Here is a 63,616-nt window from a genome sequence, read left to right as displayed (position 1 = left end):
AATTCTTATCTTTCAAACACCTGTCATTCTGACATTTTTTACATCAAAACTAAAACCACATTTTCATTATTGTAATATTGATGTTCTTATCCCTTCAAACACCTATTATTCTGACACATTCTATCACATGAAAACTAAAACAACAATTTTTATGTATAGTAATACTGACATTCTTTTCTTTTAAACACCTGTCATTCCGAACATGATTGTAAACAAAATTAAAACGATATTATATGTATAGTAATGTTGATGTTCTTATCTTTTTAAACACCTGTAATTCAAACATTCTTGTAAAACAAAATTAAAACCATATTTTCTGTTTAGTTATGTTAATGATGTTCTTATCTTTCAAACACCTGTCATTCGAAATTCTTGTATATAAAATCTGAAACGATATTTTTTATGTATAGTAATGCTGATGTTCTTATCCTTCAAACAGCTCTCACTCCGACATTTTTGTACATCAAAATACAACCATATTTTCTGTATAGTAATGTTGATGTTCTTATCCTTCAAACAGCTCTCACTCCGACATTTTTGTACATCAAAATACAACCATATTTTCTGTATATAGTAATGCTGATGTTCTTATCCTTCAAACAGCTCTCCTCCGACATTTTGTACATCAAAAAATACAACCATATTTTCTGTATAGTAATGTTGATGTTCTTATCCTTCAAACAGCTCTCACTCTCGACATTTTGTACATCAAAATACAACCATATTTTCTGTATAGTAATGTTGATGTTCTTATCCTTCAAACAGCTCTCACTCCGACATTTTTGTACATCAAAATACAACCATATTTTCTGTATAGTAATGTTGATGTTCTTATCCTTCAAACAGCTCTCATCCACGACATTTTTGTACATCAAAATAAAACCATATTTTCTGTATAGTAATGTTGATGTTCTTATCCTTCAAACAGCTCTCACTCCGACATTTTTGTACATCAAAATACAACCATATTTTCTGTATAGTAATGTTGATGTTCTTATCCTTCAAACAGCTCTCACTCCGACATTTTTGTACATCAAAATACAACCATATTTTCTGTATAGTAATGTTGATGTTCTTATCCTTCAAACAGCTCTCACTCCGACATTTTTGTACATCAAAATACAACCATATTTTCTGTATAGTAATGTTGATGTTCTTATCCTTCAAACAGCTCTCACTCCGACATTTTTGTACATCAAAATACAACCATATTTTCTGTATAGTAATGTTGATGTTCTTATCCTTCAAACAGCTCTCACTCCGACATTTTTGTACATCAAAATACAACCACATTTTCTGTATAGTGATGTTGATGTTCTTATCTTTCAAACACCTGTTATTTCGACATTTTTGACATCAAAACTAAAACCACATTCTCTGTATTGTAATGTTGATGTTCTTATCTTTCAAACACCTGTCATTCCGACATTCTTGCAAATCAAAATATAACCATATTTTCTGTATAGTAATGTTGATGTTCTGATCTTTCAAACACATGTTATTCCAACATTCTTGGCTATCAAAACTAAAACCATATTTTCTCAATAGTAATGTTGATGTTCTTATCTTTCAAACACTAGTTATTCCGACATTCTTGTATATCAAATCTAAAACGATATTTCCTGTATAGTAATGCTGATGTTCTTATCTTTCAAAAACCTGTAATTCCGACATTTTTGTACATCAAAACTAAAACTATATTTTCTGTACAGTAATGTTCATGTTCTTATCTCTGAAAAAAATCTTATTCCTACATTCTTGCACATCAAAACTAAAACCACATTTTCATTATATTAATGTTGATGTTCTTATCTTTCAAACAGTTCTCATTCCGACATTGTTGTACATAAAAACTAAAACTATATTTTATGTATAGTAATATTGATGTTCTTTTCTTTTAAACACCTGTAATTGCGACACCCTTGTAAACAAAATTAAAACGATATTCTATGTATAGTAATGTTAATGTTCTTATCTTTCAAACACCTATCATTCCGACATTCTTGTACATTAAAATACAACCATATTTTCTGTATAGTAATGTTGATGTTCTTATCTTTCAAAGACTAGTCATTCCGACATTCTTGTATATCAAAACTAAAACCATATTTTCTGTACAGTAATGTTGATGTTCTTATCTTTGAAACACCTGTCATTTCGACATTCTTGTACATCAAATCTAAAACCATATTTTCTGTATAGTGATGTTGATGTTCTTATGTTTAAAACATTTATTATTCCGACATTCTTCCACATGAAAACTAAAACCACATTCTTTGTTTTGTAATATTAATGTTCTTACATTTCAAACACCTGTCATTCAAACATTCTTGCACATCAAAAAAAAACCAATTTTCTGTATTGTAATATTAATGTTTCAAACACCTATCATTCCGACGTTCTTGCACATCAAAACAAAAACCATATTTTCTGTTTATTAAGTTGATGTTCTTTTCTTTTAAACACCTGCCATTCCGACATCCTTGTACATCAAAACTAAAACGATATTCTGTGTATTGTAATGTTGATGTTCTTATCTCTCAAATACCTGTCATTCCGACATTCTTGCACATCAAAACTAAAACCATGTTTTCTGTATAGTAATGTTGATGTCCATTTGAAGTCTAAAGAAGTAAGAATTTTATGGTTATAATTCCACAATACAAGGAATGAAACTGTCTTTCCATATTTATTTAATCTACAAATGTATTTCATGGTTATTAAACTTTATAAAATGGACAGCAACCAAAAACAAAGAGATTACCTACAAGAGATAAAGTTTCTCATTGTTCATTAACATTTACCATCAAAGATGTTAAAAGTTCTATAAGTACTTTCTCACTAAATCATGTTTTACTGTTTTCCCATCTTAAGTTTCTTACTATGTTATCTTATGGTAGAATATTTAACTTTTTCCATTAGCTGTAAATTCTCTAGGTAGAATACATAATAACACAACATACAGAGCCACCTTTGGTCAACAATGCTATTTGCCAGTTTTTTCACACCTTGCTCCTTGATATATGAAGCACTGATATTAGACTGTTCAGGGTTAGACACAACATCTACTCATAACACCTATAAGAACTTGTACAAGTTTATGACTTTAGTTATAGTCATTTATTATCATTCAGGTTGTAATGATTTAGTCCTGTTGTATATGTAACATCAAAACAAAAAAAATTTTAAATTGTAACATAAGATAAACACAGTAGACTGAAGGGATTCTTATGCAAGTATCTTAGAGTAAGATATCTGAGATCAGTATAGAAGAACTGAATAAGAGCATCCATAAGATAAATAAATAAAATAAAGTTGTCCTTCAGTTATTGAAATCTCATATCACGTAATACTTTGATATGAAAGCACTGTAATGCTGTAGCACATGAGCTGAAAAGTTAACAAACATGCCACTTACTCATAAAATTATTAAAAACTGTACCATTGGTAAGCTGTTTTAAACTTAAGATACTGACTTGTGTGAACTACAGAAAAATTTGGTACCCTGTTTATCAGTAGCTTGGTGACATTTATATTATAAAACTGATGCTTCTCTATGTAAGAATTAAATATTCTTTAAGGTTTATGTTAATAAATTACGACATCTCATATTGTGAACATAAGTGACTGTGTGAAAGTATATTCAGTGTGTCAATAATTATTTTTAAGTCACTGATCGTAGCAGATAAGTTCAGTGGGAAATACTGAAGTAAAACATTATGTCTGTGGTTACAGACAAAACAAAGGTAAACATGACAGCTCTTAAGAAGAGAAACATAATCTGATAGAACATATGTTTGTAATCTCTTCTATTGAGGTTTATTTTTGTAAAAGATGAAGATAAGAAACATTCTTACCTTTCCATTCTTTTCAGCTGCTTACTAAGTTCACTTTGTTCATTTATTAGTTGCATTTGTTGTGTTGAGATATGCTCAAGCTTTGGTTGGATTTGACTGACTCCAGTGTAATCCTGAATCTCCCGAGCTTGTTTCAGCCGGACCTTGATTTCTTCCTGCTGTCGACCCAAACTCTTAAGTTGTTCATCAATATTTTCCAGCCTCTCCTGGAAGAGTAAATATTCCTTATCCTTAAAAACACAACAACTCCATTTTAAATGATTTAACAAGATAATTCATCAAACCAGCACTTGGTGGCAGCACTTGGTAATGGAATATTGTTTATTACAGTTCACAAGCAACTGCACATGTAACATCAAAAGGTATAAGGATAAAAGTGAAACTTTTAATTATGCAGTTTACTTATTACTTTCAATGCAATAGCTTTTAAAATATAACGTGATTTTATGATGTTTTTGCAGACACGACTAGATCTATTTCTTATTAAAGAGAAAGTTACACAATGGGTTATCTGTGTTCTTCCAACTGCAGGTATTTAAACCCAAGTTTTAGCACTGCAGCTGCAAGACTTAATGCTGAGACACTGTGTGATGGGAGGGGAGAGACACAACTGGAAGAAAGGTGATTTGGTTCTATTCAAAGTGAAACAGCTCTTATGTCAAGCATGATTTTAATTTGGAATGTGTAAGAAATGGTTGAATAGCATATTTTATATTACAAAACGAAATAAATGTTTTCACTATTTCAATTTGGAAGGTGAAATGAAACACTAACATTTTATATCTTATGATAAACTTTTAAACAGTACAAATTAAAACATTACAAAAGTTCAAAAAGAAACAAGGTTAGAAAGTATGAAACTAAATATGAAGAAATGCTGTGATATAAAACATTCAATTTCTGGATAGGAAAAGAACCATTGTTTGTAATTTAAATATTTCAAAACCTGTTATAAGTATTCTACACTTTAATTGAACACATGATTTTTACACAAGTAGTTATAAAGATTTGAAGTTTGATACTTCTCTAACACTGTCACAGTGGTATGTGGACTTATACTGCTAGAAACCAGGTTCTTATACCCATGGTGGTCAGAGCACAGATAGCCCTTTGTGTAACTTTGTGCTTAGTAACAAAACAACAACAGTTTTTACTGCAATGTTTCAATTTTTATAAACTTTAAAAATATAAAGTTGCATATAGTCAAGATACATACCTTTTTAAAAATTCAAGGGTATTGTACCTTTGAGTTTCATTCTTAATAACAGTTATTCAAAAATTATATTAAAAGAAACTTTGTACAAAAATCACTAATACCATTCACAACTGAAAACAAGATAAGTCTTTATACACACTATCTGACCTTGTTAGCAATTACAAAACATATGAATTGTGTGCCATAGTTGGAACTGTATCTACCACAGCTAAACTGGCATTATTATTAGCTTTTATCCTTAGAAATGGCCTCCGGTCACACATACAGATTTTCATCTCATATAACTGAAAGATACAATAAAAAGCACTGGCAAGCTGTGTTAATGAATGTAAAACAAATAAGTTTTCAAAAACACAATTAAAGTTTGAACCATTAGAGTGAGAGGAAAAAACTGAAAATGAACTGAATAAGAAAGCATGTTTTCTACAAGCGTGTAAACATACTCAATCCCTAAACCTGAAATTCATAAAATATTAGAATTCTTATTCAAAACATATTTCTATGCTTCAACAAACCAGAAGAGAAGTACACACCTCCACACCTTCCACCTTGATACACCGGTAGGATCAAATTTGGGAACCATACCTGATGATACACCGGTAGGATCAAATTTGGAAACCATACCTGATGATACACCAGTAGGATCAAATTTGGGAACCATACCTGATGATACACCAGTAGGATCAAATTTGGGAACCAGACCTGATGATACACCAGTAGGATCAAATTTGGAAACCATACCTGATGATACACCAGTAGGATCAAATTTGGGGACCATACCTGATGATACACCAGTAGGATCAAATTTGGAAACCATACCTGATGATACACCAGTAGGATCAAATTTGGGAACCATACCTGATGATACACCAGTAGGATCAAATTTGGAAACCATACCTGATGATACACCAGTAGGATCAAATTTGGGGACCATACCTGATGATACACCAGTAGGATCAAATTTGGGAACCATACCTGATGATACACCAGTAGGATCAAATTTGGGAACCATACCTGACATTTTTTTCTCTTTTCTTCAAGTTGAACTTTGTCGGTTACACTGTTAGGGCTTGGGTCAAGCCTAGGATGTTTGCAATTTTCTTCATCAAAAGACCTGTTATAGCTCTGTGACCTGTAAGTATCATCCAAACTGGTCATTATGTTCTAGCTGCCATGTAGAAAACCCATCAAGCTCATCTCGAATCATGACACTTTTTGAATGAAGTGATAACTTAATTAGAACTTACAGTTCCAAACCTTCTCACAAATGATAAAATGTATTTTTGTTTATAAAGTGTAAGTTCCCAAGCTAAAAGAATACTACAGGTGGATACAGCTATATTTTAATTTAATATAATAGTAATCTAATGATAATAAAACCTTGTTTTAAAAATAAAACCTGAAGGTCTGAAAAAATTAAAATTTCAAAGATTAATATCCTGTTTTTTAAATAATTCAGATTGTTTTACCATATATTCCTTACTTTAATTTTTATTCCACTACTAACATAACAAAGTAATGGCTCATTTTTATCAGCATAAAAACAAACCAACATCCATGTCTCTATCTCTTTTTATTTCATATGGAGAAAACTTACTAATTTTGTTTGTGCATGGGAAGTGTAACTAAAGCCAGGATTGTGGAATAAAAATCATTAACTGAACCTCTAACAAAAAAAAAAAATGTTTTCTACTCAAATTAATGAAACTACAAATTCACCAAATCAGCTGAGAATGCAACTGTTTTGAATAAATGAGTTACAGTATGAAACACACAAAATAACATAAAATATTTAAATATATTACACTGCAGTGGTTTTATTCTTAATGTTACAAAGTTATGAACATTTTAATAGAGTTGTCACCCTTTGTCAGCATCAATAACTTGTATATATTGAAGTATTAGTTCATTAATTAATGTAAGTAGTAAATTAAATACACAAACATTCTTAATTCAACTTCTGAATCACACACTTTAGCTGTCATAGAAAGTTAGTACCTGGAATGGCCCTTGAGTACTGGTAGCCGCTGTCTCGCATGACTTGACGAGCCAGAGGGAAGAGTTCATCTCGACGGGTCAGGAGGGAAGGTATATGTTTACAGATTTGAGCAGCAGCCTCATTAACAGATACCTAATTAAAAATAGATAATTAGTCCAAATAATGTTTAACTGCTAAGGTGTTTTAATTATTTAAGACTTCATGAAATACTGAAGCATACACTGTACTCAGGTCTGTTAGTATGTTTAGTTAATGAGTTACACATTTACACTGCTACTACAACAGTGCTAAGAAGAAACAAGTGCTTTGAAATTCTGAACAGAGTTCATTAATATTCATTACCAAATTTGCATTATGGCAAAACCTACATGAATATATCTGTTTTATTACCTTAATATGAATATCCAGAGGAAAGACAATATTTAAATATGTTTTGTATTATACTTCTATTACTAATTTTTTATATGTCCCACATGTGTGATTTATAATCCATCGTTACAAAGAACAACTTCAGAAAGTTAGTTGGTGTTTTAGCTAAGGGCATTAATTATCTACTTTAACCTTTATTTATAATTCAATTTTTAATGTACATTTCTAATGTCTGAAGTCTAGCTTAGAGAAAACCATTAATAATGAAATAAAATATTACTGTAAGCTATTATGCAGTAAACATTAACCACAAACTCTTGCAATCAAGTAAGTTTCCAACACAGCTTCACACTGTCACTTTAATGAAGATACATTGATATAGTTGTATTCTTTTATTATTGTTACAAAAACTGTTTAAAACAATTTATGTACAATACACATATGGAAAAAAATTACTGGTCATAAAATGCTGTCTGTTATTAGCAGAAACATAACATTTGAAAATGAGGATATTACTTGCTGTTTATTATAACTTCTTTTCTGTAACTGTAATACTATCTAATGTCTATCTTTAAAAAATGGTGTTAGGAAAATATTGTACCACTAATATCCTACAATTAAAGCTTTGACTGACGCATCATTGATACAAACAGTACTAGTGGATGCAACTTAAAACCTGGCTTTACCCTCAGCTGACAAAAGTATGGAAGAAATATGTTATACCAATAATAACTGTACAACACAACTAATGCCTAGTTTCAACATCCGCTGGTTAAAACTTTAAAAAACTGTTTTCTTTATTGTAAAAGTCCTTAATAAGAGGACTTGGACTAGCTACCAATACTGTAAGACAGCATATAAAATTACAAAATTTCATAGAATTAGGTAAAAAAATAAAAAAGTACAAACTATAAAATATGTTTGTTTAAACTGTGAACAACTTTTAAAATTTCTGAAAAAGTTAGTATTTTTAATGTAACATACAAGCAACCAAAGCTTGTAAAATTTGGTGTTCTGAGTGTGTATATTCAGTACTGAAAATAGAAACTGATAAACAAATTTCAAACATTTTAACTTATGTAATGTGAATGCCATAGAATATTCATATCTTCTAAACTTCCCCTCAGCAATATATTTGTGGACTCACACTGTAAGAAACTGGGTTTCAACACCCATGGTGGGCAGAGCACATATAGCATATTGTGTAGCTTTGTGCTTAAGTACAAACAAACAAAACCTTCTAAACTTTGGCACTTTATTAGAGTCCTTGATATAAAACGTTTTTCAGTTAACACCTAAATCATTTGGTGTTTCACTTTCTGCTGTAAACACTATTCAATATTTTGTTATGTATGTGTTTTATTTGAGTAGTACAGTAAGCTATCTTTCAGTTAACACACTCTACTGAAACGATAACTTAGAATAATTTTAACTATTTTCTTACAGATACTGAGAAAAAAGAAAAATACATTTCTGGTAACAAGTTATTTGGCCACAACAAACCTCGTGTAAGGTAAGGGGTTTTTTCTGGCTTTCTCTTGCAGTCAAATCGACCATAGATAGCTGCATATTTCCTTATTTCATCCATACGACGTGGATCGTCTTCAACCATGTTCATTACACACTAAAGGAATGTAAAATTGGACATGCCACTTAACAGTTATATGTTGATTTGTAAACAGTGCTATTCAACAACCCTGTGATAAAAAAACAACAATTTTGTTAAGTTTGTATGACACATACAAACACACATCTGTTTACCTTCTAGTTTGTTTGTTTTTTAAAACATTCAATATTTTGAGTTCTGGATGACAATATGAATTTAAATGTGTCTAGGTCTTTCAAAACCTCATCACTTTGAAACTGATTTGGTAATGACTGATGATTAGAATATATCATCATATAATAAATGAAAGAAAAATATGGAAGAGAATAAATTGAAAGACATGCACGGTTTCCAAACTATTCATCTTTATGTACCTGAGACTTAAGGAAATATTGTAATATTGAAACAAAAATCAGTCCACATACAAAATAAACTTGCAAAACTTTCGAACTCAACAAGACAAATATATTTTAATTAAATTAACGAATTAAAGTTACGAGTCAAATAAACCAGAAAAAAAGTCACCGAGTACGTATTTTTAATGAACGTCGCAAGTAATCAGAGCCATTTAATAATACCGACATATTACTTTTCTTTTAATATAATTAATGACGTTGATAGCCGAAAGGTGGCGTAAGCGTTGCATAGAATTTCACAGTCTTTACATAAGTGAAAATAAACATCTTCTTAACTCTTTGCTTCGTAAGTGCTGAGAAGTAGATTAACTAATCATATAAAGTTAATATTCTACTTTGAATACGAAATTTATATGGATACACACATATATATAAGAACATAAAATTCAAAACTACTTGGATAGGGCTAACGATTTTGTGTGTGTTAAATACATCAGGTTCAGGAAGCAATGTTACAAAAATTACGTTACAATAAAAATATCTTTTCCTTTGTCACAGTCCACTACCCTTTGCTTTGTGGCGTGCCTGTACCCCTTTCATTCCACGGTGGGCGATCCCAAATGACGCGGATTGAGCAGTCATCATTCTGTCATGTCAGCTGCGCACTAGTACATACAATAATCGATATGCAAATAAGGAGCCATTTATTCAAGAGAACTTCTATAGAAATCAAGCTACTTGTCCTTGCTTGTGACAGTAAAGAATGTATTTACTTTCTTTCACTACTTACGCTTCAATTTGATGAAAGAGGACAGCGCCACGTAGCAGGAAATACGTACACTGTTGTTTTTTTTCTTTCCCTCTAGACTCTCACGGTAACTTTAAAATAATTACAATAAAAATGGGATGGGTGTGTGTGTTTCGTGTTTTCCTTATAGCAAAGCCACAAAGGGCTATCTGCTCAGCCCACCGAGGGGAATCGAACCCCTGATTTTAGCGTTGTAAATCCGGAGGCATACCGTTGGTGGGATGGGTGGAAGTCTGTTTCAGAAAGGTTATTAGTTAATATACACTGTTGTATTTCACGTACTCATCAAATACACTAGCTCTCGTGAAACTGAAAGAATAAATACAGAAGAATAAAACGCATAATAGTCAAGAAGGATTTCTCAATTTTATGTTATGAATGAAAAATTAAAAAATACATAGAAGTCTGTGCTAGAGAAGATGGTGGATACACCTCACCAATTTTAGAAGAAATGAAAAACACATTAAACTTTATTACATCTTTTATAACAGAATAAATGAAAATTTGGTACTAGGATGACAGTTTCTGATGATAATAGCTTAGTTGGCTTAAGCATCATGGGTTCTAATCCTGCTGAGTTCCCTCTTTTCTAGAAGACTTTTACAGCGGAGAAAGCTAGAAACAATATACCAATAAGTAAATCAGCTAATACGTACCGAAACAATATTGGTATTGGTCAATTAATGATAAAGTAAAACAACAAACACATAAAAACAATAGTATAATAAGGGACAAATACTCAAGTATCAGAGAAAGTATGAAAACTTACCTATCAGTTTTAAAAGAACTGGAACAGTAATTCCTAAGTCTCAGAGTTTGTCAAATATAACCACCAACTTAGCTTCAGACATTAATATATTTTAGGTAAATTTACACTTCTCTAGATGGTAGAACAAAACCATGTAGTAACTCACACAGTAATATGTAGTAGCTCGGAACAATGTTTGAACTCTGAACTACGTATACGGACTACAATATATATATATATATATATATATATTGCTTAACTGTTTATAATTTCGCGCAAAACTACACGAAGGTTATCTGCGATAGCCGTCCCTAATTTACCAATGTGAGCCTAGAGGGAAGCCGGTTAGTTATCACCACCCACGGCCAACTTTTAGGCTGCTCTTTTACTAACGAACAGTAGGACTGACCAACAGATTAAGACGCCCCTACGACTGAAAGTACGAACATCTTTGGTGTGACAGGGATTTAAACCCGTAACCTTAGACTACGAGTCAAGTGCCATAACCACTTGGCCATATTGCTTCAACTTGAAACTCAATTCTGTGTTCATATACATTAAAGTGATGACTGTTGTTAAGTGCAAAACTACACAATAGGATATCTGCGCGGTAGCCACAACAGGTAACGAAGCCAGGTTTTTACCTATAAAAATTACCGCTGATTTCCAAGGGGAAGGAGTGAACATATCAAGATGAATTAAAAAAATAAGGCATTGAAACACTTTTGTCGTCTATCATGTAGGCGGTAGCGATGCTTATGTAGGAGATGTCTCTTATTTTTAATCGACTGGTATTTGAAACATATCCGTAACAGGTAACTGGAAGTTTTAAATACCATACAGTTGTTTCCATTTATAAAATATCTATGTAATAACTAATCAATAACAGACACTTATTGACTAATCATTAACAAATATTACACTTGAAACCTCACTGTATTTAAAACTTGATTATAAATACAATGTTCCGATGTCGTTTGAAACACTGAATTAAAAAACAAGCAAACAAACAAGAAAAAGAAAACATTAAAAACAAGTAAATTTAAATATTTCCTGTATAGTACAAAAATTAACACACAGCAGGAACACATATGTATATAAATTTAAATATTTCCTGCATAGTACCACAGACACAAATTAACACACAGCAGGAACACATATATATCTGTGTTTTTGTGGTTATATATATATAACTGTTGAATCACAAATGAATTTACTTTATCCTACGTTTTCCTGTTAACATTCAACTATACTATGTGGCTGTACTGTTATGTTGGGCTCATAGAAATGTTATCTCTACTGTCTTGTTTACATTGTTTTGAAAGATTAATATTATCCATCCCAATTATCTTCCTTACATTGTTTTGAAGGATTTATATTAGCCATCCCCACTATCTTGTTTACACTGTTTTTGAAGGATTGATATTAGCCATCCCTACTATCTTGTTTACAATGTTTTTGAAGGATTGATATTAGCCATCTCTATTAACTTGTTTACAATGTCTTTCAAGGATTAATATTAGCCATCCCTACTATCTTGTTTACACTGTTTTTGAAGAATTGGTATTAGCCATCCCTATTATCTTGTTTACAATGTTTTTGAAGGATTGATATTAGCCATCTCTATTAACTTGTTTACAATGTTTTTGAAGGATTGATATTAGCCATCTCTATTAACTTGTTTACACTGTTTTTGAAGGATTGATATTAGCCATCCCTACTATCTTGTTTACACTGTTTTTGAAGAATTGATATTAGCCATCCCTATTATCTTGTTTACAATTTTTTTGAAGGATTGATATTAGCCATCTCTATTAACTTGTTTACAATGTTTTTGAAGGATTGATATTAGCCATCTCTATTAACTTGTTTACACTGTTTTTGAAGGATTGATATTAGCCATCCCTACTATCTTGTTTACACTGTTTTTAAAGGATTGATAGTAGCCATCCCTACTATCTTGTTTACACTGTTTTTGAAGAATTGATATTAGCCATCCCTACTATCTTGTTTACACTATTTTTAAAGGATTGATATTAGCCATCCCTACTATATTGTTTACAATGTCTTTCAAGGATTGATATTAGTCATCTCTATTAACTTGTTTACACTGTTTTTGAAGGATTGATATTAGCCATCCCTACTATATTGTTTACATTGTTTTGAAGGATCGGTATTAGCCATCCCTACTATCTTGTTTACACTGTTCTTGAAGTATTGATATTAGCCATCCCTATTATATTGTATACATTGTATTTGAGGAGTTTTTCTTTAGCTGTATATTTAGGGTCGATGTTTATAAATAGATAATATTTACGTTGTTACCTTAATATCTGCATTATATTTCCGAATGTAATTATTCTTTCTTTTTGAGGGTAATTTATCTAGCTAGACTGAGCATTGTTTTGATAGGTATCACTTCTCTGGCCATTTTATCCGTATAAATATATAAAAATACCTTAAACTAACAACATTGTATTCTTCTAGTTTGAAAATTTTAAAGTAGGCCCAACTTCGAAACGATATAGTAAAACACACATATTAATCGAAATCCTACGACACAGTTATCAGTAAGGTAATGTTTTAGTTCGTTTCGTTTAGGGTTAAAAATTCATTGGTAAAAGACAAATTTCCTTCAACGATTTTCATAAACAAATCAAAACAGTTCGTGTTCTAAGTATCATATCTTTATTGTGTTAATTACAAAATGATCCCCGGATACTTTCAATGTATAGCAGGGTAATTTCGTGTTCTTTGTAAAGAACTTTAGTTTTCTCAGGGGTCGCTTCAGTCGTAATACTATCCAACTGTTAATGACTTGGCAAGTTTTATTTTAGTTTAATTTTAACTTTTTATAGCGTTTTTTATTCATTGTGTATGTTGTGTGTTAGCCAAAGTTTACGTCATTCAAACACGACGTCATAGACTGACATACACTAAATGTGTGATTTTTTATATCAAAACCACATCGGGCTATCTGCTGTGTCCACCAAGGAGAATGAATCCCCCATTTTAGAGTTGTAAATCCGAAGATTTATCGCTGTGCTAGTGAATAACAAACACACATAATACCAATACAATATTAAACACTACAACTCTTTAACAAACACGGCAACAAGAAAATCACAGGAAACGCATCATTTGCATATATATATTGACAATGATGGAATTAACCTATATATATATATTAAAACCGGAAACTGCATAGGTCGGGAACCTGTACAACCCAGAAATATCAAGCTTTGCAGCATTATCTTAAGATTTCTCTTATAAAAGTCCTCTATATGGCAGTACCTGCGTAACGCGGACGGAAAACTATCTTTCACCTAACTCATCTATTAATGAGAAGGATTAGAACTTGAGTAAGGGTGAAACAATGTTTTTGATTAAATATTAATAATTTCTTATTTAATTATTAATTTGTTTAAATATTAATAACTTCTTGTTTAATTAATAATTTGTTTAAATATTAATAACTTCTTCTTTAATTAATAATTTATTTAAATGTTAATAATTTCTTGTTTAAGTAATAATTTGTTTAAATATTAATAACGTCTTGTTTAATTTATAATTTGTTTAAATATTAATAACTTCTTGTTTAATTAATAATTTGTTTAAATATTAATAACGTCTTGTTTAATTTATAATTTGTTTAAATATTAATAACTTCTTGTTTAATTAATAATTTGTTTAAATATTAATAACGTCTTGTTTAATTAATAATTTGTTTAAATATTAATAACTTCTTGTTTAATTAATAATTTGTTTAAATATTAATAACGTCTTGTTTAATTAATAATTTGTTTAAATATTAATAACTTCCTGTTTAATTAATAATTTGTTTAAGTATTAATAATTTTCAGACATTTTGTTACAGTAACTCTTGGTTAAATATGTTCTGTTATTTTTTCTACAGTCATTATTTTTACAGTTAAATTAAACAAAAGAATGGAACAAGGAATATTCTACTTTTTCTAGATAATACAACTTGTCACCTAAAAGTTCAACTTTCAAAAGTTCGTTTAGTCTTTCTACCTCCATGTACAACATCAGTTCTACAGTTACTAGATAACAGAATTACACAGTATATAAAACTGAAATACAGAAAACTGATGCTTCAGCACATTATTACAAACATGGACAACTGTAAGAGAGCATCTGAAATGACCATGAAAACTGACGTGTTAGATGCATTTGCATTTTTAAGTCATTCAATCAAATGAGTAACAGATGAATGTGTAATAAAGTGCTTCCCAAACTGTGGATTTATTCTTGATAATGGTGGAGAAATTGTTTATTATGACGATTCTAGTGAAATCCAAACTCTGATTGATGCAGATGATTCTGTGAACGTTGACAGGAATGTTTTAACAGAAACTGATGAAATTGATTTAAAATTTATAATAGAATCACAAGATGGTAACAGTGTGAGAAATTCAGAAGATGAACAAAATGGAAAAGATAGTGAGGAAATAGAAAGTCCTACTTCATAGCAAGTGCTAAGTTATATTAACTCTATCAAATTGCACGTAAAAATATAAGGGTAAAATAAACTTCATGAAAAGGTTGTCGAATTGGTGTTCTCTTTTAACCGCATAAGAAAGACCATTAAAAAGTTTGTTTGTTTGTTTGTTTGAATTTCGCACAAAGCTACACGAGAGCTATCTGTGCTAGCCGTCCCTAATTTAGCAGTGTAAGACCAGAGGAAAGGCAGCTAGTCATCACCGCCCACCGCCAACTCTTGGGCTACTCTTTTACCAACGAATAGTGGGATTGACCGTAACATTATAACGCCTCCACGGCTGGGAGGGTGAGTATGTTGGACTCGACGCGGGCGCGAACCCGCGACCCTCGGATGTCGCACGCCTTACGCGCTTGGCCATGCCAGGCCCCCATTAAAAAGACAAAACAGTTGAAATTGGACATTTTCTTCAAATAAATTTGATTAAGATTTTGTGTACTTATGTATATATTGAATGTCTATTTTTGTTCTTATTCTAATATAACATAAACAGTACAATAACTTTTCACAAACGTTTTACTTCCCTTGAGTCAAGCAAGTATAACGTTTCGCTCACAAACTATATATAATTAAGGAAGTACATGTCCACTGAGCCGGAAATTTTACTCGGTCCCGTGTGATTCCACCTTAGAAAGGTTTTACTATATATGTATGTACGTATATAAAGTTGCTTATTGAAATTAACAGTTCCACAATAATGTATGAAACGAGAAGTATTGCATGGTTACTAAAGAAAAATTAGTTTCCAACTACTGATATCACATAAAACTTAAAAACTTGAAACTTCGTGAAAAAATTGAAGCTTAACAAAAACTGCGTTCAGGGTTAAGCACTCAATGTTATCATTCACTTGTGAAGACTTTACAGTGTAACTAATCCTGTATTATTTGTTCGTTTTTAGTGCAACGTCATACGATGTGACATGCGTGCTGTCTCCATCATAGAAATGGAACCTCGATTTCAAAGTTAGACGCACATGTATAGTTGATATTCCAGTGTTTTATTATATATACACGTTTCACAACAGCAATTTTAACTGAAACATGCGTGTTTTCAAGAAATTAACGTTTGGGAAGAAACCAAATGTTTCTCAATTCATCCTCCTGAGTTAATTTCAAAACCAAAACTACGTAATTCAGTCACGTTCCGAACCCTGGGTGTTTTCCTGGGAAGAAAGCTTTCAGAGAGGAAGTAAAATTATACGATGTACTATCCCACACAGTATTAAGGTAACGAAATGCAGGTATACCTTCAGAACCTGAACAACAGCATACGGAAAAAGCTATATGCTCTCCATAATGGCTAAATACATAGAAAGGTTCCCCGCTATTACAGCGGCAAGTCTACGGATTTACAACGCTAAAATCTGGGGTTCGATTCCTCTCGGTGAACTCAGCAGATAGACCGAAGTGGCTTTGTTATAAGAAAACACACACACATAGATAGACGGTGAAAAATGATTCTATTATGACAAAAATAATTCAACATTTTCACCAAGGTTCTTATTCAAACAGTTCTGACAGAAAAGCCCTCTGGTGGTAGTTTAGATTTTGGAGCGAGTGTGTCGTGTTTGAATCTGTGTGGTATCATAAAAAAATGTACTGTAATTAAGATGTCGATGCGTAATAAGAGTGGTAGTGAGTCCCCTTAGTGGACGGTGGTAAGATGATGTTATCTCGCAATTAAGATGTCGGTGCGTTATAAGAGTGGTAGTGAGTCCCCTTAGTGGAGGGTGGTAAGATGATATCTCGCAATTAAGATGCCGGTGCGTTATAAGAGTGGTAGTGAGTCCACTTAGTGGAGGGTGGTAAGATGATGTTATCTCGCAATTAAGATGCCGGTGCGTTATAAGAGTGGTAGTGAGTCCACTTAGTGGAGGGTGGTAAGATGATGTTATCTCACAATTAAGATGCCGGTGCGTTATAAGAGTGGTAGTGAGTCCACTTAGTGGAGGGTGGTAAGATGATGTTATCTCACAATTAAGATGCCGGTGCGTTATAAGAGTGGTAGTGAGTCCCCTTAGTTGACGGTGGTAAGATGATGTTATCTCACAATTAAGATGCCGGTGCGTTATAAGAGTGGTAGTGAGTCCCCTTAGTGGAGGGTGGTAAGATGATGTTATCTCACAATTAAGATGCCGGTGCGTTATAAGAGTGGTAGTGAGTCCCCTTAGTGGAGGGTGGTAGGATGATGTTATTTGGTTGCCTTTCCCTAAGGTACTTGTTCAGAATTAATGAAGTAACAAACACACTTATTAGCTTTGCCACAAGCGCAAAATTACAATAACAATATACAAAGAAAACATGAGTTACAAATCATTCACCGAGATAAACCTGGTAGAACAGTTTTCGTTACTTCACTGTTGTAAGTACAGGTGATTTATCGGGGAATATTTTTGTGTTTAATATAAAACTGTCTGTTAGTAACAGACGGGAAAGAACAACAAATTTTTGCGTCTGTTATTCATTATTACATTAAACAACTTTCATGTAATTTTGCTCATATATTTTTCTAAATATAAAATGCTTTTCACTATAAATTTGATTTACTGTCTGTTAACTGTACAGCAAAGTCCCATTGGGCTATCTTCTCTGTCTCTACCGTGAAGAAAAGAACCCTGGATTTGAGGGTGGAGGTCGATAAACCTACCGCCAGGTCGCCGCGTTCATTTATCTCACACACTCTAATTTATCTCATTACAAGATTATATATGAGAAATTTGATATTATTTTAAAAACAATTTTTTGCATTGATTTTCTCTTACATATTTTTTAGACATCTGTTTTGTTTTGTTTTCCAGCAGATAATTTGCTAAAGTGACACGTACACCTACCGTAGATGTACTGTCTGTTTACTGCACGTTTACGAAGGAACTGTAATAAAAATAACAAATTGATAAAAAAAGCTATGTTTTCTTTTTCTAATGAAAATACTTTAAAATTAAATAATAATTAAGTATGGAAATTTCTATTGAAACTGAAATTGTTTTTTATGTGCAAGAAAACAGTAACAAAGTTTAATTGTAACAAGCTTATAATAACTAGTTTGTAGTTATCCCAAAATACGTTTTAGTGTTGTATCAGTGAAATAACATTTCTGTACCATAACAATTAATATTTCACTGTTTGCATGAAAAAAACGATAAGTGAACAGTATTTCTGGTGCCAAGCTAGTGGTCGTGTTACGTAGCTTTGTTAGCCAACAGTACTCGTAAATACCCCTTTTAGCCAGCGGTCCTGACACCTAGCTTTGTTAACCAGCGGCCTGACACATACCCTTGTCAGCCAGCTGTCCTAACACCTACCCTTGTTAACCAGCGGTCCTGACACCTACCCTTGTTAACCAGCGGTCCTGATACCTACCCTTGTTAACCAGCAGTCCTAACACCTACCCTTGTTAACCAGCTGTCCTGACACCTAGCTTTGTTAATCGGCACTACTGACACCTAGCTTTGTTAATCAGCACTCCTGACATCTAGCTTTGTTAATCAGCACTCCTGACACCTAGCTTTGTTAACCAGCAGTCCTGACACCTAGCTTTGTTAACCAGCAGTCCTGATACCTAACCTTGTTAGCCAGTGGTCCTGATACCTACCCTTGTTAGCCAGCGGTCCTGACACCTAGCTTTGTTAACCAGCAGTCCTGATACCTAGCTTTGTTAACCAGCAGTCCTGACACCTACCCTTGTTAGCCAACAGTCCTGATACCTAGCTTTGTTAGCCAGTGGTCCTGACACCTAGCTTTGTTAATCAGCACTCCTGACACCTAGCTTTGTTAGCCAGCCGTCCTAACACCTACCCTTGTTAACCAGCGGTCCTGATACCTACCCTTCTTAACCAGCAGTCCTAACACCTACCCTCGTTAACCAGCTGTCCTGACACCTAGCTTTGGTAATCGGCACTCCTGACACCTAGCTTTGTTAATCAGCACTCCTGACACCTAGCTTTATTAACCAGCAGTCCTGATACCTAATCTTTTGAGCCAGCGATTCTGACACCTAGCTTTGTTAATCAGCACTCTCACACCTACCTTTGTTAACCAGCTGTCCTGACACCTAGCTTTGTTAATCAGCACTCCTAACACCTAGCACTGTTAATCAGCACTCCTGACATCTAGCTTTGTTAATCAGCACTCCTGACACATAGCTTTGTTAACCAGCAGTCCTGATACCTAACCTTGTTAGCCAGTGGTCCTGATACCTACCCTTTTTAACCAGCAGTCCTAACACCTACCCTTGTTAACCAGCTGTCCTGACACATACCTTTGTTAATCGGCACTCCCGACACCTAGCTTTGTTAATCAGCACTCCTGACACCTAGCTTTGTTAATCAGCACTTCTAACACCCAGCTTTGTTAACCAGCAGTCCTGATACCTAGCTTTGTTAATCAGCACTCCTGACACCTAGCTTTGTTAATCAGCACTTCTGACACCCAGCTTTGTTAACCAGCAGTCCTGACACCTACCCTTGTTAGCCAACAGTCCTGATACCTAGCTTTGTTAGCCAGTGGTCCTGACACCTAGCTTTGTTAATCAGCACTCCTGACACCTAGCTTTGTTAGCCAGCCGTCCTAACACCTACCCTTGTTAACCAGCGGTCCTGATACCTACCCTTCTTAACCAGCAGTCCTGACACCTACCCTCGTTAACCAGCTGTCCTGACACCTAGCTTTGGTAATCGGCACTCCTGACACCTAGCTTTGTTAATCAGCACTCCTGACACCTAGCTTTGTTAATCAGCACTCCTAACACCTAGCTCTGTTAATCAGCACTCCTGACATCTAGCTTTGTTAATCAGCACTCCTGACACCTAGCTTTGTTAACCAGCAGTCCTGATACCTAACCTTGTTAGCCAGTGGTCCTGATACCTACCCTTGTTAACCAGCAGTCCTAACACCTACCCTTGTTAACCAGCTGTCCTGACACATAGCTTTGTTAATCGGCACTCCTGACACCTAGCTTTGTTAATCAGCACTCCTAACACCTAGCTCTGTTAATCAGCACTCCTGACATCTAGCTTTGTTAATCAGCACTCCTGACACCTAGCTTTGTTAACCAGCAGTCCTGATACCTAACCTTGTTAGCCAGTGGTCCTGATACCTACCCTTGTTAACCAGCAGTCCTAACACCTACCCTTGTTAACCAGCTGTCCTGACACCTAGCTTTGTTAATCGGCACTCCTGACACCTACACTTGTTAACCAGCAATCCTGACACCTAGCTTTGTTAATCAGCACTCCTGACACCTAGCTTTGTTAATCAGCACTCCTGACACATACCCTTGTCAGCCAGCTGTCCTAACACCTACCCTTGTTAACCAGCGGTCCTGATACCAACCCTTCTTAACCAGCAGTCCTAACACCTACCCTTGTTAACAAGCTGTCCTGACACCTAGCTTTGTTAATCAGCACTCCTGACACCTAGCTTTGTTAATCAACACTCATGACACCTAGCTTTGTTAACCAGCAGTCCTGATACCTAACCTTGTTAGCCAGCGGTCTTGACACCTAGCTTTGTTAACCAGCAGTCCTGATACCTAGCTTTGTTAACCAGCAGTCCTGACACCTACCCTTGTTAACCAGCGGTCCTGATACCTAGCTTTGTTAGCCAGCAGTCCTGATACCTAATCTTATGAGACAGCGATCCTGACACCTAGCTTTGTTAATCAGCACTCCTGACACCTACACTTGTTAACCAGCTGTCCTGACACCTAGCTTTGTTAATCAGCACTCCTAACACCTACCCTTGTAAACCAGCACTCCTGACACCTAGCTTTGTTAACCAGCAGTCCTGATACCTAACCTTGTTAGCCAGCGGTCCTGACACCTAGCTTTGTTAACCAGCAGTCCTGATACCTAGCTTTGTTAACCAGAAGTCCTGACACCTACCCTTGTTAACCAGCGGTCCTGATACCTACCCTTGTTAACCAGCAGTCCAAACACCTACCCTTGTGAACCAGCTGTCCTGACACCTACCCTTGTGAACCAGTGGTCCTGATACCTAGCTTTGTTAACCAGCAGTCCTGACACCTACCCTTGTTAACGAGCGGTCCTAATACCTACCCTTGTTAACCAGCAGTCCTAACACCTACCCTTGTTAACCAGCTGTCCTGACACCTAGCTTTGTTAATCGGCACTCCTGACACCTAGCTTTGTTAATCAGCACTCCTGACACCTAGCTTTGTTAATTAGCACTTCTGACACCCAGCTTTGTTAACCAGCAGTCCTGATACCTAACCTTGTTAGCCAGCGGTCCTGACACATAGCTTTGTTAACCAGCAGTCCTGATACTCAGTTTTGTTAACCAGCAGTCCTGACACCTACCCTTGTTAACCAGCGGTCCTGATACCTACCCTTGTTAACCAGCAGTCCTAACACCTACCCTTGTTAACCAGCTGTCCTGACACCTAGCTTTGTTAATCGGCACTACTGACACCTAGCTTTGTTAATCAGCACTCCTGACATCTAGCTTTGTTAATCAGCACTCCTGACACCTAGCTTTGTTAACCAGCAGTCCTGATACCTAACCTTGTTAGCCAGTGGTCCTGATACCTACCCTTGTTAGCCAGCGGTCCTGACACCTAGCTTTGTTAACCAGCAGTCCTGATACCTAGCTTTGTTAACCAGCAGTCCTGACACCTACCCTTGTTAGCCAACAGTCCTGATACCTAGCTTTGTTAGCCAGTGGTCCTGACACCTAGCTTTGTTAATCAGCACTCCTGACACCTGGCTTTGTTGGCCAGCCGTCCTAACACCTACCCTTGTTAACCAGCGGTCCTGATACCTACCCTTCTTAACCAGCAGTCCTGACACCTACCCTCGTTAACCAGCTGTCCTGACACCTAGCTTTGGTAATCGGCACTCCTGACACCTAGCTTTGTTAATCAGCACTCCTGACACCTAGCTTTGTTAACCAGCAGTCCTGATACCTAATCTTTTGAGCCAGCGATTCTGACACCTAGCTTTGTTAATCAGCACTCCTGACACCTACCTTTGTTAACCAGCTGTCCTGACACCTAGCTTTGTTAATCAGCACTCCTAACACCTAGCTCTGTTAATCAGCACTCCTGACATCTAGCTTTGTTAATCAGCACTCCTGACACCTAGCTTTGTTAACCAGCAGTCCTGATACCTAACCTTGTTAGCCAGTGGTCCTGATACCTACCCTTGTTAACCAGCAGTCCTAACACCTACCCTTGTTAACCAGCTGTCCTGACACATAGCTTTGTTAATCGGCACTCCTGACACCTAGCTTTGTTAATCAGCACTCCTGACACCTAGCTTTGTTAATCAGCACTTCTGACACCCAGCTTTGTTAACCAGCAGTCCTGATACCTAGCTTTGTTAATCAGCACTCCTGACACCTAGCTTTGTTAATCAGCACTTCTGACACCCAGCTTTGTTAACCAGCAGTCCTGACACCTACCCTTGTTAGCCAACAGTTCTGATACCTAGCTTTGTTAGCCAGCGGTCCTGACACCTAGCTTTGTTAATCAGCACTCCTGACACCTAGCTTTGTTAGCCAGCTGTCCTAGCACCTACCCTTGTTAACCAGCGGTCCTGATACCTACCCTTCTTAACCAGCAGTCCTAACACCTACCCTTGTTAACCAGCTGTCCTGACACATAGCTTTGTTAATCGGCACTCCTGACACCTAGCTTTGTTAATCAGCACTCCTGACACCTAGCTTTGTTAATCAGCACTCCTGACACCTAGCTTTGTTAACCAGCAGTCCTGATACCTAACCTTGTTAGCCAGTGGTCCTGATACCTACCCTTGTTAGCCAGCGGTCCTGACACCTAGCTTTGTTAACCAGCAGTCCTGATACCTAGCTTTGTTAACCAGCAGTCCTGACACCTACCCTTGTTAGCCAACAGTCCTGATACCTAGCTTTGTTAGCCAGTGGTCCTGACACCTAGCTTTGTTAATCAGCACTCCTGACACCTAGCTTTGTTAGCCAGCCGTCCTAACACCTACCCTTGTTAACCAGCGGTCCTGATACCTACCCTTCTTAACCAGCAGTCCTGACACCTACCCTCGTTAACCAGCTGTCCTGACACCTAGCTTTGGTAATCGGCACTCCTGACACCTAGCTTTGTTAATCAGCACTCCTGACACCTAGCTTTGTTAACCAGCAGTCCTGATACCTAATCTTTTGAGCCAGCGATTCTGACACCTAGCTTTGTTAATCAGCACTCCTGACACCTACCTTTGTTAACCAGCTGTCCTGACACCTAGCTTTGTTAATCAGCACTCCTAACACCTAGCTCTGTTAATCAGCACTCCTGACATCTAGCTTTGTTAATCAGCACTCCTGACACCTAGCTTTGTTAACCAGCAGTCCTGATACCTAACCTTGTTAGCCAGTGGTCCTGATACCTACCCTTGTTAACCAGCAGTCCTAACACCTACCCTTGTTAACCAGCTGTCCTGACACATAGCTTTGTTAATCGGCACTCCTGACACCTAGCTTTGTTAATCAGCACTCCTGACACCTAGCTTTGTTAATCAGCACTTCTGACACCCAGCTTTGTTAACCAGCAGTCCTGATACCTAGCTTTGTTAATCAGCACTCCTGACACCTAGCTTTGTTAATCAGCACTTCTGACACCCAGCTTTGTTAACCAGCAGTCCTGACACCTACCCTTGTTAGCCAACAGTTCTGATACCTAGCTTTGTTAGCCAGCGGTCCTGACACCTAGCTTTGTTAATCAGCACTCCTGACACCTAGCTTTGTTAGCCAGCTGTCCTAACACCTACCCTTGTTAACCAGCGGTCCTGATACCTACTCTTCTTAACCAGCAGTCCTGACACCTACCCTCGTTAACCAGCTGTCCTGACACCTAGCTTTGGTAATCGGCACTCCTGACACCTAGCTTTGTTAATCAGCACTCCTGACACCTAGCTTTGTTAACCAGCAGTCCTGATACCTAATCTTTTGAGCCAGCGATTCTGACACCTAGCTTTGTTAATCAGCACTCCTGACACCTACCTTTGTTAACCAGCTGTCCTGACACCTAGCTTTGTTAATCAGCACTCCTGACATCTAGCTTTGTTAATCAGCACTCCTGACACCTAGCTTTGTTAACCAGCAGTCCTGATACCTAACCTTGTTAGCCAGTGGTCCTGATACCTACCCTTGTTAACCAGCAGTCCTAACACCTACCCTTGTTAACCAGCTGTCCTGACACATAGCTTTGTTAATCGGCACTCCTGACACCTAGCTTTGTTAATCAGCACTCCTGACACCTAGCTTTGTTAATCAGCACTTCTGACACCCAGCTTTGTTAACCAGCAGTCCTGATACCTAACCTTGTTAGCCAGCGGTCGTGACACCTAGCTTTGTTAACCAGCAGTCGTGATACCTAGCTTTGTTAACTAGCAGTCCTGACACCTACCCTTGTTAGCCAACAGTCCTGATACCTAGCTTTGTTAGCCAGCGGTCCTGACACCTAGCTTTGTTAATCAGCACTCCTGACACCTAGCTTTGTTAACCAGCGGTCATGACACATATCCTTGTTAGCCAGCGGTCCTAACACCTACTCTTGTTAACCAGCGGTCCTTATACCTACCCTTGTTAACCAACAGTCATGACACCTAGCTTTGTTAACCAGCACTTTTTGTACTTTCTGATGTAACTTACAAAACTTTGTTGATTCTTAGCTTCCTAATACAAAAGTCACATAAAAATAAACAACTGTTTACTCGATAAGTTGTAATTCTCAGAACGTATAATTAAAAGCAAAGAACAATATGTAACCATACGACTGAGCCACACTACATTTGCCATATGCACAGCCGACACCTTTCATCAACATCTGACGAAGTGGGCCCAAGCGACAGTCAACAGTATACCAAATGTAAACTCTATAAAACTACCCATAATAAGTTAGGAAAGTCCAAAAATTATGGGAATTTGTTTTCACAGTAAATGCATTATCCAAGCATGTAGAAACTACTTGTTTCGCCAGGATACATACAACAAATTCACTATGTAAACAGCAGGATAAAGATACGTCACAAGTTATTTCACAAAACAAAGAGCCATAAGTCTGCAAACAGCTCATGAGGGTTGGGACGTCAATATGAAATCAAAATCTTGAATATGTTTAGATATGTTAGATACACATGCACATGGTCTCTGGAAGTTTTCTCTTTCGAAAGTATATTTTTATTTGTTGCTTTTCAAGTTTATACATGAAGCTGTGTTGTAGTATACATCTTCTCATGATTCACGGTATGCACACTGACATCACAGTATAAATTGCAACATTAAGCGTTCCTCATTTGACGTCACTTTACTGTCTACTGACAAACTACATACTACTGTGTACTGATAAGTGGTTAAAGCTCATTTAATTCATACTATAAATGTACTTATATTTCTAACTTGTTAAAATCTAAAAACGACCAAATGTTTCTCACCTTAGCATTTAGATAACATTTTATAATGAAAAACAACTTAAAATAATCAGGAATTCTTTCTTTAAAAACGTGACTTTGATAAAAATTGTCACCCTAGCCTCAAGTTCCCATATGGATAACATTTTATAATGAAAAACAACTTAAAATAATCAGGAATTCTTTCTTTAAAAACACGACTTTAATAAAAATTGTCACCTTAGCTTTAAGTTCCCATTTAGATGACACTTTATAGTAAAAAAACAACTTAAAATAATCAGGAACTCTTTCTTTAAAAACACGACTTTAATAAAAATTGTCACCTTAGCTTTAAGTTCCCATTTAGATGACATTTTATAATGAAAAACTTAAAATAATCAGGAATTCTTTCTTTAAAAACGCGACTTTAATAAAAATTGTCACCCTAGCTTCAAGTTCCCATTTAGATAACATTTTATTATGAAAAACAACTTAAAATAATCAGGAATTCTTTCTTTAAAAACACGACTTTAATAAAAATTTTCACCCTAGCTTTAAGTTCCCATTTAGATGACATTTTATAATGAAAAACTTAAAATAATCAGGAATTCTTTCTTTAAAAACGCGACTTTAATAAAAATTGTCACCCTAGCTTTAAGTTCCCATTTAGATGGCATTTTATAATAAAAAACAACTTAAAATAATCAGGAATTCTTTCTTTAAAAACGCGACTTTAATAAAAATTTTCACCCTAGCTTTAAGTTCCCATTTAGATGACATTTTATAATGAAAAACAACTTAAAATAATCAGGAATTCTTTCTTTAAAAACGCGACTTTAATAAAACTTGTCACCCTAGCTTTAAGTTCCCATTTAGATGGCATTTTATAATAAAAAACAACTTAAAATAATCAGGAATTCTTTCTTTAAAAACGCGACTTTAATAAAACTTGTCACCCTAGCTTTAAGTTCCCATTTAGATAACAATTTCTAACGAAAAAAAACGTTAAAAAGTTAATGTTTTATATTCACCTACTTACCAATTTAAAAACTGTGGAATACGAAATTTATCTGAGTCACAAAATATTATGGTCACGAGTATCTTAACGAAGTATAATACACGGTAGACTATTCTGATACACAAGTCCATAGCGTTATATTGTTCAAAATTCATTCTGTATGTTAAAATTATTTTTCCTCGTGTTCAATAAAAAACATCCAGTTCTTATTTACACATACATAGATACACTTCTTTCAAGCATGCTTTCTTTACGAACAGTGTCTTTCATCAACATTCGTCGAGAACTTACTCAAGGACCACTTCTTGATAGGAGTTTCTGTTGTTGATTCTAATGAGAGGTTCTGTTTACATTATGAGAAATGAGTTCCATAGGAGTTTCTGTTGTTGATTCTAATGAGAGGTTCTGTTTACATTATGAGAAATGAGTTCCATAGGAGTTTCTGTTGTTGATTCTAATGAGAGGTTCTGTTTACATTATGAGAAATGAGTTCCATAGGAGTTTCTGTTGTTGATTCTAATGAGAGGTTCTGTTTACATTATGAGAAATGAGTTCCATAGGAGTTTCTGTTGTTGATTCTAATGAGAGGTTCTGTTTACATTATGAGAAATGAGTTCCATAGGAGTTTCTGTTGTTGATTCTAATGAGAGGTTCTGTTTACATTATGAGAAATGAGTTCCATAGGAGTTTCTGTTGTTGATTCTAATGAGAGGTTCTGTTTACATTATGAGAAATGAGTTCCAAGAAAAGACAGCGTTTAAACTTATCTTTTATTTAAAACAAGAACAATAAAAGTTACTTTGAAGACACGCGAGAACCATATTGCTGTTTTGGTTTTCAACCGTTAATGGTGTAATCCAGGTAACAGGAAGCACGAGACTGAGGTCAACAGTTCCATTCTGTGCCAAACTTAGACTTCATAATAAAATCTTTATGATTCTACAGTAAGTCCCTACCCATCCGTATGTTATTATGTTATATTCAATTACGCATCTATTATAAATTTGTTTCTTTTTTTCAGAGAAATATGGCCGATGTCCATTTACACTTCAAGAGCGTATTGTGACAAGTACGTGGGTACATGAGCACAAGAATACTGGTGATACCACTCAGATATAGTGGATACATAAGATATATGGATGGGTAGAGACTTACGGGCCACCCTGTATAGTACCGTCTTATGAGATAATCTGTTTAAATATCTGAGACAGAATAAAATATATCGTGTTTTCCATATGAAGCCAAGTTGGCAGACATCGTTAGGATATGAAACTGTTTCTCTGACTAATATATTACGAAACGACCGAGTAGATCTCTTGTTCAGATTGTCAACTGACCAATTTACTGTGTACAGTTACGTCCTGAAAGTGAACGTTTTCATGTCTGGAACACACTGTCTAGAATCATGTCTATTCAATGTTCTTCTAGAATGACGTTTATTTATTGCTGTTTGCGGCTAGAATGACCTTTGGTCATCGCTGTTTATGTCTATGACGGTGAAAATTCAATATTATTCAAGTCCAGAAATATATTTGCTCCACTAGGGTTACATCTTTAATAACATACATCTAGAATCGTTACTTGAAGCTGTTTAAATTGATGAGAGCTATGGGCGGTATACCATTCCAAACTGGACTTCCTACATTACATGTAAGTCTTACATGTGTGTTACGACAGGTATAATAGGCCTAATAACAGTGTATTACGACTGGTATAATAGGCCTAATAACAGTGTATTAAGACAGGTATAATAGGCCTAATAACAGTGTATTACGACAGGTATAATAGGCCTAATAACAGTGTGTTACGACAGGTATAATAGGCCTAATAACAGTGTGTTACGACAAGTATAATAAGCCGAATAACAGTGTGTTACGATAGGTATAATAGGCCTAATAATAGTGTGTTACGACAGGTATAATAGGCCTAATAACAGTGTATTACGACAAGTATAATAGGCTTAATAACAGTGTGTTACGACAGGTATAATAGGCCTAATAACAGTGTGTTACGACAGGTATAATTAATTGGTCATAATTATATACTTTGCGAGCTTGCAAAAGGCGTTCACGTCACAACACTTGTTCTCCTAAGTAATTGCTTCGGTACAATATAAAACTATTGTTAGTCGTGAGAAATATGTGGGATTATTTCGTGGCTTTTCTTTGAATAACTTGTAAGATTATGATTAATTATAGTTATCACAAGACAATAATTCAGTTTTAGACGTATTGTATATAAATCACTAAACACTAAAGGATTCTCAAAGTGTATAATAACATTTTAATCACACTATGCGGTATTTAATAGTACACATAACCCTAATACCACTGTCTTATGACAAATTGCTGATCATAACCTAATTTAAAATCCTTTGAAATATTATCTGTGTTGAACTTTGACAAGTGGAATCTTTATCTATACAACAACTGTTCTGTGATATATATAAGAAAATAACGCAATATGGTGTACTAAAAACAAGCATTTTATATAGTACCCGTCCATCTGGTGAGTGAAATACAAACTATTTTATAACAAAGGAATTGATGCTTCGATTTTTTTTCTTAAGATAATAAACAAATAAAGTACAATAAAAGTAAATGTATCAATACTGAAAATAAAGACATACTGTTTTCAAAAATTACATCAATATGAAATTAGATGTCGTCCTATATCACTGTGTCAAGTTGAGTACAGACTGATCAGAAAATGTGGACACGTATAAGGAACAGAAACATACATATACTGACGTTGATTTATACAGAACGGGGGAAGAGAGGGAGTGGTAACCCCTTCACGATCTTTCTCATGTCGTCCTATATCACTGTGTCAAGTTGAGTACTGACTGATCAGGAAATGTGAAAGCGTATGAGGGACAGAAAGACATATATTAACGCTTATTTATACAGAACGGGGAAACGATCTTTCTCATGTCGTCCTATATTAGTGTCAACTCTGGTACTGGTTGATCAAGAAATGTGGACACGTGTAAGGTACAGATGGCTGAAAGGTGCGAGATGTAACATAAGCAGCTTAAATTTATGTATTAGATTACTACTGGTTTAGTTAGAGTGTTTAATATTTAACAAAAATATGACATAGAAGTTTAGTGGACAAAAGTGAAATGTTTAAGTGTAACACACTAAAAGTTAAACCAGTATATACTGAGAATGGATATATCCATACATATAGTACACTTCCACACTCCCCAACACATGCGTATATATATTAGTTTTTTGTATTTCTGGCAAAGCTGCTATAAAACTGTCTGTTGCCGTTCCTATTTTGAAACAACCAATCAGCAGCACCCTACCACCCACAATAAACGATCGACTGTCACTTTTATAATGCACCCATAGCTTAAAGTGCGGATAATACTTTGATATCGTATGAATTCGAACCCGGCTTACCAGCTGCAAACACAGATCTCTATCTATTACAGGACCAAAGTACGTTGAATTTACTATCCACAGAACATATACTCAAACACAGGTCTCGAGTTAATGTGAACATATTACACTGCACTTTGTAATTATCAAGAGAATACTCGTTGACTTTTTAAAACGAGATAAATCAGTTTCCGATTCCGGAGTTCCAGATTTTAGTGTAAACAGCTTAAATTACCGGGTCAGTCTACGAACTTACATCGCCAAAATCAGAGGTTCGATTCACCGCGGTGGACACAGCAGATAGCTCAGTGAGACTCTCCTCTAAAACAAACAGCAAATTACCGGATAAACAAACTGTTTTGTTTCCTGTGTTGTATTTAACACATGAGATAGGAAAACAAAATAAACACAGAAAATCAAATACTTCCATTTACACTAGTTAAATGCAGTCATAAAATAGAAGCAACTATTAACAGGGCGAATCAAAGGATACATTAAATGTCTACGTTACTAATTAAACTTACAAGTTCACCTTTGGTGAAAAGAATTCTGTAAAGTAAGCTCCAAACAGTCGGTCCAACAAAGTATAGTAACCTAATAATAAATTATTTAACTTACTACAGTAACGTGTCCCCTGCTCCAGTAGCAGAGCGGTATGCTTGTAGACCTACAACGGTGGAAACCCGGTTTCGATACCCGGATTGGGGGAACACAGATAGCCTACTATTTAGCTTTGTGCTTAACTTTAACCACAAATCTTTAATCACAAACCTAAATTAACTTAGATTACTAAATAGTGAGTTAAAGAAATGCTTTACAAAAATCGTAAATATTTGGACACGTTTTGCAATACTATGAGCGTGTTGTTTACCATCTGCAGTTATGTAAGCATAACAAGCCACTGGCACGTACCCTTTATAATAAAATAAACTGTTGCCCTTGAAGAGAAAACCGTGAGGACCCGAACGAAACCCTAACACGGGGTTGATGACAACTCTTATTAAAGACAACAATGCTTGACGACCCGAACGAAACCCTAACCCTAATGACAACCCTTACTAAAGACTGCAATGCTTGACAACCCGAACGAAACTCTAACCCTAATGACAACCCTTACTAAAGACAATAATGCTTGACGGCCCGAACGAAACTCTAACCCTAATGACAACCCTTACTAAAGACAACAATGCCTACCTCTAAATCTTTACTAATCTTCTTCTTGTTGTTTTGAGTTTTTGGTACAAAGGGTGGCAGCGTCTTGACCAGCGCCTCTGCTGCCTCCGCTAACCGATGAATTTGACTTTCAACCAGAACCGGTGTAAGGTTTGTGGGGGAACCCGGCTGGCCATACTCTCTTCCGCCCTTGTAACGACAAACAAAACAACAACTTATTCCGTGTTCTGAACCTAGTGTTTATAAAGCACACCACTAGGTGGCGTTGTATCCTGTACAAACTAATATACAGTTCACTAATATTGAGAAGTAAGATCCCACAAGTGTACCCAGAAGTTTTACAATGTTGGCCACATAAAAACTCGTACTTAAGCCACAATAATAATAATAATAAAAGTTTATTGATGATGTTTTAACTCTTCAATAAGTTAGAAAAGAACATTACTAGAATAACAATTTAACAGTTAATGACACCAACATTAATAATGTGTTAAAGTAAACTAAAGATAACAAAACTTAAAGCCTAAACTTAAGGTAAAACACAGGAAGCGAGCAACAAGTCTGTACATGTCTCAACATAGAGCTTTATCCTCAAATAGTTAAAAAACAAAAAATACAACTGTTACAAGCACCTTTGCAACAGCTGTTTTCAATCCTCACCTTTTGTGTAACTAGTCACATTTATAGGTTAAAATAAGACAACACATATTGGTATGCCTTTGTTTTGCAATATTGCACAAGCCGTGTTCACGTGCATTATGCGAAGGCTCGAACAGCGGTTGTCAATCTTCACCTTTTGTGTAACTAGTGACATCTATAGGTTAAAATAAGACAAAACATATTGGTATGCTTTCGTTGGTTTTGCAATATTGCACAAGCCGTGTTCACGTGCATTATGCAAAGGCTCGAATATCTATTAACAAGTTTGTTCAATTCTTTCGCATCTTCTGTGCACTAGGGGTACGAAAATAGTTCGTCAAAGTTAATGAATATTTATCTATTAAACGTGGAGTGCACACGTATTAAAAGCGATGATGTACAGGAAAATAAAGGTGAGCTAATACATATTTATTTAACGAAGCTACAAGTTTTCTCAATTCATGCACGTCCTGGACGATTCAACATTAAGTCTGAAGGGTTTACAACGATAAATATTGGGTATCGATACCCGAGAAACAACCAATTGTGTAGCTTTGTGCTTAACCTTAAGCAAATAATTTACACACGTCACTAACCAAAATGACCACTCCTACTGATAGGAGCTTCTTTGACGAATATTGTGCTGTCCGATTATTTTTCAGGTCACACGGACTGTAGAGGGTAACTAGAAATAAGGTTAGCAAACTTGGCATATGAATATTGATAACAAGTTAATGTTTAGGTCAAATTATTATATACGTTATTCTATTAGCCACAATAAAAAAAGGTCTTAACTTGTCAAATGTCTGTTTGTAGAATTTCGTATACGGCTATCACACATTTAAAATTGATAGACTAGAGGGAAGGCAGCTAATGAACATCTGAATCACACAAGCTCTTGGACTACTCTTTCCGATCAAATCGTGAGATTGACCATCACATTATAATGTCCCCAAAGCATGCCCATTGACTGGGATACGACATGCTCGATAAGGTAAACATGAGACAATTCAGATAAAAGTTATTTCCTGCTAGACGTTTAACAAACACAACTACTATTTTCTACACAACAAAACAGACAACTAGAGGTTTAAGACTCGATGCATTAGTAAATAGATTTTTAATAGTCGAAGTCGGAAGTTAATAAAATGTTTATCACAGACCTTGTTTATACATACTTGTTTCCTGTGCACGTGACCAAAATTCTTTAAACATTTGGTAGTAGGTTTACACTGAACATTTCTGTAAAACTTTAGAGACGTTTCTGTAATATTTAAACATTTGGTAGTAGGTTTACACTGAACATTTCTGTAAAACTTTAGAGACGTTTCTGTAATATTTAAACATTTGGTAGTAGGTTCACACTGAACATTTCTGTAAAACTTTAGAGACGTTTTTGTAATATTTCAACATTTGGTAGTAGGTTTACACTGAACATTTCTGTAAAACTTTAGAGACGTTTTTGTAATATTTAAACATTTGGTAGTAGGTTTACAGTGAACATTTCTGTAAGATAAACCACAAAATACAGAAGTCAGTTTCGAAAAACATTAATATAACGTTTCTGAAATTCAGACGGCTAATTTTCCATTAAAATACATGAACCTGTTGAACAGGCTCTCAACATATTTTCTCATCTAACGGTTTAAAAAAAATCTAAATTTGGTTGGTATATTTGTTCGTCCTTAGACCAACCAAATACGTATTGAGTTATCTGCTATCGAACCCTGGATTTTAACAGTTTAATTCCTAGTCTTACCGCTATTCTACTGGGGAAATTCTAGGTTTGATTTACGAAGAACGACTCTACTTTCATTCGTCAGATATGTATAAACAAAGAGAAAAATGTAGCGTGCAGAGGCAAAACAAAAACCATTGTAAAAACCTATGTCTTCGTTTTCATCTTGACCTTTAAAAGTTAATTAAATCTGGACCTTTATGTAGCATCTGTATGGTTAATATCCATCCATCGAATCTTGGGTATCTTCTGAAGAGAAAGAAACGAACTGTGCACGGCAAATCAGTATGTCCCTGGAGCATTAAACAGATAGGAATATTCTTTGCGTGCAACAACAATCAGGTATTTTTATTACTGTATTTAAATATGTAACATGCGTTGCTAAATAATCACTACTTCTTTACAGGAATTTCAAGCAGTTCGCTAGAATGTTTGTTTTTAAATTTCGCGCAAAGCTATACGAGGGGTATCTGCACTAGCTGTCCCTAAATTAGCATTGTAAGACTAGAAGAAAGGCAGCTGGTTATCATCCCCTACCGCCAACTGTTGGGCTACTCTTTAACCAACGTATAATAGGATTGACCCTCACATTATAACGCTCCCACGGCTGAAAAATGAAAGAGCTGTAAGTTTACTAGCCTACAACGCTAAAATCCGTGGTTCGATTCCTTGCAATGAACACAGTACATAGCCAATGTGTTTTTTATCTAGCAGCAAACAATTATAAAGGATACTTCATTTAGTCATTCTGCTTATTTCTAAGCATTAAATTGAGTAAATTTATATATACGTGTATGTATGTATGCAGTGGAGCCCCTCTAATCAGACCAGTTTGTCTCAGTTCCGAAGGTGGCTGCTTTAAAGGGGTTCCACTGTATATATATCACTAATCATGATGTCAGAGAAGCTACCTCTATATATATGACTCATTCAATAACACACACCACCATTCCCAATTTGAAGAAGAAAGGTCCAACTTTCGAAAGCGCTCGGGGTATAAGGTTTTTATTTCATTTGTTCAAGACTTCTTGAACCAGCGGGTTTCTCTAGCATCATAAAGAACTTCATGTTATGTGCGTTTAGATAAAACATAAACTTAATGGATTTATTTTCTAAAACGTTCTTCGTTAAACACAATGCGTGTCTCACTAACAACATTTTATAATGATCTAATCAGCCATGTTTGTAGACCCTTTTTGTTGTTAAGGGTAAGGTAGGAATCCGTTCTAATTCAGTGCAAAAAAGAATTGATTTTTAAGATTGTTAGAAAATTCAATTTTCTTTAACAATATTAACTAAGAATTGTTAGTCATAACAGGTTTACCCACAAAGCTTCCCTTAAACAAGTGTCTTCACGTGGTTGTAAATCTTGGCCAATACAATAGAACGTATGCAATCGTGTGGAACACAAAGTCTGGATGACTCAGTAAATAATACAACACAAACCAAAAATATCATTCTATCAGTTGTTAAAACTTAGTTAGATGCTCTATAGACAGAACATTTGAGGTCACAATTTGATGTTACTGAAGGTCATAACAGATTGCAAGCATGATGTTATACAAGGTCATACAAGCTTAGGTAATATGAAATACTTTTGCAAATAAAATTACTTGTAAAATGTCTCTAATAAAACGACTTGCAATGATATTTACAGTGAAATCTCTCTAATAAAACGACTTGTAATGATGTCTACAGTGAAATCTCTCTAATAAAACGACTTATAATGATGTTTACAGTGAAATCTCTCTAATAAAACGACTTGTAATGATGTCTACAGTGTAATCTCTCTAATAAAACGACTTGTAATGATCTTTATAGTGAAATATCTCAAATAAAACGACTTGTAATGATCTTAATAGTGAAATCTCTCCAATAAAACGACTTGTAATGATGTCTACAGTGAAATCTCTCTAATAAAACGACTTGTAATGATGTTTACAGTGAAATCTCTCTGATAAAACGACTTGTAATGATCTTAATAGTGAAATGTCTCCAATAAAACGACTTCTAATGATGTTTACAGTGAAATCTCTCTAATAAAACGACTTCTAATGATGTCTACAGTGAAATCTCACTAATAAAACGACTTGTAATGATCTTTATAGTGAAATATCTCAAATAAAACGACTTGTAATGATGTCTACAGTGAAATATCTCAAATAAAACGACTTGTAATGATCTTAATAGTGAAATCTCTCCAATAGAACGACTTGTAATGATGTCTACAGTGAAATCTCTCTAATAAAAGGACTTCTAATGATGTCTACAGTGAAATCTCTCTAATAAAACAACTTGTAATGATGTTTACAGTGAAATCTCTCTAATAAAACGACTTGTAATGATCTTAATAGTGAAATCACTCCAATAAAACGACTTGTAATGATGTCTACAGTGAAATCTCTCTAATAAAACGACTTGTAATGATCTTAATAGTGAAATCACTCCAATAAAAGGACTTGTAATGATGTCTACAGTGAAATCTCTCTAATAAAACGACTTGTAATGATGTTTACAGAGAAATCTCAATAATAAAACGACTTGTAATGATGTTTACAGTGAAATCTCTCTAATAAAACGACTTGTAATGATCTTCATAGTGAAATCTCTTCAATAAAACGACTTGTAATGATGTCTACAGTGAAATCTCTCTAATAAAACGACTTATAATGATGTTTACAGTGAAATCTCTCTAATAAAACAACTTGTGATGATGTCTGCAGTGAAATATCTTTAATAAAACGACTTGTGATGATCTTAATAGTGAAATCTCTACAATAAAACGACATCTAATGATGTTTACAGTGAAATCTCTCTAATAAAACGACTTGCAATGATGTCTACAATGAAATCGCTCTAATAAAACGACTTGTAATGATCTTTATAGAGAAATATCTCTAATTAAACGACTTGTAATGATCTTTATAGTGAAATATCTCCAATAAAACGACTTGTAATGATGTTTACAGTGAAATCTCTCTAATAAAACGACTTCTAATGATATTTACAGTGAAATCTCTCAAATAAAACGACTTGTAATGATGTCTACAGTGAAATCTCTCTAATAAAACGACTTGTAATAATCTTAATAGTGAAATCTCTCTAATAAAACGACTGGTAATGATGTTTACAGTGAAATCTCTCTAATAAAACGACTTGTAATGATGTTTACAGTGAAATCTCTCTAATAAAACGACTTGTAATGATCTTTATAGTGAAATATCTCCAATAAAACGACTTGTAATGATGTCTACAGAAAAATCTCTCTAATAAAACGACTTGTAATGATGTTTACAGTTAAATCTCTCTAATAAAACGATTTGTAATGATGTTTACAGTGAAATCTCTCTTATAAAACGACTTGTAATGATCTTAATAGTGAAATCTCTCCAATAAAACGACTTCTCATGATGTCAACAGTGAAATCTCTCTAATAAAATGACTTATAATGAAGTTTACAGTGAAATCTCTCTAATAAAACGACTTGTAATGATGTCTACAGTGAAATCTCTCTAATAAAACGACTTGCAATGATATTTACAGTGAAATCTCTCCAATAAAACGACTTGTAATGATGTCTACAGTGAAATCTCTCTAATAAAACGACTTGTAATGATGTTTACAGTAAAATCTCTCTAATAAAACGACTTGTAATGATTTTAATAGTGAAATGTCTCCAATAAAACGACTTCTAATGATGTTTACAGTGAAATCTCTCTAATAAAACGACTTGTAATGATCTTTATAGTGAAATATCTCTAATAAAACGACTTGAAATGATCTTTATAGTGAAATATCTCAAATAAAACGACTTGTAATGATGTCTACAGTGAAATATCTCAAATAAAACGACTTGTAATGATCTTAATAGTGAAATCTCTCCAATAGAACGACTTGTAATGATGTCTACAGTGAAATATCTCAAATAAAACGACTTGTAATGATCTTAATAGTGAAATCTCTCCAATAGAACGACTTGTAATGATGTCTACAGTGAAATCTCTCTAATAAAAGGACTTATAACGATGTTTACAGTGAAATCTCTCTAATAAAACAACTTCTAATGATGTCTACAGTGAAATCTCTCTAATAAAACAACTTGTAATGATGTTTACAGTGAAATCTCTCTAATAAAACGACTTGTAATGATCTTAATAGTGAAATCACTCCAATAAAACGACTTGTAATGATGTCTACAGTGAAATCTCTCTAATAAAACGACTTGTAATGATCTTAATAGTGAAATCACTCCAATAAAAGGACTTGTAGTGATGTCTACAGTGAAATCTCTCTAATAAAACGACTTGTAATGATGTTTACAGTGAAATCTCACTAATAAAACGACTTGTAATGATGTTTACAGTGAAATCTCTCTAATAAAACGACTTGTAATGATGTTTACAGTGAAATCTCTCTAATAAAACGACTTGTAATGATCTTCATAGTGAAATCTCTTCAATAAAACGACTTGTAATGATGTCTACAGTGAAATCTCTCTAATAAAACGACTTGTAATGATGTTTACAGTGAAATCTCTCTAATAAAACGACTTGTAATGATCTTTATAGAGAAATATCTCTAATTAAACGACTTGTAATGATCTTTATAGTGAAATATCTCCAATAAAACGACTTGTAATGATGTTTACAGTGAAATATCTCTAATAAAACGACTTGTAATGATATTTACAGTGAAATCTCTCAAATAAAACGACTTGTAATGATGTCTACAGTGAAATCTCTCTAATAAAACGACTTGTAATAATCTTAATAGTGAAATCTCTCCAATAAAAAGACTTGTAATGATGTCTACAGAAAAATCTCTCTAATAAAACGACTTGTAATGATGTTTACAGTTAAATCTCTCTAATAAAACGATTTGTAATGATGTTTACAGTGAAATCTCTCTTATAAAACGACTTGTAATGATCTTAATAGTGAAATCTCTCCAATAAAACGACTTCTAATGATGTCTACAGTGAAATCTCTCTAATAAAACGACTTATAATGAAGTTTACAGTGAAATCTCTCTAATAAAACGACTTGTAATGATGTCTACAGTGAAATGTCTCCAATAAAACGACTTGTAATGATGTTTACAGTGAAATCTCTCTAATAAAACGACTTGTAATGATGTCTACAGTGAAATCTCTCTAATAAAACGACTTGTAATGATCTTTATAGTGAAATATCTCAAATAAAACGACTTGTAATGATCTTTATAGGGAAATATCTCAAATAAAACGACTTGTAATGATCTTTATAGGGAAATATCTCAAATAAAACGACTTGTAATGATCTTAATAGTGAAATCTCTCCAATAAAACGACTTGTAATGATGTCTACAGTGAAATCTCTCTAATAAAAGGACTTGTAATGATGTTTACAGTGAAATCTCTCTAATAAAACGACTTGTAATGATCTTAATAGTGAAATGTCTCCAATAAAACGACTTCTAATGATGTTTACAGTTAAATCTCTCTAATAAAACGACTTCCAATGATGTCTACAGTGAAATCTCTCTAATAAAACGACTTGTAATGATGTTTACAGTGAAATCTCTCTAATAAAACGACTTGTAATGATCTTAATAGTGAAATCACTCCAATAAAACGACTTGTAATGATGTCTACAGTGAAATATCTCTAATAAAACGACTTGTAATGATCTTAATAGTGAAATCACTCCAATAAAAGGACTTGTAATGTTGTCTACAGTGAAATCTCTCTAATAAAACGACTTGTAATGATGTTTACAGTGAAATCTCACTAATAAAACGACTTGTAATGATGTTTACAGTGAAATCTCTCTAATAAAACGACTTGTAATGATATTTACAGTGAAATCTCTCTAATAAAACGTCTTGTAATGATCTTAATAGTGAAATCTCTTCAATAAAACGACTTGTAATGATGTCTACAGTGAAATCTCTCTAATAAAACGACTTATAATGATGTTTACAGTGAAATCTCTCTAATAAAACGACTTGTAATGATCTTAATAGTGAAATGTCTCCAATAAAACGACTTCTAATGATGTTTACAGTTAAATCTCTCTAATAAAACGACTTCTAATGATGTCTACAGTGAAATCTCTCTAATAAAACGACTTGTAATGATGTTTACAGTGAAATCTCTCTAATAAAACGACTTGTAATGATCTTAATAGTGAAATCTCTACAATAAAACGACATCTAATGATGTTTACAGTGAAATCTCTCTAATAAAACGACTTGTAATGATGTCTACAATGAAATCGCTCTAATAAAACGACTTGTAATGATCTTCATAGAGAAATATCTCTAATTAAACGACTTGTAATGATCTTTATAGTGAAATATCTCCAATAAAACGACTTGTAATGATGTTTACAGTGAAATCTCTCTAATAAAACGACTTGTAATGATATTTACAGTGAAATCTCTCAAATAAAACGACTTGTAATGATGTATACAGTGAAATCTCTCTAATAAAACGACTTGTAATAATCTTAATAGTGAAATCTCTCCAATAAAACGACTTGTAATGATTTATATGCAAAAACGGCTCGTTTGGGCTGAGAAAACACTTTACATAAAAGGTCGAAACGTTGTTCGCTCTTCTATGTAAAGTGTTTTCTCAGCCCAAACGAGCCGTTTTTGCATATAAATTTCTCAACAAGTGGGTTTCTCGTCATCACTGACTTGTAATGATGTTTACAGTGAAATATCTCTAATAAAACGACTTGTAATGATCTTAATAGTGAAATCTCTGCAATAAAACGACTTGTAATGATGTCTACAGTATAATCTCTCTAATAAAACGACTTATAATGATGTTTACAGTGAAATCTCTCTAATAAAACGACTTGTAATGATGTCTACAGTGCAATCTCTCTAATAAAACGACTTGTAATGATGTTTACAGTGAAATCTCTATAATAAAACGACTTGTAATGATGTCTACAGTGAAATCTCTCTAATAAAACGACTTGTAATGATGTCTATAGTGAAATATCTAATAAAACGACTTGCAATGATGTTTACATTAAAATCTCTCTAATAAAACGACTTATAATGATGTTTACAGTGAAATCTCTCTAATAAAACGACTTGTAATGATGTCTACAGTGAAATCTCTCTAATAAAACGACTTGTAATGATCTTTATAGTGAAATATCTCCAATAAAACGACTTGTAATGATGTCTACAGTGAAATCTCTCTAATAAAACGACTTGTAATAATCTTAATAGTGAAATCTCTCCAATAAAAAGACTTGTAATGATGTTTACAGTGAAATCTCTCTAATAAAACGAATTGTAATGATGTTTACATTAAAATCTCTCTAATAAAACGACTTGTAATGATGTCTACAGTGAAATCTCTCTAATAAAACGACTGGTAATGATGTTTACAGTGAAATCTCTCTAATAAAACGACTTGTAATGATGTTTACAGTGAAATCTCTCTAATAAAACGACTTGTAATGATCTTTATAGTGAAATATCTCCAATAAAACGCCTTGTAATGATGTCTACAGAAAAATCTCTCTAATAAAACGACTTGTAATGATGTTTACAGTTAAATCTCTCTAATAAAACGATTTGTAATGATGTTTACAGTGAAATCTCTCTTATAAAACGACTTGTAATGATCTTAATAGTGAAATCTCTCCAATAAAACGACTTCTGATGATGTCTACAGTGAAATCTCTCTAATAAAATGACTTATAATGAAGTTTACAGTGAAATCTCTCTAATAAAACGACTTGTAATGATGTCTACAGTGAAATCTCTCTAATAAAACGACTTGCAATGATATTTACAGTGAAATCTCTCCAATAAAACGACTTGTAATGATGTCTACAGTGAAATCTCTCTAATAAAACGACTTGTAATGATGTTTACAGTAAAATCTCTCTAATAAAACGACTTGTAATGATTTTAATAGTGAAATGTCTCCAATAAAACGACTTCTAATGATGTTTACAGTGAAATCTCTCTAATAAAACGACTTCTAATGATGTCTACAGTGAAATCTCTCTAATAAAACGACTTGTAATGATCTTTATAGTGAAATATCTCAAATAAAACGACTTGTAATGATCTTTATAGTGAAATATCTCTAATAAAACGACTTGTAATGATCTTTATAGTGAAATATCTCAAATAAAACGACTTGTAATGATGTCTACAGTGAAATATCTCAAATAAAACGACTTGTAATGATCTTAATAGTGAAATCTCTCCAATAGAACGACTTGTAATGATGTCTACAGTGAAATCTCTCTAATAAAAGGACTTATAATGATGTTTACAGTGAAATCTCTCTAATAAAACGACTTCTAATGATGTCTACAGTGAAATCTCTCTAATAAAACAACTTGTAATGATGTTTACAGTGAAATCTCTCTAATAAAACGACTTGTAATGATCTTAATAGTGAAATCACTCCAATAAAACGACTTGTAATGATGTCTACAGTGAAATCTCTCTAATAAAACGACTTGTAATGATCTTAATAGTGAAATCACTCCAATAAAAGGACTTGTAATGATGTCTACAGTGAAATCTCACTAATAAAACGACTTGTAATGATGTTTACAGTGAAATCTCTCTAATAAAACGACTTGTAATGATGTTTACAGTGAAATCTCTCTAATAAAACGACTTGTAATGATCTTCATAGTGAAATCTCTTCAATAAAACGACTTGTAATGATGTCTACAGTGAAATCTCTCTAATAAAACGACTTGTAATGATGTTTACAGTGAAATCTCTCTAATAAAACGACTTGTAATGATCTTTATAGAGAAATATCTCTAATTAAACGACTTGTAATGATCTTTATAGTGAAATATCTCCAATAAAACGACTTGTAATGATGTTTACAGTGAAATCTCTCTAATAAAACGACTTGTAATGATATTTACAGTGAAATCTCTCAAATAAAACGACTTGTAATGATGTCTACAGTGAAATCTCTCTAATAAAACGACTTGTAATAATCTTAATAGTGAAATCTCTCCAATAAAAAGACTTGTAATGATGTTTACAGTGAAATCTCTCTAATAAAACGAATTGTAATGATGTTTACATTAAAATCTCTCTAATAAAACGACTTGTAATGATGTCTACAGTGAAATCTCTCTAATAAAACGACTGGTAATGATGTTTACAGTGAAATCTCTCTAATAAAACGACTTGTAATGATGTTTACAGTGAAATCTCTCTAATAAAACGACTTTTAATGATCTTTATAGTGAAATATCTCCAATAAAACGACTTGTAATGATGTCTACAGAAAAATCTCTCTAATAAAACGACTTGTAATGATGTTTACAGTTAAATCTCTCTAATAAAACGATTTGTAATGATGTTTACAGTGAAATCTCTCTTATAAAACGACTTGTAATGATCTTAATAGTGAAATCTCTCCAATAAAACGACTTCTGATGATGTCTACAGTGAAATCTCTCTAATAAAACGACTTATAATGAAGTTTACAGTGAAATCTCTCTAATAAAACGACTTGTAATGATGTCTACAGTGAAATGTCTCCAATAAAACGACTTGCAATGATGTTTACAGTGAAATCTCTCTAATAAAACGACTTGTAATGATGTCTACAGTGAAATCTCTCTAATAAAACGACTTGTAATGATCTTTATAGTGAAATATCTCAAATAAAACGACTTGTAATGATCTTTATAAGGAAATATCTCAAATAAAACGACTTGTAATGATCTTAATAGTGAAATCTCTCCAATAAAACGACTTGTAATGATGTCTACAGTGAAATCTCTCTAATAAAAGGACTTGTAATGATGTTTACAGTGAAATCTCTCTAATAAAACGACTTGTAATGATCTTAATAGTGAAATGTCTCCAATAAAACGACTTCTAATGATGTTTACAGTTAAATCTCTCTAATAAAACGACTTCTAATGATGTCTACAGTGAAATCTCTCTAATAAAACGACTTGTAATGATGTTTACAGTGAAATCTCTCTAATAAAACGACTTGTAATGATCTTAATAGTGAAATCACTCCAATAAAACGACTTGTAATGATGTCTACAGTGAAATCTCTCTAATAAAACGACTTGTAATGATCTTAATAGTGAAATCACTCCAATAAAAGGACTTGTAATGATGTCTACAGTGAAATCTCTCTAATAAAACGACTTGTAATGATGTTTACAGTGAAATCTCACTAATAAAACGACTTGTAATGATGTTTACAGTGAAATCTCTCTAATAAAACGACTTGTAATGATGTTTACAGTGAAATCTCTCTAATAAAACGTCTTGTAATGATCTTAATAGTGAAATCTCTTCAATAAAACGACTTGTAGTGATGTCTACAGTGAAATCTCTCTAATAAAACGACTTATAATGATGTTTACAGTGAAATCTCTCTAATAAAACGACTTGTAATGATCTTAATAGTGAAATGTCTCGAATAAAACGACTTCTAATATGATGTTTACAGTTAAATCTCTCTAATAAAACGACTTCTAATGATGTCTACAGTGAAATCTCTCTAATAAAACGACTTGTAATGATGTTTACAGTGAAATCTCTCTAATAAAACGACTTGTAATGATCTTAATAGTGAAATCTCTACAATAAAACGACATCTAATGATGTTTACAGTGAAATCTCTCTAATAAAACGACTTGTAATGATGTATACAGTGAAATCTCTCTAATAAAACGACTTGTAATAATCTTAATAGTGAAATCTCTCCAATAAAACGACTTGTAATGATTTATATGCAAAAACGGCTCGTTTGGGCTGAGAAAACACTTTACATAAAAGGTCGAAACGTTGTTCGCTCTTCTATGTAAAGTGTTTTCTCAGCCCAAACGAGCCGTTTTTGCATATAAATTTCTCAACAAGTGGGTTTCTCGTCATCACTGACTTGTAATGATGTTTACAGTGAAATATCTCTAATAAAACGACTTGTAATGATCTTAATAGTGAAATCTCTGCAATAAAACGACTTGTAATGATGTCTACAGTATAATCTCTCTAATAAAACGACTTATAATGATGTTTACAGTGAAATCTCTCTAATAAAACGACTTGTAATGATGTCTACAGTGCAATCTCTCTAATAAAACGACTTGTAATGATGTTTACAGTGAAATCTCTATAATAAAACGACTTGTAATGATGTCTACAGTGAAATCTCTCTAATAAAACGACTTGTAATGATGTCTATAGTGAAATATCTAATAAAACGACTTGTAATGATGTTTACACTGATATCTCTAATAAAACGACTTGTAATGATGTTTACAATGAAATCTCTCTAATAAAACGACTTGTAATGATGTCTACAGTGAAATCGCTCTAATAAAACGACTTGTAATGATCTTTATAGTGAAATATCTCTACTAAAACGACTTGCAATGATGTTTACATTAAAATCTCTCTAATAAAACGACTTATAATGATGTTTACAGTGAAATCTCTCTAATAAAACGACTTGTAATGATGTCTACAGTGAAATCTCTCTAATAAAACGACTTGTAATGATCTTTATAGTGAAATATCTCCAATAAAACGACTTGTAATGATGTCTACAGTGAAATCTCTCTAATAAAACGACTTCTAATGATATTTACAGTGAAATCTCTCTAATAAAACGATTTGTAATGATATTTACAATGAAATCTCTCTAATAAAACGACTTGTAATGATGTCTATATTGAAATATCTAATAAAACGACTTGTAATGATGTTTACACTGATATCTCTAATAAAACGACTTGTAAAGATGTCTACAGTGAAATCGCTCTAATAAAACGACTTGTAATGATCTTTATTGTGAAATCTCTCTAATAAAACGACTTGTAATGATCTTTATAGTGACATATCTCGAATAAAATGACTTGTAATGATGTCTACAGTGAAGTCTCTCTAATAAAAAGACTGGTAATGATGTTTACAGTGAAATCTCTCTAATAAAACGACTTGTAATGATCTTTATAGTGAAATATCTCTAATAAAACGTGTGCATCATAAAGTTTGCAGTTGTTGATACTTAGTGTACATCATCCAGTTTGTGGTTATTGATACTTAGTGTACATCATATAGTTTGCTATTATTGATACTTGATGTACATCATTCACTTTGTAGTTGATGATACTTAGTGTACATTATACAGTTTGTAGTTGTTGATACTTAGTGTACATCATATAGTTTGTGGTTGTTGATACCTAGTGTACATCATACAGTTTGTAGTTGTTGATACTTAGTGTACATCATATAGTTTGTAGTTGATGATACTTAGTGTACATCATACAGTTTGTAGTTGTTGATACTTAGTGTACATTATACAGTTTGTAGTTGATGATACTTAATGTACATCATTCAGTTTGTAGTTGATGATACTTAGTGTACATTATACAGTTTGTAGTTGATGATACTTAGTGTACATCATTCAGTTTGTAGTTGTTGATACTTAGTGTACATCATTCAGTTTGTAGTTGTTGATACTTAGTGTACATCATACAGTTTGTAGTTGATGATACTTAGTGTACATCAAACAGTTTGTAGTTGATGATACTTAGTGTACATCATATAGATTGTAGTTGATGATACTTAGTGTACATCATATAGTTTGTAGTTGTTGATACTTCGTGTACATCATAAAGTTTGCAGTTGTTGATACTTAGTGTACATCATACAGTTTGTGGTTATTGATACTTAGTGTACATCATATAGTTTGCAGTTATTGATACTTAATGTACATCATTCACTTTGTAGTTGATGATACTTAGTGTACATCATTCAGTTTGTAGTTGATGATACTTAGTGTACATCATTCAGTTTGTAGTTGATGATGCTTAGTGTACATCCATTCAGTTTGTAGTTGTTGATACTTAGTGTACATCATTCAGTTTGTAGTTGATGATGCTTAGTGTACATCTATTCAGTTTGTAGTTGTTGATACTTAGTGTACATCATTCAGTTTGTAGTTGTTGATACTTAGTGTACATTATACAGTTTGTAGTTGATGATACTTAGTGTACATCATACAGTTTGTAGTTGATGATACTTAGTGTACATCATTCAGTTTGTAGTTGTTGATACTTTGTGTACATCATTCAGTTTGTAGTTGTTGATACTTAGTGTACATTATACAGTTTGTAGTTAATGATACTTAGTGTACATCATACAGTTTGTAGTTGATGATACTTAGTGTACATCATTCAGTTTGTAGTTGTTGATACTTCGTGTACATCATAAAGTTTGTAGTTGATGATACTTAGTGTACATCATTCAGTTTGTAGTTGATGATACTTAGTGTACATTATACAGTTTGTAGTTGATGATACTTAGTGTACATCATTCAGTTTGTAGTTGATGATACTTAGTGTACATCATTCAGTTTGTAGTTGTTGATACTTAGTGTACATCATTCAGTTTGTTGTTGATGATACTTAGTGTACATCATTCAGTTTGTAGTTGTTGATACTTCGTGTACATCATAAAGTTTGTAGTTGATGATACTTAGTGTACATCATTCAGTTTGTAGTTGATGATACTTAGTGTACATTATACAGTTTGTAGTTGATGATACTTAGTGTACATCATTCAGTTTGTAGTTGATGATACTTAGTGTACATCATTCAGTTTGTAGTTGTTGATACTTAGTGTACATCATTCAGTTTGTTGTTGATGATACTTAATGTACATCATTCAGTTTGTAGTTGATGATACTTAGTGTACATCATACATTTTGTTGTTGATGATACTTAATGTACTTCATACAGTTTGTAGTTGTTGATACTTTGTGTACATCATTCAGTTTGTAGTTGATGATACTTAGTGTACATCATTCAGTTTGTTGTTGATGATAGTTAATGTACATCATTCAGTTTGTAGTTGTTGACACTTAGTGTACATCATTCAGTTTGTAGTTGTTGATACTTTGTGTACATCATACAGTTTGTAGTTGATGATACTTAGTGTACATCATACACTTTGTAGTTGATGATACTTAGTGTACATCATTCAGTTTGTTGTTGATGATACTTAATGTACATCATTCAGTTTGTAGTTGTTGACACTTAGTGTACATCATTCAGTTTGTAGTTGATGATACTTAGTGTACATCATTCAGTTTGTTGTTGATGATACTTAATGTACATCATATAGTTTGTGGTTGTTGATACTTAGTGTACATCATATAGTTTGTGGTTATTGATACTAAGTGTACATCATTCAGTTTGTACTTTTTGATACTTAATGTACATCATTCACTTTGTACTTTTTGATACTTAATGTACCTCATTCACTTTGTGGTTGTTGATACTTAGTGTACATCATGCAGTTTGTAGTTCATGATACTTAGTGTACGTCATCCAGTTTCTGGACAGATACATAGGTAAAACCAAACTTACAACTGTCTGGGTTATTGAGACAAACCAAAAGAAGGCGACTGTGTTGTTTACTGTGAAATAAAAAAAGTGTAATATACTACCATTGTCTGAATGTTTTGAACCAGACATCCAAAACGAGACGTCGGGATAAACTCAGACGTAAACATCAAAACAAACAAAAGGAAGGAAACCAGACACCCAAAACATTCAGATACCTCACGTATCGGTTTGTTAAAACAGCGTCCTTGTGTAGTTTCTGTGGAAGGTTTTATGGAACATTTATAATCGACAGTTTAAACAACGACTAGTTATCTAGTTCTAAACAACTGAAAGTCATGTTTAGCCTACAGATAGACGAACAGGAATATGACAACAGGAATATGGCTTTTCATACGTTTTTTATGAAACTGGAGAGAAACAATAATCCAGTATTTAGCTTCTCACTAGTCTACATAATGGACTAGACAGTAGCTGAAAAATCCCGAAAGAAAGTTAATGTTTTCAGTTTATTAAACACAAAAAAAAAATAGATTTGTTCACCATTAACCCATGAAGTCTGCGTTTTGTGTTTCGACTATAAAGGTTGTTGAATTGTTCTGTACAGAAGTAAAGAAAACGGAGAATAACACGCTAATGATAATTTTATTTCTAAACTTCTTAGACCGCTGCAAAGAAAGATTCGGAGTTTAAAAGAAAACGGATTAATTATGCTAATAAACTACATCTGTGTGTGTGTTTGTGGCGAGAGTGGAATCTCCTGTGAACTTACGAAAATCAAATGATGTTAACCAAAACAGTACAAAATGTGGCCCGGCATGGCCTAGTGTGGCCCGGTATAGCCAAGTGTGTTAAGGCGTTCGACTCGTAATCCAAGGATCGCGGGTTCGAATCCCGGTCACACCAAACACGCTCGCTCTTTAGCCGTGGGAGACTTATAATATGACGGTCAATCCCACTATTCGTTGGTAAAAGAGTAGCCCAAGAGTTGGCGGTGGGTGGTGATGACTAGCTGCCTTCCCTCTAGTCCTACACTGCTAAATTAGGGGCGGCTAGTGCAGATAGCCCTCGTGTAGCTTTACGCGAAATTCAAAAACAAACAAACAAACAGTACGAAACCTAAATCAGTTCTTCCATTCGTACGGACGGAATTTGACTAATTCATGACAGTCAAATTTCCTTAAGTTGTTTTAATATAGTTTCTTCATCATTATTAAATATTTGTGTGCTTTAAAACGACTATTTTCAACGTTGTCAGCAGCTAAAACAAAGGTTACTGTTTTAACAAACCAGTACGTGAGGTATCAGAATGTTTGGGTGTCTGGTTTCCTTCCTTTTGTTTGTTTTGATGTTTACGTCTGAGTTTATCCCGACGTCTGGTTTCGGATGTCTAGTTCAAAACATTCAGACACTGGTAGTATATTACACTTCATTTTATTTCACAGTAAACAACACAGTCGCCTTCTTTTGGTTTGTCTCAATAACCCAGACAGTTGTAAGTTTGGTTTTACCTATGTATCTGTCCAGAAACTGGATGACGTACACTAAGTATCATGAACTACAAACTGCATGATGTACACTAAGTATCAACAACCACAAACTGAATGAGGTACATTAAGTATCAAAAAGTACAAAGTGAATGATGTACATTAAGTATTAAAAAGTACAAACTGAATGATGTACACTTAGTATCAATAACCACAAACTATATGATGTACACTAAGTATCAATAACCACAAACTATATGATGTACACTAAGTATCAATAACCACAAACTATATGATGTACACTAAGTGTCAATAACCACAAACTATATGATGTACACTAAGTATCAATAACCACAAACTATATGATGTACACTAAGTATCAATAACCACAAACTATATGATGTACACTAAGTATCAATAACCACAAACTATATGATGTACACTAAGTATCAATAACCACAAGCTATATGATGTACACTAAGTATCAATAACCACAAACTGAATGATGTACACTAAGTATCAATAACCACAAACTATATGATGTACACTAAGTATCAATAACCACAAACTATATGATGTACACTAAGTATCAATAACCACAAACTATATGATGTACACTAAGCATCAATAACCACAAACTATATGATGTACACTAAGTATCAATAACCACAAACTGAATGATGTACACTAAGTATCAATAACCACAAACTATATGATGTACACTAAGTATCAATAACCACAAACTATATGATGTACACTAAGTATCAATAACCACAAACTATATGATGTACACTAAGTATCAATAACCACAAGCTGGATGATATACACTAAGTATCAATAACCACAACTGGATGATATACATATTGCTGTATATTTTATCTAAGAGTGTTTATGAAGGTCAAGTTGTTGTAGTTTCTTATGTAGAGATCTCTTCCTCACATGTTTCTCAATTTTTCAGTAATTCTCACGAAAGTTTAAGAATTCTTTCCAACCTCTTGCAAATCTTCGGATGACGGACGGTTTACGCTACAATTATCCATATCTTTTGAGGTGTTTTGTTATCTTTTTTCTAACAACTTTCTACTGCAGACACATTCCAGCCATCAAAGTGACCTGGAATGCCAGATAAAGAGATCAAAGTTCATATTATTTACTTTTCCTTCAGAAACTGGACGCTAATTCACTACTCGAGGTATGTGTTGCATACATATATATCCCCGTACAACATATGAGTGAAAAACAAAGAAACGACTAACGCCAACTACAATAATACGAAGAACCGGTATATGCGAAGTACAGTTATGTGGATACTGGCAAGCGTTCAAAACACGACTAAAACTGGCGAAATAACTGACTGGTAACGGGTTGGGCGTCAAGTTCCGTGATAGCTGGCACATTATAATACCCACTCCAGTCATTTTTGTTTTAACGTAATAATTAATCATATCGTGCTATGAGGAAGAAACGAATGTTTGGACCAAAATGGATATGAAAGATCACAGGATATCAATACAAGTCACACCTTACTCTATCCACAGCTGGCAAACGTTTCTTATTTCGTTGACGTGTGACTTCATTCGGAGTCAATTTCTTCTTGAGGTAGCGTAAAAACAAGAGCAGCAAAAACCATATTCATAAGCCATCTGACGCCTGTATTTCTGTTTTGTGTTGTTCGAAGTTATTGACGAAGCTACACAAAGGGTTATTTGTGCCTTCCCCACCGTGGGTATTGAAATCACTGTTCCATAGTTGTGTCTGCAGACGTACAGTTATGTCACTGGGTGGCTTACGTGTGTATATATTTAAATACTCTATATTTATATAGAGGTGTATAAAAATTAACAAAGTGGGCTAAATTCATTGACCTAGGTTGTGTAGCTCTTTAAATTACTGCTCCCCCCTAGGTTATGTAGCTGTTTAAATTACTGCTCCCCCCTATGTTATGTAGCTATTTAAATTACTGCTCCCCCTAGGTTATGTAGCTCTTTAAATTACTGCACCCCCCTAGGTTATGTAGCTCTTTAAATTACTGCTCCCCTAGGTTATGTAGCTCTTTAAATTACTGCACCCCCCTAGGTTATGTAGCTCTTTAAGTTACTGCTCCCCTAGGTTATGTAGCTCTTTAAATTACTGCTCCCCCTAGGTTATGTAGCTCTTTAAATTACTGCTCTCCCTAGGTTATGTAGCTCTTTTAATTACTGCTCCCCCTAGGTTGTGTAGCTCTTTAAATTACTGCTCCCCTAGGTTATGTAGCTTTTAAATTACTGCTCCCCTAGGTTATGCAGCTTTTAAATTACTGCCCCCGAGGGTTATGTAGGTCTTTAAATTACTGCTCCCCCTAGGTTATGTAGCTCTTTAAATTACTGCTCCCCCCAAAAAAAACAGCCAAAAATTGTTCAGAAAATACAACAGAATCATTAAAAACACAACTGATTAAATACATCAAACAACAGTTACACATGACACACTTGTCGAAATACCGATACGCTGATGACATCATCAGTGTGGAAGAACTAACAATGTTCTTCACACCTATCACACCGTTTCTTTTTTTTTACGTTATTGGTTGTACCGTACAACGTCATATATTAAACCTGTGGTCGTCAAAACGTTGAAATCATTTGGAAACACATGACCTTCGGTTTTCTTTGAATAATATAATGGGACAGCACAGGCCATACCATTTTCGACTAACCACGATTAGCTTGATCTGTGGAAATTACACGCCGTCAATAAGAGTCAAACTGCAAGAGAAACCCTCACTAGTATCTTTGTTTTAAAGTGAAAAATGACCATTTTACCACCAGAGACGTATCTACTGAAACCACAACAAAAAAGCGTGAGTATATCAGCATACAAATGTATTGGATTCAGTAGTAATTCAATTAAAATAAATAACGGTTTATTTCTGAAGTTAAAACATATCTGATAGCTTCATATATTAAAACATCTACAAGCTAGAGGTTACGTGTCAGAGGTAAAACTTGTTAAGCCGAAGCGTTCTAAGAGGAATAGTATTAGTATCCAAAGAGCTTTGCGTAATTTCTTAGTGGCATGAAATATAATTCTGAATTAAGTTTTGAGTGACTGAATATCACTATATACCAGCAGTACTAGACAGATGGTAGATGTAATATCACTAGTTACCAGCAGTACTAGACAGATGGTAGATGTAATATCACTAGTTACCAGCAGTACTAGACAGATGGTAGATGTACTATCACTACTTACAAGCAGTACTAGAGAGACGGTAGATGTACTATCACTACTTACCAGCAGTACTAGAGAGACGGTAGATGTACTATCACTACTTACAAGCAGTACTAGAGAGACGGTAGATGTACTATCACTATTTACCAGCAGTACTAGAGAGACGGTAGATGTACTATCACTACTTACAAGCAGTACTAGAGAGACGGTAGATGTACTATCACTACTTACAAGCAGTACTAGAGAGACGGTAGATGTACTATCACTACTTACCAGCAGTACTAGAGAGACGGTAGATGTACTATCACTATTTACCAGCAGTACTAGAGAGACGGTAGATGTACTATCACTATTTACCAGCAATACAAGAGAGACGGTAGATGTACTATCACTACTTACAAGCAGTACTAGAGAGACGGTAGATGTACTATCACTATTTACCAGCAGTACTAGAGAGATGGTAGATGTACTATCACTATTTACCAGCAGTACTAGAGAGACGGTAGATGTACTATCACTATTTACCAGCAGTACTAGAGAGACGGTAGATGTACTATCACTATTTACCAGCAATACAAGAGAGACGGTAGATGTACTATCACTACTTACAAGCAGTACTAGAGAGACGGTAGATGTACTATCACTATTTACCAGCAGTACTAGAGAGATGGTAGATGTACTATCACTACTTACAAGCAGTACTAGAGAGACGGTAGATGTACTATCACTACTTACAAGCAGTACTAGAGAGACGGTAGATGTACTATCACTATTTACCAGCAGTACTAGAGAGACGGTAGATGTACTATCACTACTTACAAGCAGTACTAGAGAGACGGTAGATGTACTATCACTACTTACAAGCAGTACTAGAGAGACGGTAGATGTACTATCACTACTTACAAGCAGTACTAGAGAGACGGTAGATGTAATATCACTACTTACAAGCAGTACTAGAGAGACGGTAGATGTACTATCACTACTTACAAGCAGTACTAGAGAGACGGTAGATGTACTATCACTATTTACCAGCAGTACTAGAGAGACGGTAGATGTACTATCACTACTTACCAGCAGTACTAGAGAGACGGTAGATGTACTATCACTACTTACAAGCAGTACTAGAGAGACGGTAGATGTACTATCACTATTTACCAGCAGTACTAGAGAGACGGTAGATGTACTATCACTACTTACAAGCTGTACTAGAGAGACGGTAGATGTACTATCACTACTTACAAGCAGTACTAGAGAGACGGTAGATGTACTATCACTATTTACCAGAAGTACTAGAGAGACGGTAGATGTACTATCATTATTTACCTGCAGTAATAGAGAGACGGTTGATGTACTATCACTATTTACCAGCAGTACTAGAGAGACGGTAGATGTACTATCACTATTTACCAGAAGTACTAGAGAGACGGTAGATGTACTATCATTATTTACCTGCAGTAATAGAGAGACGGTAGATGTACTATCACTATTTACCAACAGTACTAGAGAGACGGTAGATGTACTATCACTATTTACCAGCAGTACTAGAGAGACGGTAGATGTACTATCACTATTTACCAGCAGTACTAGAGAGACGGTAGATGTACTATCATTATTTACCAGCAGTACTAGAGAGACGGTAGATGTACTATCACTATTTACCAGCAGTACTAGAGAGACGGTAGATGTACTATCATTATTTACCAGCAGTACTAGAGAGACGGTAGATGTACTATCACTACTTACCAGCAGTACTAGAGAGACGGTAGATGTACTATCACTATTTACCAGCAGTACTAGAGAGACGGTAGATGTACTATCACTATTTACCAGCAGTACTAGAGAGACGGTAGATGTACTATCACTATTTACCAGCAGTACTAGAGAGACGGTAGATGTACTATCACTATTTACCAGCAGTACTAGAGAGACGGTAGATGTACTATCACTATTTACCAGCAGTACTAGAGAGACGGTAGATGTACTATCACTATTTACCAGCAGTACTAGAGAGACGGTAGATGTACTATCACTATTTACCAGCAGTACTAGAGAGACGGTAGATGTACTATCACTATTTACCAACAGTACTAGAGAGACGGTAGATGTACTATCACTATTTACCAGCAGTACTAGAGAGACGGTAGATGTACTATCACTATTTACCAGAAGTACTAGAGAGACGGTAGATGTACTATCATTATTTACCTGCAGTAATAGAGAGACGGTTGATGTACTATCACTATTTACCAGCAGTACTAGAGAGACGGTAGATGTACTATCACTATTTACCAGAAGTACTAGAGAGACGGTAGATGTACTATCATTATTTACCTGCAGTAATAGAGAGACGGTTGATGTACTATCACTATTTACCAGCAGTACTAGAGAGACGGTAGTACATCTCAGTACTAGTGAGATGTAACCTAAATATCACTTTACTCTTAGTACTAGTGAGATGTAACCTGAACATCAGTTTACCCTTAGTACTAGTGAGATGTAACCTGAATATCACTTTACCCTCAGTACTAGTGAGATGTAACCTGAATATCACTTTACCCTTAGTACTAGTGAGATGTAATCTGAATATCACTTTACCCTTAGTACTGGTGAGATGTAACCTGAATATCACTTTACCCTCAGTACTAGTGAGATGTAACTTGAATATCACTTTACCCTTAGTACTAGTGAGATGTAACCTGAATATCACTTTACCCTTAGTACTAGTGAGATGTAACCTGAATATCACTTTACCCTTAGTACTAGTGAGATGTAACCTGAATACCAGTTTATCCTTAGTACTAGTGAGATGTAACCTGAATATCACTTTACCCTCAGTACTAGTGAGATGTAACCTGAATATCACTTTACCCTTAGTACTAGTGAGATGTAACCTGAATATCACTTTACCCTTAGTACTAGTGAGATGTAACCTGAATACCAGTTTATCCTTAGTACTAGTGAGATGTAACCTGAATATCACTTTACCCTTAGTACTAGTGAGATGTAACCTGAATACCAGTTTATCCTTAGTACTAGTGAGATGTAACCTGAATATCACTTTACCCTTAGTACTAGTGAGATGTAACCTGAGTATCACTCCACCTTCCGTACTAGAGAGATGTAACCTGAATATCACTTCACCTTCCGTACTAGAGAGATGTAACCTGAATATCACTTCACCTTCCGTACCAGACAGATGTAGAGATGTTTTTATGTTTTAAGTGCAGATGGTTTTTTCACATTTGTTTTGAAGCCTCGTGTCAGTAGAATCAATGTACTCCGGTAATTGTTGAGATGTCCTATAGATAACTGTGTCCTTTAGGATTTACACAGTTCTCAGTCTGTTTTGTGTTCTAACAATATAATTACATTGTAGCTGGTAGTTTATACATAAACTACAAGATCAGTGACAGTTACATCTTTGGCCCAACTTACCAAGGTTTGTTATGTTATTTAAGTCAAACAATTAATTCTTACTTACTAATTTATGAAAACATTAAATGAGAGGTACGCAGCTGTGGTAAATGCATATAATACAGTTTGTTTCTGATATCACAACTTTTATACTGTAAGGTTAGGCTTAAGGTAAGAAGAAACAGTGAATATACCTTTGTTATTTGGTAAAATATTATTTTTATTTTATACAACCAATAAACTTAATGTTTTGTTTTGTTTTTAAATTGTAAAAGTGTTTCCAATATATCTTCTACAATAAAGTGGTTTTATTTCAGTTCCACAAATTTTTGTTCCACCAGACAATATTAGCTACAGTATATGCAGAGCTAGGTAAGTCCTATCTGTGTTGCATTGAGGTCTTACCCCTTGAAAATAAAAATTGATGTTTTTGGTAGTATAGCATAGTAAAGTTTTCATAACATTTGGAAATGTTAGGTATATGTGGTGAAAAAAGGAAACATGAGAAAACCATATTATGAAACTTGTGCTTCAAATAGCTGTTGTTTTTAAATATATTACTGAAGTCTCGATAAAGTTAAAACATTGTTAGATTTTAGTTGCTTGTTTGGAATGAAACACAAAGCTACACAATAAGCTATATATTCTCTGTCCACCATAGCTATTGAAACCCAGTTTCTAACACTATAAGTCCACTGGGAAGGGCACGTTGTTTGAAACCATTGGTTTTTACAAAATCTAATGGATAAAGTTGAAATAGTGTACTGGTATCAAGTCACTGTGCCGTATTTATTGAAACTGAAGATCTTACAAAAATCGAATGATTACTGTTGGAATATAACTGCTGAAATCCAAATACAGTGTTATATATTATTCAAAGTAGGTTCAGGAAGGGAAAGAAGGACTATCAGAACAGACAGTCTACAAAAGAGTGGGTTTGTTTGGTAACCTGTAATTCAAGGCAGATGATTTGTTGACTTAACAGTACATCAAAATTACTGTGAAAAAAGTTAAAATAAAAATAGAACATTTAAACTCTCATATAATGAAATATCGTTAAAAGTAAACTTTAAATTTATAATTAGTGTGCCATTGCAGATGTCATGTCTCGTTTAGAACTGTATGAAAGCAAAGCCCATAGTAACATCCAATTTCAGTATTTGAATGCAACACGCTACAATGAAGCTATCCAACTGTTTCCACTGTTGAGCAGAATCAAACCCCAAACATCAGACAGTTTTTCGTAATAATCAGGTTATATTCCGATGATAGGTCTGTTAGTTTGTTTCTAGGATTTTTGGTTGTCGTTTGTATACGTGTACTTGTTCTAGTGACAAACTCGCTCTGCTTTCTTATCAACTACTAAAAACAGCAACGTTAATACAATATTGTATATTTTATTTAAATAAACAAAAATGAAAGCCTACCTGGTGCAGAAATGCTTGATTGAAATGCTGCTGTACTTGACATGGAGAGATTGTGTCTTTTCTCCCAGGGGAAGGAGAGGACTGACTACTGGAGGGGAGCATGGAGAATGGTGGGCTGGGTCGAAGTGTCATTCCGGATGGTTGTGTGACAGAGTTGATACCACCGCTTCCTGGTCCTGGTCGACTTACAGAAGGCATATTTACAGGGTGGTTAGAGAGCAAAGTGGGCATTAATGGTGCTTGAAACATGGCTGAAAATAAAATATTGAAAATACATGAAAATAAGCAATGACTCTTGAAACACTGCTGAATATTTATAAAATACTGAAACTAAACAATTGAAATATACTGGAATAAATCATCATGTTTAAAAATAGCTGAACGTTTATGAAATACTAAAATAAACAACTAAAATGTATCAGAATAAATCAGAGGTGTTATGTGAAACATGGCTGAATGTCTGTAAAATGTATTGGAATCAAATCAGAAGCGTTAATTGAAACATGGCTAAATGTTTGTAAAATGCATGAGAATAAATCAAAGGTGTTAAATGAAACATAGCTGAATGTTTGTAAAATGTACTGGAATAAATGAAAAGTGTTAATTGAAACATGGCTGAGTGTTTGTAAAATGTATTGGAATAAATGAGAGGTGTTAATTGAAACTTGGCTGAATGTTTGTAAAATGCGAAAAATAAACAACTAAAATACATAAAAATAAAAAGATAGTATTAACTATTCCCTTATGTAATAAGTGTATATGTATTATCTATACTATCAAAGTTTAAACATTATTAACCAAAACAGCTCGAGGAAGTAATATAAAAAGAATTGTCAGAAAACATTCCACTTATGTATCTGTGGTAAGCTTTAGAAGTTATAACACTAAAATTCTTAGGTCCGTCTTTCCTATGAGCAAAGTGAAGATAAATTAATTGTAAAAAAAAAACCCTCCCAGAACCTTTTTAGAAATAACAAAATGTCTTTTACTGATGGGACAGGCTCTGTCACTTTATCCATTCGATATTTTAGAAACAATTCTCACACTAATCGCAACAAATTTAGTTTCTCTTTTTATTCTCTGCACTTTCACAACTGAGAGTTCTACCACTACCAGTTTTTTAAAAGCTACAGTTCATCTCTTGCTTAGAGAGCTTTCACGCAAAGCTACACAAAGGAAAGAGCTATACCTATAATTTTGAACTAATATATTAGAGAGAAGACAGCTAATCAACAGCAACCAGCTCTCGGTCTACTGCTGTTGCTCGAACGAATCGTGTGATTTCCCTGAAGTCTCACAGTACAACCCAAAGTGAGCCACTGAATCTTAAGCTTCGCTTTTCGGGCACAATAAATAATGGGCCACGCTTGCTCCAACAGCCATGGAAACAAAAAGAATAAATTTGCGTTTTACAGAACCAAGTTTCAAGATAAACGTTACTCATATAAGGACATCAGTAACACATCATCATACAATAACAAAATGATATCCTCGCTTATATGATATTGGATAAACGTTTTTATTACACGTTGTGCAACCCCATCTTCATGAAATTTTTATCCAATTCAATGGTCCACACATACTATCCCTAATTTAAACTGTTGACTAGTCAACCAACCAAAAGAACCAACCGACTATTAATTCAATATCAAAACTAAATGGCCGGGTCAGTGGCCCACACATACCATCCCTAATTTTAAACTGTTGACCAGTCAACCAACCAAAAGAACCAACCGACTATTAATTCAATATCAGGACTAAATAGCCGGGTCAGTGACCCACACATACCATCCCTAATTTTAGACTGTTGACTAGTCAACCAACCAACTATTAATTCAATATCAAGACTAAATGGCCGGATCAGTGGCCCATACATACCGTCCCTAATTTTAAACTGTTGACTAGTCAACCAACCAAAAGAACCAACCGACTATTAATTCAATATCAAGACTAAATGGCCGGGTCAGTGGCCCACACATACCATCCCTAATTTTAAACTGTTGACTAGTCAACCAACCAAAAGAACCAACCGACTATTAATTCAATATCAGGACTAAATAGCCGGGTCAGTGGCCCACACATACCATCCCTAATTTTAGACTGTTGACTAGTCAACCAACCAACTATTAATTCAATATCAAGACTAAATGGCCGGATCAGTGGCCCATACATACCGTCCCTAATTTTAAACTGTTGACTAGTCAACCAACCAAAAGAACCAACCGACCATTAATTCAATATCAGGACTAAATGCCATTTTTATAACACGCTCAAAGATAAAAGCACATAACGTATTAAGCGATAAATCACGGGTTCGAACCTTGGACGTCTTGACGTGCATTCCGACAAACTAAAATAATATAATGTAGGCTCCTTTCTACCCTGTGTGTAATGCAAGTTGATCTTAATTTATAAAAAATGACATGTGAAAATCAATAGAAAATATCTTAAAGTGTGATTTTTTTTAATTTGTTATGAAATAGTACTTTCGTGTTCCTAACAAGTCTGAACTCACACTTGCAACCTTTTTTGTTATAAAAGTAGTATAGATAGTTACATCCATAGCCAGCAGACTCGGTCGTAGAAATAAATGAAACAAGCTCTTAAAGTAGCATTTATCATGCACGTGTATAATTACACACTAGGACATATAAAAAAAGTAAAATAAATTACGTATTATATTACAAAACTTGCTTTGCACGTAAACACATATACAATATAATGTCAAAGATCGTGTGTGTGTGTCCAAAATGGATAAACAAGTATTATGCAGATGTTGAAACATAAAAACCACACAAATGTCACGTTGGTAGATATTCGGATGTGTGTAAGATATACACCTGGTACTGGAATATATCAACCGTCAGTAGTTTAGAACGGCCTACTCAAGTAATCGAGTGTTTTTTATTAATATTATAACGTATGTTGACTAGCATACATGTACAATTTAAATATATTCCTTTGTCAATATTCTTCGTGCTATTAAACTAAAGTTCTACTGAACACTGAAAGCGCAGTAAATACACAGTCTTTCACATCATGTTATTCGAAATCCAAGGAATTCTTCGTTAATAATGTAGATTTATTACAGGGCAGATCACGTTTATACATCACGCAATGGTAACAACTGCGTGTTGGTGAAGTCAAGAAATCTAGTGATGACAAACAAACAAAAGATAGGACTTTTTTAACAATACAACAAATCCCTATAGCTCGCTCTTATAAATGAATCATAAACTGTTTCGACTATAAAGCCTTACTATGCTAGTCATTGTTACTTTTGTAACGTTAGAGTGAACTTTTTTTGTAGAATACCAGACACAGAGAAGGTGCCTAACTGATGAGTCAATGCATTCAATGTTTACTTTTGTTCTATAACTTTGTATGCTCGTAGTTTTATTATAGTTATATTAATTATACACAAATTTACACGTGTTAACTTCTAAGCCAGTCCACTCCAAATTAATCTACACAGATCTCACATGAACAAACTGCTAAGATAATCGCTCCTTTATGGAAACTAGTAACACAAGCACAAACATACGTACAACTTACAGCTTTAACTTGGATCTTCCCAAACTCACCTGATCAACATTAGCTAAAGCCGGGTATATTAAAGAATATTACCTTTCCACCCTGGTGAGGGTGGATATTAACATAAAACACCTGTTGTACCAGTTTCTAAACACGTTTAGAACTAAATTTTCTTTTGGTCACATTTTCTTAACATTTACAAAAAACCTATACACAATGTGACGATTGTACTTAACGAGTTATTTTTAATATAAATACGATGGTTGGATGTCCACCAATGAACGTGCTGGTGACACTAAACACATGTCCACTATGTCTTGCTTGCATATGATGAAGCCAAACATCGGAATAGAATCAACCTAAGTTACGCTACGTTTTCTTTTATCTACACTAACCACTTAAAGAGACGTGATGTTATCTAGCGTTCACGAGCTTTCTGCTACACTTAAACAAACGATCAGCATCTTCTGGAACTTGAAACCCTGCCCAATGACGTAAGCATGAATAATTTCTCTTATTAACAACAATACCGATATTTTTCTGTTACCACTGAAACTACTGTCTTCATTCTTGTACATTCTACTGATCTCAACCGTACCAGAAAAAATTACACTTTTACAAATTGGCCCCAATTCTTAATGTTCAAAAAAATACGAATGCTTTTTTTCGTTTGGTACGTTTTCAAACTTCTCGTTGGGCGAGTTTAAAATCCACATCTCTCTACGTAATAAGAGGCAACTGTACCTCGATATTTCTTATATATCACTATTTGCTTGTTTTTAATTTCGCGCAAAGCTACACGAGAGCTATCTGCACTAGCTGTCCCTAATTTAGCAGTGTAAGACTAGAGGGAAGGCAGCTAGCCATCACCACTCGCCGCCAACGCTTGGGCTATTTTTTAACAACGAAGAGTGGGATTAACCGTAACATAATAACGAAACCTAAGGGTGAAAGGGCGAGCATATTTGGTGTGACGGGAATTCAGACCCACGACCCTCGGATTACGGGTCGGGCGCCTTAACCACCTGGCCATGTTGGGCCGTCTTATATAGAGAGAAATGACGATTTGGCTACTTGTAATAAAAGCTCGTTTAAAGTAACGCTTTTGTAATGTAAATCTAATTCATGTAAATTCTAAACGTAATGTTGTAAAACATTACGTGATAACATAAGTACAAACAGAATGTATAATTTGTTGCGCAAAAAAAATTAAATATTTTCTAACGTTTTATTTTGGACAAGAAAAACTAACAAACAGTCTTGTCATCTCACTTGTACACACCTGAAATATGTTGTCGGTTACGGTACTTTTGTTTCTTCACAGATGTATGACGTATATAAGTCCGGCATGGCCAGGTGGTTCAGGCACCTCGTAATCCGAGGGTTGCAGGTTCGAATCCCCGTCTCACCAAACATGCTCGCCCTTTCAGCTGTGAGGGCATTATAATGTAGGCCAATCCCACTAGTAGTTGGTTAGCCCGAGAATTGGCGGTGGGTGTTGATGACTAACTGCCTTCCCTTTGGTCTTACACTGCTAAATTAGGGACAGCTAGCGCAGATAGCCCTCGTGTAGCTTTGCGCGAAATTAAAAAAACAAACAAAGAAATAATGATATCTATACGGTCGAAGACTGCTATGAATTTCGCGCCAAGCTACACAAGGGTTATCTGCGCTGACCGACCATGATTTAGCAGTGAGAGAATAGAGGAAAGTCATGCAGTCATCATCGTCAACTCTTGGGCTACCAACGAATAGTGGGATTGACCGTCACATTATAACGTAGCCACAGATGAAAGGATGACGGGGATTCGCCCACAACCCTCAGATTGCGAGGGAAGTGCCCTAAACACCAAGCCACACCAGTCCGTCTCATACTAGAAGATAGAAAAAACAAAACAAAAAACAACTACAGGAAACCAGATGGGGTATTCGTCCTTCTGGATGTAAGTTATGTAAATTCATGATTAATGAAAGGTTATCTTAGAACATTAAAAGTTGCATCCCTTATATGTAACTATAAAAACGCCCATTAAAATCGCAAATTGCAAAACTGAATGTTTTTATGTACCCCTGCATGGACTCAATAAACCTCCGTATGAATTCTGGTTTACGATCCATTCATGCCTTGGCATACAAGAGAGTACTATTATACCTATATAGATTTAGTATGTCCTATAGCACTGTATAACTAGATATCACATATACGGTTATGATGACAGAATTAGCGCAAGGGATCTCCGAAATGTCAAGTTAAATTTCAAAAGATCCATAAATTCTAGTGCTTTCGAATATGTAAGGAGAACAGTTGACTACTGGGAAACTTCGAGATTCTAGGTCTTTTAAAACCTACATCCATGAG

The 63,616-nt window shown here is 34.4% G+C and overlaps 2 protein-coding genes and 1 long non-coding RNA gene across 3 annotated transcripts; 1 reads left to right on the top strand and 2 right to left on the bottom strand.

Moving 5' to 3' along the window:
* Positions 1-3,823: 3,823 nt before the first annotated feature.
* LOC143235150 (uncharacterized) lies at positions 3,824-6,637 on the bottom strand. Its single transcript, XM_076473027.1, has 2 exons — positions 6,088-6,637; positions 3,824-4,063 (listed from the first exon to the last, which is right to left on the bottom strand). Exons 1-2 carry the CDS (start codon positions 6,229-6,231, stop codon positions 3,854-3,856), a joined length of 354 nt encoding a protein of 117 aa, XP_076329142.1. The 5' UTR covers positions 6,232-6,637; the 3' UTR covers positions 3,824-3,853.
* A 476-nt stretch (positions 6,638-7,113) lies between these two features.
* Positions 7,114-57,972, bottom strand: LOC143235142 (NAB transcription cofactor mab-10-like). Its single transcript, XM_076473006.1, has 4 exons — positions 57,724-57,972; positions 31,458-31,625; positions 8,945-9,065; positions 7,114-7,204 (listed from the first exon to the last, which is right to left on the bottom strand). The coding sequence occupies exons 1-4, from the start codon at positions 57,970-57,972 to the stop codon at positions 7,194-7,196; spliced, it is 549 nt and encodes a 182-aa protein (XP_076329121.1). The 3' UTR covers positions 7,114-7,193.
* LOC143235146 (uncharacterized) lies at positions 52,008-57,930 on the top strand. The gene is made up of 3 exons (XR_013018948.1): positions 52,008-52,511; positions 56,614-56,668; positions 57,792-57,930. It is a non-coding gene; the product is annotated as an uncharacterized LOC143235146 (long non-coding RNA).
* Positions 57,973-63,616: the final 5,644 nt, after the last annotated feature.

The sequence above is a fragment of the Tachypleus tridentatus genome, chromosome 2 (genome assembly GCF_004210375.1).
Source record: "Tachypleus tridentatus isolate NWPU-2018 chromosome 2, ASM421037v1, whole genome shotgun sequence".
In the NCBI taxonomy this organism is placed as follows: domain Eukaryota; kingdom Metazoa; phylum Arthropoda; class Merostomata; order Xiphosura; family Limulidae; genus Tachypleus; species Tachypleus tridentatus.
Note: the sequence above shows the minus strand (reverse complement) of the source record. Positions and strands in the feature narration are given on the sequence as shown.

Excerpts from the sequence above, each read along its gene's own strand:
- LOC143235150 (XM_076473027.1), bottom strand. The coding sequence starts at position 6,231 with ATGACCAGTTTGGATGATACTTACAGGTCACAGAGCTATAACAGGTCT. Across the intron at positions 4,064-6,087 it reads AAAAGAGAAAAAAATGTCAG|GAGAGGCTGGAAAATATTGA; the intron begins GTATGGTTCCCA and ends TTACTCTTCCAG.
- LOC143235142 (XM_076473006.1), bottom strand. The coding sequence starts at position 57,972 with ATGTTTCAAGCACCATTAATGCCCACTTTGCTCTCTAACCACCCTGTA. Across the intron at positions 31,626-57,723 it reads ATCAAGCATTTCTGCACCAG|GGCGGAAGAGAGTATGGCCA; the intron begins GTAGGCTTTCAT and ends TGTCGTTACAAG. Across the intron at positions 9,066-31,457 it reads AGATTAGTAAAGATTTAGAG|TGTGTAATGAACATGGTTGA; the intron begins GTAGGCATTGTT and ends ACATTCCTTTAG.